Source organism: Lepidochelys kempii, chromosome 8, assembly GCF_965140285.1.
Source record: "Lepidochelys kempii isolate rLepKem1 chromosome 8, rLepKem1.hap1, whole genome shotgun sequence".
Classification (NCBI taxonomy): Eukaryota; Metazoa; Chordata; order Testudines; family Cheloniidae; genus Lepidochelys; species Lepidochelys kempii.
In genome coordinates this window covers 100,448,611-100,519,438 of record NC_136387.1, presented here as the reverse complement: position 1 = coordinate 100,519,438, position 70,828 = coordinate 100,448,611, and the positions used below count along the sequence as shown (strand labels likewise).

The 70,828-nt window shown below is 41.3% G+C and overlaps 1 protein-coding gene across 5 annotated transcripts; it reads right to left on the bottom strand.

Moving 5' to 3' along the window:
* Positions 1-12,407: 12,407 nt before the first annotated feature.
* On the bottom strand, positions 12,408-70,341 carry SPATA6 (spermatogenesis associated 6). Of its 5 annotated transcripts, XM_073357774.2 has the most exons (14): positions 70,163-70,247; positions 68,824-69,020; positions 65,301-65,438; positions 63,475-63,523; positions 61,948-61,989; positions 60,549-60,673; positions 56,120-56,200; positions 50,764-51,042; positions 45,665-45,752; positions 42,718-42,758; positions 39,766-39,947; positions 24,494-24,593; positions 17,258-17,346; positions 12,408-13,254 (listed from the first exon to the last, which is right to left on the bottom strand). In XM_073357774.2, exons 2-14 carry the CDS (start codon positions 68,824-68,826, stop codon positions 12,975-12,977), a joined length of 1,497 nt encoding a protein of 498 aa, XP_073213875.1. In that variant the 5' UTR covers positions 68,827-69,020; positions 70,163-70,247; the 3' UTR covers positions 12,408-12,974. The 5 variants fall into 5 exon arrangements, with proteins under 5 accessions (XP_073213875.1, XP_073213872.1, XP_073213874.1 ...); XM_073357771.2 differs by lacking the exon at positions 68,824-69,020 and having other exon boundaries at positions 70,163-70,341; XM_073357773.2 differs by lacking the exons at positions 68,824-69,020; positions 70,163-70,247 and adding an exon at positions 68,644-68,810.
* Positions 70,342-70,828: the final 487 nt, after the last annotated feature.

The following is a 70,828-nucleotide window of genomic DNA, read 5'->3' as shown; positions in this document are numbered from 1 at the left end:
ACAACTTTTTAAAAAGCTTATTCTTCAGGAAAGACTATGGCAAGAGATTCTTGTGGCACTTGTGCAAGCTCTACACAGGTGTAATGCCATGGGCTTCAATGGAATTAGTCCTGACTTGTACCAATGTGAACAAGATCAGAATCAGCGTGGGCTTCCACTGCCGCCCCCCTTTAAACCATCTGAACAGAGGGGAAGCACTTTTTCAAAGCTAATGCTGCTGCTTTGTAACATCACTGCATCTTGGGAGTTGGGGCTTGATATTTGGCTCCTCTTATCTGATAAGAGGAGCCAAATATGAGAAGCTAATTCAGAAGCTAAAATGTCACCAGAGAAGTCCTGGCAAACAAATGCTTGGGTCAATTTCTAAAGGCCAGAATTAAATGGAATAGAGCGAGAGAGCTCATCAGTGGATGTAATTTATGGATTCATAACCTGTAAGAGTGGTAAGCCAAGGTTGTATGGTGGGAATGGATTGCTTATAAAGTGGAAGATGAAGGTTTTCTTATAGGACGAGACAATCGAGCCCATGGGGATGAAGGACCGCTCTCCAGTTGCGGACATTTAAACGGGGGAATGTAGCTTTCATGAAGACAGAAGACACCAAAGCAAAACCTCATACCTTTACCCATGTGCTGCAGAACTCAGCTTTTGTATTTTTACATCGTGATTCAATGACAAGTGTCATTTTGTGGGTACGAGTAAGTATCTTCATCTCCAGCATTTCATTTCTGCTGCAACACTGGGCTGCACGGGAACATTTGTACATTTTATATACTCTGCACAAGCAACAATTAAATGAAATCCTCATACCAAAAAATCTTATCTTGATTGGCCAGGTTACCATAAATTATTTATAATGCAAGTTACTAGAGTATAATTCAGTGTTTTCTTTCCCCGGCTATTTTATCTCCTGACAAGTTTTACAAAAGAGAAGAATGGAATATAGCTTAGTTGCACTACATCCAAGATGCTGCCTACACAAATGCCAGAGAGAGATGCTAAATGAACCCCAGAACATATGGCGCTCTGCTGACAGAGCTCAGAAACTGGTTCTGCATGAGCAACACGGAACATCTTGAAACGTACGAGACATATGTGTTTTAGGAAGAAGATTGAAGTGTTTCATAATAAAACAGGACAAAGTGAAATACAAGCGCTGTATAAAATTTTAATTAAAAACTGGTTTTACCCTTCAACATGTATATACAATATGCTTCACAGATGGATTTCATATTTAAGTATTATCCAAACCAAAAATGTAAATGAGACAAATAAAGCCTTCAAAAATGGCACAGAGGCTAAAATGTATGTAAACACTCCATGATTGTGGTGAAAATAAGGCAGGCAGGGAAAGCAACCTTCTGTCAAGTGTTTATTACTGGAGTGCTGCATGAACCAGTTCACAGAGCTGTCGCCTTTGAAAGAACACATTCAGCTCAAAGTCCAAAAATTCCAGTTGGTTTAATGATATAAACATAAGCGTCCAATCTACAGATGTTCGGGGAAGTGGATATTGCCTGTGTTACTTTCAAACGATTTATTTAAATGGCTATTTTATAAACCCTTCATCCGTGGCATCTGGGTGCGTTGATGCATATGGAAAGCAACACATTAAACTGCCCCCAACAGACTGAACAAAGATCTCCTTCTTTTGTGTCACCCCAACCCATCCTAAGAGAAACCTCCCAAGCAATTCCAAAGAATTAAGTAAAAGCCTGACCAAAGAACAGGACCGCACGCTATGCCCTGAAAGATGGTAAACTCTGAGGAACAAAGAGAGAAAGTTCTACAATCAAAGACTCTCCACCAAAACATGTCGGCCTCTAGGCCTAAAAGCTTTCAAAGCCAGGGACCATCAACAAGAGTAGCTCAGCTGATAGCAGCCGTCATAATGGAGCATCATGGGGAAAGTGGTCTCAGATGGCTAGGTCCCACAGCTCTGTTAGATCAAAACCAACCACCCTGACTGGATGGGAATCCACAGCAGAAAGCTTGCATGACCTCTGAAGGGGATATGCCAAAGGTAAAGTTTAAAATTTCCTACAGGTTTTCATCCAGAAAATTATCCTGGATTTCAGAATAGTTTTTCCTCACAAAGCAAGCACATGAAACTACAAGGGTGATAGGTGATGGGGCGCGGCGAAAGGAAAGGGGAGAGAACAAGGGTTTCCTTGTCTCTTTTTTCAATCAGTGGTGACATGAGTCAACACTTTCATAGCCACAATCTGCCCCCTCTTCTTTTTTAAAAGATTGGGATCAAGATATTTAAATACCACTGGATGTTCTAGTGGTGACCACTGATGATGGTCTATGTGTTTGACCCCACTATATGACAGAAATAGAAATTATTGGAAGACAGTGATCTTTTCCTAGAATACCAATTCGTTTGTTATGGGACACAGGACTTGATCTAAAAAGACTTCCCTCTTTACTGCATCATCTCCATCAATGAGGTAGTTAATTCAAGTCATCCCCAAAGGCTGGCTTCTAATGGTTTTGTTGCTGTAGACTAGCTTGGTTACTGACTTCTAAAGTTTAAGGTTTCTCCTCAAACCTTTTAGAGGAAAAAAAAGCTCCAAAGTCCTTGTCACACTCCACAGCTAATTCCAACTTCTAAAACTTCTCAATAATAATCTCTGATAAATTTTATCGTTCTCTTAACTGGGCAAATAAACTCACACTGTCATAATTAAGACAGTTGTTAGACTTCTCATGATCCAAAAGACTCTCCATTAAATGACCGTATTTATATACTGAGAGGCCACTGGCAAAATTTTGCTTTGCACAGTTCAAAAATGTTGCTAAAATAACATCAAGTTTAGGATTTAGGAGGACGGAGATTATACAGTGATAGAATGACTCACCACCTTCCACTCTAAGTGCAAGGCACGTTTTGACCTTGACTCTGCTAAGATAAATGAACAGCACAGCATATGTATGCATATATATATATACACACACAGAAGATGTATAAGAACTGGTATAGAGTAGAATAGACTCCAGTAGGAACAATGCAGGATTAGACATGCAGGATGAAGACCTAAACCAATGAGGTTGGCTAGGATTTTTATTATAATGATTAGACTCTGAGCCACAAGCTGTCAGAGTTGTATATTCTCTTTCTCAATGGACTCTGTCAGTTTTAACATCAGACTCCCATCTCAACAATAGTGCTTGTTTAATTTAGACCGTTACATGATTAAAAAAAGTAAGAAATTGGGAAATCTACAGTAAAGCCCTTTTGATTGAATAGGAAATGGGACTTGGTGAAGTTATTTATTTTGTAATAAATCGCTTCTGTAACAAATTCTGTCTCAGGATCTCAAAGCACTTTTCCCTGTGTTAGAGAGCTATAGTCTCCCTATTTTATAGATAGGATAACAAAGGCACAAAGAGGCACAGTGATTCACCACAGACTTCCCAAGTCTTCTTGCTCCTAGTTCTGTAACCTAACCACAAGGAGAAGTTACTCACCTTGTACAGCATCTGGAGTTCTTTGAGATGCGTCCCTGAGGTGCTCCATTTCAGGTCCGCATGCACCCTATGCCTTTATCGGAGAAGTGCCCATTCATCCTATGCATGCGTCCTGTGACCGAGGCTATATAGGGCTAAGTGGGAAAACCGCCCTCAGTTCCTTCTGAACTACAAAGTCCCACAAAGGAAACTCTGAAGCAGGAGGGCGGTTAGTGGTGCTCCCACAGGGACACACATCTCAAAGAACTCTAGTTACTGCACATGGTGAGTAACTTCTCCTCCTTCATCGAGTAGTGTCTTACGGGTGCTCCACTTCAGGTGACTTCCAAGCCATAACCTCTTAAGGAAGCAGAAGGTTAGTAAGAGAGTCCAGCACTGAAGAAAGGGCTGTGTTGTCCACTGTAGCGTCTGATCTTGCAGCATGAGCCAAAGCATAATGGTTGGGAAAAGCAAGTACTGAGGTCCACACTGCAGCGCTGCAGATTTCCACAACTAGAATGTCCTCAAGTAGGGCTACAGTTATAGACTGTGATTGAGTAGAATGTGCAGTCACTTTTAGGGGAGACTGAAAATCAGCCAAACTGTAACAGGTAATAATACATCCAGAGAGTCGCTGCATGGAGATGGTGGATCCACCAGCCCTGTCTGCAATAGTAGCAAAAGTCTATGGGACTTCCTGAATGGTTCCTGGTTCAGTTTTGTCCATGTAAAAGGTCAATGCCCTTTTAACATCTGGTGTATGGAAGGTGGTTTTGGGTATTGTCTTATGAAGCTTAGGAAAGAAAACTGGAAGGTGAATAGTCTGGTTAATGTGAAACTCAGAAGAAACCTTAGGTAAAAGTTTTGGATGGGGTTGTAATGATACCTTCTCCTTGGAGAACACAGTAAATGGAGGGCCTGCCATTAGAGCCCCAATCTCCCCAACCCTTTGAGCAAAAGTGATGGCCACCAAAAAGGCCATCTTCATTGGCAAATGTAACAGAGAACATGTAGTTAGTGGCTCAAATGGCTGTTTCATGAGACAGTTAAGGACAAGACTGATCCCAAAGCAGAACAGATCTCTAATTTACAGAAAAAGTTTCATAAGAGCTTTCAGGAACCTCCTTATGGTTAGGAGTGTGAAAATTGAGGAACCTTCTACTGGTGAGTGGAAAGTTATTAATTCTAAGTGAACCTTGATGGAACTCTCAGATAGATCGGATATCTTCAGTTCCAACAGGTAAATACAAGACTGTGGAAAGAGACGACTGGATAGGTGAGTGATGACAGTGGTTACATCAAAGATGATCTCTTCTCCATTTTTGGAAGTAAGTATCTTGTAGATTTTTTCCTGCTATTTAACAGTACAGGTTGTACTCCTGATGAACAGGATACCTCTAGTCCCAAGAATCATTGAGGAACTGTGCCTGGCGTTGCAGTACATTCAGATTGGAGTGAAGTGTTTGACCTGCATTCTGAGACAATAGCTGAGAATTGAGGGCAAGAGGTGAGTTCGATGAGGTTAGGAAGCCAAACCTGCCTTGGCCAAGTTGGTGCAACCAAAATGACCCTGGCTTGGTCCTGCTTGATCTTGTTGAAAGCCTTTAAAAGCCGTGGAATCAGCGGATAAGCATAAATAAGACCCTTTGTTCATGTAATGAGAAAGGTGGCTGCTAGAGATAAAGGCTTGAGTCCTCTGCTGGAGCAGACTTTTTTGCACTCCGTGTTGGCTGCAGTGGTGCAAAAGTCAATCTCTGGAAACCCCCAAGTTACGAATATTTTATAGAGACTCACAAGTCCAACTCCCACTCACAATTTAGGATAAAATGTCTGCTGAAGTCGTTTGCCATGGTGTTTTATATACCTGGGAAGTAAGAAGCTGAGAAGGTCCTTGAAGGGAGAAGGAAAAGGGGGGTGGAAGGGCAGGATGGAGTTAAATTGGATCATATAACCAGAAGTAACAGTCACTGATACCCATTTGTCTGATGCATGGGAGACAGAAACCTGATGGTATAGCGAGAGACGGTGTCCAAATTAAGGGAAAGGGGTGGAATAGTGTAGCCGCGAAACCCTATCAGGTGGTTCAAACTCCCGACCAAACCCTCAAAAATGATGTTTGGGAAATGTAAATCGGCTGGGATGAAGTATTCAAGTTAGTCACTGGCTCCATTTTAGAAAATCTTGACCTCTTAGCCGGCAATTCAGATGGTCTACGGAGGGTGGAAAATTAAGCAGAATGGGATCTTTGCACTAATTGAGACCTGCTGAATTTCTTTTTATTTCCAGGCATGTATATCTCCAGGAACCTAAGTGTAGACCTAGTCATTTAGGGAATGAATTGAGGTGCCTGTGGAGTCCGCACATCACTACTGCAGTGGAAACAGACCTGGCTGCTGTGCAGCCCACATCAAGAAAGATATCCTTGCAGGCTTTACTTGATCTATACGGATCTCAGTAAATGGTCAATGAATGCATTAAACATCTCTTAATTCAGGTAGTTACATTTCAACATCAGTGCTTGGTAAGTCACAATCTCAAACTGTAATGTTGCCAAAGAGTAGCTTTTATGACCAAAAAGCTCCAGCCACTTCTGGTCCTTGTTATACGGGGTAGCTTTAGAAATGACACCCCCTTGCGTTCACTGTGTCCACGACTAGAGAATTGGGTGCTGGATGTGAAAACAAAAACTCAAAATCCCTGGCTGGGGACATAGTATTTTTTATTGGCACACTTGCATGTAGGGGGTGCCACTGCGGGAGTTTTCCAGACGGTCTGGGCTGGCTCAAGGAGAGCTTCATTAACTGGCCATGCCACCTTTGCTGAAGTAGAAGTCTGCAATATGGCCAGGAGCTTGTGAAGGGAAGGTGGGTGAGAAAGAACTGCAGGTGCTGCACCCACACAACTCTATGTAGCCTCAAATGGGGCATGCAGATGTGTAGGGTGCATGCTACGTCTGAATGGGCACGGCTACCAAAAATCTCCAATCAGAGCCACAGGATGCATGTGCACCCACAGGGACACAACTCAAAGAAGACCAGCTTCTTGCTTCTTCTAAGAGATTTCTTAGTTTTCTGGTGACTCACTGAAAACTGCAGGTGAAGAAATCTTGGAGAGCTAGTGTATAAAAACCCAAAACACACACAGTACATAGAACCTGGAGCACTTTCCTCATCAAATGAGTTTAAAGCAGTTCAAAATTTGAGCCTAAAAATTCTCAGTGTCTTCATTACCCAAGGGATTCCACATCATCCGCTCCATCTGACATTCTCAAGGGACCAAGCTGAGGCTTCTATCCTGCTACCTGGGAAGCTAGATAATGCTGATCCTTAAAGAGCTTGACACTTCCACCCCTTAATCACTGCAGGGCAATGCTGAGGGATTTTTAAAGTGACTGCTATTTAGCAAAGAGCCTGACTTACGATTGAGCCCCACTGTTTGTACAGTTTGTGTTTGCACAAACTAAATTTCTGCCCCAGTGGGAGCTGAGACAAAAGTAGCCTCAGTTTGACTCCCAAAAAAGTGATTAAAATATTAAGCTGATTACATTTTGTGTCACATACAATACCAAAAAGGCAAATAATGTCTGGTTAGACTACTCATGAGCTATGACAGCCCAGGGGAGGAAAAAAAGAAATAAAAAGACTGATGCAATAAACGCTAATTCTCTCTTAATCTATCCCATTATTTCTCGATTTGAGTAGGCAGTTTTCCTTTAGGAGGTAAAATGGTGGTGGTGGAATTATGCCATCCTGCTGTCACTAACACACCACTTTGTGGATGGCAAAAGATAAGGACTGAGCAAGAAAATGCTATTTAAAGCTCAGCTCAGGAACCTAGAAATTTGCCTTTGATAGAAGGGATTTAAATTGTATTAGAAGGCAAGGTGCACTAAACAATCACAGTTTATTACTCTGTTGGTTCACTGCCTGAGTCTATACTTATCGCACACGGCAGTAGCGGAGGAGAATCAGTCTTCTCTGCACTTGAGCTAGAGGTGTATTAATAGAAGGTTAGCCAAGCACACAAGCAGGAGAGGGGGGCCTCTTTAACTTGTGTTAAAAGCGGCTTGCAGATTTCAAATGGATAGAGCTGTGTACCTTGACTCTTAAGTCCCATTTCATATACAAGTTTCCCCCAACAACAGAAATGGATTCCAAGACAGGGTTTGGAAAAAAACCCTTAGCTATACCCTGGTGTACATAATACAAGCACAATCCTGCCATCACAGAGGTGGTTAGCTGATACTGATGATACTAGCTGATTCTAAGAGGCAAAACATCTACACACATGATAGGAGTAGGACCAAAGGGTAGCCATTCAATTTATTGCACAAGTGATGTTATATAGCAAAACTTCAAAGGGAGAATATTCCTATCCAGCAAAATTCAGATATGAACGCTTCTTTTCCTCTCCAATTCTTCCTAAAGGAAGCCCAGACTAAGCCTGTAGGTTCCCCCAAAATTTAAAGAACCAGGATTGCCACCTTTCAATTAGGCTAAAATGGAACTTAAATTACAGCCTCATCTTTCCCACCAAACTCCTGCCCCTTTAGCCCACCCTTTCTTTCCATCCTCCAACTCATGGTGGATCTCTCTCCCCTGTCTTCCCCATCCCTCGATTTTCTGGCTGCGCATGTGGGGCTGGGGTCTCCAGTCTCACATGCAAGGAGATGGCACCTCTGTATGTTCAACACCTCCCACGCATTGAACTAATGGGGCTGAAATTAGTAACTAATTGGCTGAACCATCAGAGATGGGTGGCAGCGAGTAGCACTCCTATACCACGGAGAAAGAATGGGCCAAAGTGCAAAACAAAGAACAGTAGGTGATATCCAAAATATTCTTAGTCCATACACCACAATTACACCTGTCCTGCTGAGACTATGAAGGATGCTTGCGGCTGCTAAAACTTTTTAGACAACCGGAAGCAGTCAAGGTGAGGCACACAGAGTGTGTGCATACACAGTACACACTTCATATCCTGCAGGTCTAGCATGCCTAGGGTATACACCAGCGTTGCTCTGGTTACATGAACAATAGTAATGTACATGCATGCTTACAGTTTGCACTCAGCTATGACATCGGGGGTCAGGCCAGGAGGGAGTCCTGAACAAAGAGGGGTTGACTGCATGGGCAGGAAGACAGGACTCATGGCTGAGTGCTCATTCACACTCAGGAAATCATTTCAACCTGCACTTGCAATGTAGATGTCGGTTGGGTAACTCTAGGTCACGTGCTGGCAGAGAACCAATCAAATCCTGCCTTAGCTTTTCGTGATGCATAAGTGGTCTTCATAGTTTCTTCCTGCCATCTTTTCATTGGCCAATTTTATCGATTAAGAAACTACTGTAGTACAGACCAATAAGGACTGGAGCCAAAGAAAAGCAGCCCAGTTTAATGGATCCAGAAACTTGCACATTCTAAACCCTGCTGTGCCGGTGAGCCCCTGACTTTGGATAAGTCTGTGCTGTACATTTCCATCTCTAAAAAGAGACTTAATAATGCTTCTCTACATTATAGGAGGCTGTGAGAATTAAATAACTGGTTAATCTTTGTTTTGCAGTTTGAAAAGCTAAAGCACTGCAAGGGCCAAGTATGATCAAGGCCAGGAACGTGGAGCTGTTAATCCAGTGACTGGCTTAGCTGTTACCGGGAGCAGAAATGTCTGTATTCAGTACACTTCCTCCAAAAGCCCCCTTTCCTAAAGCTGCAATGCACAGCCTTTCAATGTGCTCTCCACCTGACTTACTCGTTCACCGGCTGCTTCCTTAAATCAATTAGGTTATCTTAGTAAGAAAGCCCAGATAGGAGTAGGCCAACATTTACTCTATCCCTGTATGTTGGCAGGTTATAGTCCTAGATTTCTGCCATCTGTACAGCTAGTTTTATCCTTTGTCCAAAAGCAAGATATAAAAGATGGCACTAGTGTAACTGAATCTGTCCCAGCTACCTGCTTCTGTAGCGAATGCACCAGGATACATATTTCCTTTTGAAATGGGAGAAAAGAGCAGGAGATGGACATGCCTGCCCTTTTAAATCACTCAGATGGGCAGCTTGCCCTGGTCTGTTAATGTGAGAGCTGTTCAATGTGAGGCTGAAAAGGTTCCCTCTCCTGGGAAAGCATCTAACTACTGCCGAACATTTGGTGGCCTTTAATGAAAAGATGCAATTTCTGCCAATACATCCCCAGCAGGATAGTAAGGACAGGCTCCAAATTTGGTGGGATTGTGATGCAGGGACTTCATAATGCATGCATGGAGCATCTGGCTCTCGCCGACGAGCTCTGAAAGTGATCCTGGAAACTTTTAGACATTGTTACATTGGGATGCATGAAGAAGAGATGTTTTCTTACAATATAGAGATAGGTTTCAGAGTAACAGCCGTGTTAGTCTGTATTTGCAAAAAGAACAGGAGTACTTGTGGCACCTTAGAGACTAACCAATTTATTTGAGCATAAGCTTTCGTGAGCTACAGCTCACTTCATCGGATGCATACTGTGGAAACTGCAGAAGACATTATATACACAGAGACCATAAAACAATACCTCCTCCCACCCCACTCTCCTGCTGGTAATAGCTTATCTAAAGTGATCACTCTCCTTACAATGTCTATGATAATCAAGTTGGGCCATTTCCAGCACAAATCCAGGTTTTCTCACCCTCCACTCCCCCACACACAAACTCACTCTGCTGCTGGTAATAGCTCATCCAAACTGACCCCTCTCCTTACAATGTGTATGATAATCAAGGTGGGCCATTTCCAGCATAAATCCAAGTTTAACCAGAACGTCGGGGGGGGGGGGGGTAGGAAAAAACAAGGGGAAATAGGCTACCTTGCATAATGACTTAGCCACTCCCAGTCTCTATTTAAGCCTAAATTAATAGTATCCAATTTGCAAATGAATTCCAATTCAGCAGTTTCTCGCTGGAGTCTGGATTTGAAGTTTTTTTTATTGTAAGATAGCGACCTTCATGTCTGTGATTGCGTGACCAGAGAGATTGAAGTGTTCTCCGACTGGTTTATGAATGTTATAATTCTTGACATCTGATTTGTGTCCATTTATTCTTTTAGGTAGAGACTGTCCAGTTTGACCAATGTACATGGCAGAGGGGCATTGCTGGCACATGATGGCATATATCACATTGGTGGATGTGCAGGTGAACAAGCCTCTGATAGTGTGGCTGATGTTATTAGGCCCTATGATGGTGTCCCCTGTATAGATATGTGGGCACAGTTGGCAACGGGCTTTGTTGCAAGGATAGGTTCCTGGGTTAGTGGTTCTGTTGTGTGGTATGTGGTTGTTGGTGAGTATTTGCTTCAGGTTGGGGGGCTGTCTGTAGGCAAGGACTGGCCTGACTCCCAAGATTTGTGAGAGTGTTGGGTCATCCTTCAGGATAGGTTGTAGATCCTTAATAATGCGTTGGAGGGGTTTTAGTTGGGGGCTGAAGGTGACGGCTAGTGGCGTTCTGTTATTTTCTTTGTTAGGCCTGTCCTGCAGTAGGTGACTTCTGGGAACTCTTCTGGCTCTATCAATCTGTTTCTTCACTTCCGCAGGTGGGTACTGTAGTTGTAAGAATGCTTGATAGAGATCTTGTAGGTGTTTGTCTCTGTCTGAGGGGTTGGAGCAAATGCGGTTGTATCACAGAGCTTGGCTGTAGACGATGGATCGTGTGGTGTGGTCAGGGTGAAAGCTGGAGGCATGTAGGTAGGAATGGTGGTCAGTAGGTTTCCGGTATAGGGTGGTGTTTATGTGACCATTGTTTATGAGCACTGTAGTGTCCAGGAAGTGGATCTCTTGTGTGGACTGGACCAGGCTGAGGTTGATGGTGGGATGGAAATTGTTGAAATCGTGGTGGAATTCCTCAAGGGCTTCTTTTCCATGGGTCCAGATGATGAAGATGTCATCAATATAGTGCAAGTAGAGTAGGGGCGTTAGGGGATGAGAGCTGAGGAAGCGTTGTTCTAAATCAGCCATAAAAATGTTGGCATACTTTGGGGCCATGAGGGTACCCATAGCAGTGCCGCTGATCTGAAGGTATACATTGTCCCCAAATGTAAAATAGTTATGGGTAAGGACAAAGTCACGAAGTTCAGCCACCAGGTTAGCCGTGACATTATCAGGGATAGTGTTCTTGACGGCTTGTAGTCCATCTTTGTGTGGCATATTGGTGTAGAGGGCTTCTACATAGTGGCCAGGATGGTGTTATCAGGAAGATCACCAATTGATTGTAGTTTCCTCAGGAAGTCGGTGGTGTCTCGAAGGTAGCTGGGAGTGCTGGTAGCGTAGGGCCTGAGGAGGGAGTCTACATAGCCAGACAATCCTGCTGTCAGGGTGCCAATGCCTGAGATGATGGGGCGCCCAGGATTTCCAGGTTTATGGATCTTGGGTAGTAGATAGAATATCCCAGGTCAGGGTTCCAGGGGTGTGTCTGTGCGGATTTGATCTTGTGCTTTTTCAGGAAGTTTCTTGAGCAAATGCTGTAGTTTCTTTTGGTAACTCTCAGTGGGATCAGAGGGTAATGGCTTGTAGAAAGTGGTGGTAGCCTATTTCCCCTTGTTTTTTCCTACCCCCCCCCCCGACGTTCTGGTTAAACTTGGATTTATGCTGGAAATGGCCCACCTTGATTATCATACACATTGTAAGGAGAGGGGTCACTTTGGATGGGCTATTACCAGCAGGAGAGTGAGTTTGTGTGTGGGGGGGGGGGGGGGCGGAGGGTGAGAAAACCTGGATTTGTGCTGGAAATGGCCCAACTTGATCATCATACACATTTTAAGGAGAGTGATCACTTTAGATAAGCTATTACTAGCAGGAGAGTGGGGTGGGAGGAGGTATTGTTTCATGGTCTCTGTGTATATAATGTCTTCTGCAGTTTCCACGGTATGCATCCGATGAAGTAAGCTGTAGCTCACGAAAGCTTATGCTCAAATAAATTGGTTAGTCTCTAAGGTGCCACAAGTACTCCTTTTCTTTTTGCAATATAGAGATAGTTATTTTCAGAAGAGCTTGACATTAATAGAAAGTTCATGGCTGAAAGTGCTGGGAAATACTTTCAACACAGCTACAGGGTTATTCTCAGAATTTTTCCCTTCTCCATTTCCAGACCTGGAATGAGCAGACATTATCCTTCTAAAAAAATCCCTCTAAACAGATAGTATTGTACTATGATCATCTCACTAGCTCTTTAAACACCGGGGCAGGTGTCGCTTTCAACCACTTAAATTAAATTGCTAATAACTGAAATAGAGTTGGCTACAATCAAAGCCTGCACTGATGACTGATAGGAACATCCAGCTTACTCAGCACCTGCTTCAGAACTGAAACAGACGACGAGGGGGTGGGTGAAAGAGCACCATCCTAGCTTCTTAAGGGAACAATGCGCCTGCTTACCTTCAATTGTTTCGGATTTTCTTTTTATTTTAACATTTTGCTTTTGGGGTCCCAGCCTCAAAGCCCCACTAGCCCATAAGAGTTCGTCCCAGTGAAGAGTACATGTTAAAAAATAAGAGTACAAATATTTGTTACACAAAAATATTTCTCATTAAAAATAGTAACCTTGTGCACTGTACATTTCTGGTTGTATTGCTATCAGGAGTGTATTTTTCTTTTTGAAATGGTGCCAGAAGCTTTTTTGTACATGTTTCTGTATATTTTCTCCAGGCTGTCTTCAAAGATAGCTCTGTGGGGTTTTCCTTTATACGCAGCTGCACGGTTGGACCAATATTCACCATTATCCAAGTGAACGGTGGTGTTCTGCTGAACTGATGAACTGTTAACATAAGCAAAGCCAAAATGATCAATCTGAGGGGAAGAGGAAACATGAGTCTGTAAATGCAATGTGAACCCAGATACAGTGCTGAGCAACAGTGACATTTTACAAGTAGAAATATAATTATACCCCAATTATTCTAAGAAACAGAAGCCCATGTTACTGAAATACAGAAGTCTTCGTTCATGTAACCAAGTACCCTTTATAAATACCTCCGAAATAGAGGCAGAATTTGTTTTGGAACAGAATGTGGTTGCTTTACTGTATTTTGATTGGCAGTATGACTAGGCATTGAGCCTTGTATGCAGCAGCTACATAGGATTTGTGTCCTTTGAAGGTCAAAATGTAACCATGAGCAGCTATTTCAATATGAAGACAATCTACTCAAGGTAAATTAAATGACTGCAGTTGCAGCTATAATGTGTTCTGTCCTCACCATCTCAGGTTAAAAATATATTTTACCAAATACATTATGATATAATGGCAATGGAATGTTACTTGTTTCTTCCCATTATTGTCAGTGTTTTAATATTTGTAAGAAAAGATTTTCATATACCAGTAGCTTCCATAATTCATTTTCCTAGAACCATCGAGTAGAATTTATCCTCTGAAAGTTTTCATTACCAAGCACTGACAAATTTTAATGCATTCATATATCTAAGCTCCATGGATTGTTTGCTTTCTGTTAGAAGCTTTGAAATAAATGGTTGCATTATAATAAAACCAGCCAGTCAGATTTTATGTTATTATATTTGAAATTAGATCATCAAAAGTTAAAAAGGTAAAAATCATCAAAAATTAAAAAGGTAAAAATCAGTTCTGGGGTAAAGTTTCCAAACACACCTAAATGACTTGGTGTTTTTGAAATGTTTACCCCCTTCTCTAAAGGTTCAGATCACAACCCTACTGTCTACGTGAAGTTTACTGGTGTCCATTTTTGTCTAGAAAATAGAAGTAAGATTTGATTTTACAGGTAAATTTCAAAATTGTGTGGCTTATGAATATGTTGATCAAGTCAAGTCACACCACTCCAGCAGGGTGACAGAATTTCCAGGTCTTAATATTCTGTCTTGAAGTTAATATGTATTAAACAAGGGGATAAATGAGTTAACCAACATATGTGAAATTATTCATGAGTGTATTTTTAGCTAGCTACAGCATCTTGTAATGAGATTTCCACTGAAAGGTGCACTTAAAACAACGGGAATTGGGTGGGGAAGGATAGAGATTTAGGGCCAGATCTCTAAACCCTGGCCTCTCTTATAGCACATGATAAACAGAAGGTATAATCTTCCACTTACAATTACATGCTGGGGCACAAACAATGTAATTTGGAAGCCAGTCTACATGCTATATAAACAGGGAGTTGGGTAAAAATGGCATCACCTGTGCCCACAATTGTGGACACAAGGCTGAAAATGCATAAAGGCCATCTTGACATTTAACCCCCTCGCCAAAAACAGGCCCTGGCATTTTAAATCAATTGACTATTTGCAGTAAATTAAACATAGCTTTCCTTACCAGCCAGGTAGAACTGCACTTTACAACTTTGACACATAAGAAACCAACACACAGGGAATGTCAAATCAGCAAGAGATCCTCATAGTCCCACATTGAATTTGGGCAGTTCTGTAGAATTGGAGGCCTCCAGGAATTGGGGCTAGGTCAAGATACCAGATTAGTATTTTCTTTTGCACAGCCCATGCTACTACCTGTCCTCCAGAAGAGAAGCCACAGACCTCAGTCCAGCAAATAAATATCCTACTAGGACAATGCATCCTCCTTCATATATACAACTCAACGAACAGTTCTACTTTCTTATTTAGACAAAGTGCTTCCTAGAGTCTGTATTTTCACTTTCTTCTACTAAAACGTAATTTGGGCCAGAAAAACTAAAGTTCCTCATGTGCTTCCATTCAAAAACCATCACAGTGGCAAACATGGCTGACTCATCAAGAATGAGAGTAAAGTCAGCAAATTCCATATCAAGGTCATGACAAAGCCTTAAAGCTTAAGGGCTGTCTATTTTTGGTGTATTTCCATTAGTCACTGCTTGCTCATGAGATATGCAGCATTGGTATGGACAAAGACAGCCATGTTACAGAAAAGCCAGTCTCTTGTCTTAACTGGAAACCATCCTGACCATCTGAGCAAAGTGATCTGGGAATTACACACACAAATCATTAACAGCAGGATTTCTGCACACAACTGCCCACTCTGAAATACCTATCATGTGCTTTTATTCCCTCATACATCTCCTTTAGGAGTCCCAGAAGTTCTTTTCAGAGTGAGTCATACACTAAATATTTCACACAAGATGGACCTTTTCCATACTCCCAGTGGTTTTCAATCATCTACTTTACTGCAAACATTTGGTCGGCAGTACCATGTCCTCCTCTGAACTTTGTCTCTGTCCTTGTATCCTGTTGACAAAAACTGTGCAAACCCTGAGCTGTCAGATTATCCTTGAGTTCTTATGTCTCTTTGCCTTCTGTGGAGTGGAATTAGTGTTGCCAGTGTCTAACTCCAAGATGCAGTACTTTCCCAACTTGAGTGCCCCATTTCATATCCCGTCATTTCTTAATACTGTAGTACTGGGATTTGTTTTTTTTTTTTTCCCCCAAGGCTTGACGTTTCAACATCAAAGTCCCAAAGCTGTCTCAATATAGAGACGCGTGTACATAGACATACAGATACTTTGTTTGCTTCAACTGGCAGGGTAAGGGATCATAAGGGATACACTTATGATAAAGCGGTGGCAGTAAGTATAGAAGTGTTACCAACAACTTACCTAGTAATTGCTTTAAAACTTGATAAAGAGAAAAGTAAGTGCTCTTTGACAGAAGAGAGAATGATTGTTATCGTAACCCTTAGTTACACCCTAACTGCAGAAATTAAAATGTAGGGTTTTTTAAACGATGCTAATAGCAAACCACTAAAAGTTACACATTCACTACACTGCACAGTATGAATGTTCTTCCTGTCTGCATATACAATGATGACTTGGCAATCATTGTGAAAGTTTGCATCACATTTAAGTGTCAAAACATAGCTATTTTAGGTCAAATCCACCTAGATTTAGCACTGCAATTCTGGAGGGCTTTTTTAAAAACAAAAAGCAAAGGTACATAGACCTAATAATGTTTTAGATGTATATAGTGCCTTTCATCTTCAGAAATCCCGAAGTGTTTCACAAACTACCACCAACGGACCTTTTCTCAAGCCCTCCTCCCAGCCCCACCCCGAGTTTCAAGCATCTCTAGGGTACAGGATGGCACTGAACCAATGCACTATGATTAAGAACGCTGGAGCAAGTATCTCTTCAGATGAAGAGTGCCCGAAGATACTAGGCCTATATAAATCAGACAGGACTTCAGTGTTTGAAGTCTCATCTGAAATACATACACTAAACTGTCTAGTACTATGTTTAGTCCACCCTATCACAGATGAAGCATAGAGTACAACACTTGATCTTAAATTTAAAAATAAAAATCCTCTCTCAGTTACATGCCTGGGAAAAGCTGTCTAGCTACTAAGCATCAATTTTCACATTTTTGTAATTTAAAAGATAACGAAATACTTTTTAAAAATAGAAAATTTGCTCTCTGGCTGAGATGATAAAATCCAAATTCATCAGATGCATCCGATGAAGTGAGCTGTAGCTCACGAAAGCTTATGCTCAAATAAATTGGTTAGTCTCTAAGGTGCCACAAGTCCTCCTTTTCTTTTTGCGAATACAGACTAACACGGCTGCTACTCTGAATCCTGAAAATAGGGATTAATGAAGGTTACACTGACACAGTGTCAGTCAGAGCAGCATGGAAGACACAATGATAATTAAGTGTATTTTTGCTTTTAAGTAAAAAAAAATCTTAGTAAGCCTAACTCAGAGAACCATCTGGCCATTTTACAGCATAATTTAAAATAGAAAATGAATTCTTTAAGTATCCATTTTGCAGCTAGATGTTAGCCATGTGGTGTACATGTTGTTTCTATACCAATTACCAGATAGGACCACATAACCAAACTTCATACCTGCTCTGTAGTTCACTGCCACATAATGAGTCTTTACATGAAACTTCTCTGGTCTTACTTGAGTCTCCTTTTGATGAGTTACTCTCATCCTAAAAAACAGAAATCAAATTCTCATTAGCCCGGGTTCTGATTACAATAGTTTCATTTAAAAATAGTTTCCTTCCATTTAGTAAATGACTATTAAACTGCTTACATTTCTTGAGGGAGAGAAAGGAAAAGGTGTAATGAACCAAATCCTACTTATGATCAGTTTTAATTAAAATCACTGGAACTCAGCTAATAATTTTCAGGTAATAAAGTGGAAAGAATTTCTGGGATCTGTCCATCCAAGGGCCTGAGCAGACGATGGCAGTCACTCATGCCTACTATACACACACAGGGTTGAGTGCTAGGACGCATGCTGGTAGCAGCACTGCATTTGTATCTTGCATAAGGGGAAAATGGAATCATAAAGATTCATTAGCTCATTATAATAGGTCACTGTCAGACAGGTAATGCATTTTAAACAGTTAGTGGCATTCTAGAGGACAAAAAATGTTCATTCCAGGGAGAATCATAGAATATCAGGGTTGGAAAGGACTTCAGGAGGTCATCTAGTCCAACCCCCTGCTTAAAGCAGGACCTAATCCCCAACTAAATCAGGTATGTGGGGCTGAGAAGGGTATGTACTTAGTTTACCAGACTTTAAGGTAACTATGATATATTTACTGACTCTGCAGAGATAGTCTTAAAAACTACTTAGGATTCTTCATCGTCTGAGTGCTTAACAAACATTAAAGAATTGGTCCCCTGTGCGAAAGGTAAGTAGCATATTACCCACTGAAAGTCAGTAGAACAACCAAGACTAGAAGGTAGGAATCCCTTTGCGATGGGTTCCCCCCCGCCAGGGTGCCACTTGAAACTGGAGTACCACTGGCCCGTCTGACCCACCAGTCTGGGTTTCCTCTCCGCTGTATTGTTGTGCAGCCTGCCAAGCCCTTCCTCAGGCGTCAGACTCAACTTTACCAGCATACTTACAGGTAGGGACACACCCAGCTGCAGCTTCACATAGATGCTGAGATCAGCTCTGCATGGGAAAGCTCAGCGAAGGAATTGACCAGTACTCATGTGCACACCCCCCTCCAGCAGGTAAACCCAAAATTATACCGTCTTGCACTGCACAGAGATTTGTATAGCATAAGCTCACAAAATTCACCCCCTCCCTCAATGTGGAGAGGAATATACACAGCTTTCTGCCCCACAGTTATGTTTTCCACACACTGGTCTTAGACAAAACAAAACAAGTTTATTAACTACAAAAGATAGATTGTAAGTGATTATAAGGGAAAGCAAACGGATCAAAGCAGATTACCTAGTAAACAAAACAAACACACAATCTAAGTTTAATTTATTAAAGAAATTGGAGATGTGTAGCAAATTCTCACCCTAAATGTTGTTTTAGGCAAATTGCAGAGAATCTTGAAGGCAAGCTGCACTTGATTTGCAGCTTAAAATTCCAGCTATTCCTTTCTCAGGCTAGATAACCCTTTAGCCTGGGTTCAGCCCTTCTCCCCCAGCTCAGTCTTTTTGTTTCTTAGGTGTTCTTACAGCAGTCATCTTGGGCAGGGAGCCAGCGAAGAACCAACCACGATGATGTCACTCCCCTGCCTTAAATAGTTTTACATATGGTGGGAACCCTTTGTGTCCCAGTTTGATTCCCGTGCCCCGGTCAGCGGAAAAACACTAGTATTATCATGGAGTCCAATATCAGGTGACTGGGTCACATGTCCCTGTAGGGCCACCGCAGCCATGACTCAGAGGCTGTTTGCAGCATCCTCAGCAAGGCTCCCCTGGCGGGAGATTAGCATCTTCTAAAACCTATTGCTCCCCCTAATGGCCCTTCCCAACCAGACATCTAGACTGATTGCATTCTGCCTAATGGGCATTCTCCAGGTGTAAACACATTTGTAATAGATGCATAGACAATATTCCTAACTTCAGAAACAAAAATGTATACAGATAGGATAATCTTATTCAGTAAATCATAACCTTTTCAATGATACATCACATAATCTATCTTGTATAAAATACATCATTGTTATGCCATAATCATATCATAACAATATCTCTATGAAGAATATGGGGGTGTAGTGTCACACCCTTCCTTTACTTACCCACACTTACTGTGCAGATATAGAATAAAGGACTATACAGAGTTGAAGCTAAAGGATGTTTTCAGCAGAAGCCAACTGTTGCAAGGATTAGTGAACAAATTACTTTTCACATATGCCGTTAATATAATCAAACTGGTTGAGAACACAAAACTGGGAAACAGGACAGTGAATATAAGGAAAAAAAGAAATAAAATGGAGAGCAAACTGAATGGCCTAGGACAGTGGAAAGGCTAACGCTATTTATCATAGAGAAATAGAAGGTAATGAGGGTGCATGTGTAAACAGGAAATCTGACTCTGCCCTCAGCAGTCACACACTACAAAGCACCAAGCAGAAGGAATCAGCTGCAGTGATAAACCCGGAAATGTTTGCCAGAAGCAAATTAAATTTTGGAAGGCATAAGAAGATGCATCAAATGTAAACAGGAAGATGCTGTCCATAGAGCTGTCTGAATAACAGAGTTTTTGGTTTGCTAGCAGGTCCAAAAAACAAAAATAAATCAAATAAATATTCATAGGAGCAGGGACTGAAGTCCAGGTCAGCGCCATAACCACTAGGATTATAGTATAGAGTTGTTCTCACTTTCTCTGGCCCAGTGGATATACTATGTGGAACAGCTTCAACCGGAGATGATGGCGAGCGCCACCCAGAATACTTGATAGCCTGGTGATTAGGACTTTCACCTGGGAGGCGGGAGACCTGAGTCCTTGTTCCAGAGTGGGGGATTTGAACCAGAGTCTCCCTAGGTGGGTGCTCTAACCACTGAGCTACTCCGCATAAGTGGGGCACTGCCATCACCTTCGCTTCCATTTTGTGAATGATACCTACATCTCCTGGTGAAGCCAGCCCAAAAAAATCAAAATATTTCATTTAAATTAAGGCAAAATAGTTCATTTCAACATTTCCTGTTTTTTTCTTGTTCTGAACCTGAAACCATTTGCCAAAATCAACAAATCCACAAAACATTTTGGTCAACCCAAATCTGCATTTTTTGGTGAAAGAGTTTCAGATGAAATATTTTGCCCAGTTCTAGTTTTCCACACATTATAATTGGAGCAGTAGTGGCCCCCTTTGGAATAGTCTCCAGAGTTTTGGTCACAGTATTTTCAGAAGGCACTACAGATATAAAAACTAGCAAAACCCAGTTGGCTGATGTTGCACTTGATCTCAAGGTCTGTGGTTATTTGTAAAGGTTAGAGACATTAGGCCCATGCTCTCTGGAATAACAGGAATTAGAGACTCTTCCGTAAGTATAACAAATTTGGACAGGAGTGGAGACCTGAGCCAAGACCTCTGTTTCCTGTATGCTAATTTGTTTGCTGTATTATTACCTTGTCCTCCCCTCCTCATCTGCCTCACCTACCTGTTGCCTCCTATCACAACCTAGATTTTGAGCTCTCTAGGACAAGAAGTGTCTTTCTACCAGATGTTATACAGCACCCTGAATTATGGGACCCTGATCCTCGACTGGTGGTTCAGAGGATAGTGCAACACAAATTAATGATTATTAATTAATCATTATCCCATTATCCCAAGCCCCGCAGGCACAGGCCAGGTAGCAGTGGAGCATACCCAGAGAGGCTGCATGGAACTTGGAGTGTGAAGTGGGGGAGCATGAAAGGAGACATGAAATTTAAGAGTGGGCAAAAGAGACACGGGAGAGTTAAACAGGAAGTATGGCAGAACATAGTGAGGAGGCTGGGTTAGGGGTGTAGATGAGGGAAAGTATAAAAGCAGAGTGGAGCTATTGGAGAGCTCTGACAACATGTGGATCTTAGCAGATATATTTTGGATGCACTAAAATGGGAAGAAGAGAAGAGGAGAAGGCCAATGAGGAAGAGGTTACAGTAGCCTAGGAAGGAAATTACTAGAGCATGGATTATCACCTTGGCAGCGGGTGTGAAAAGAAGAGATTAATTTTGAAAGAGTTGTGAAAAAAGGAAATGACAAGTTTGGGCAATGGCTTGGACAGGACAGAAGAATCAAAGACTAATCAGAAATGACCCTAGGCATGAGAGCCTGTAATACAGGAAAAATGGTGATGGTATGAACCAATTCAGGAAAAAGCAGAGATAAATGGGGGTAGGGGAATAGCCAAGCCTGGGTTCACTATCGTGAATCTGAGGTAGCAGCAAGATGTAGAATTGGAAGTAACAACAAGAAGCAGAGAAGTAGATTTATGGGTAACTACTACTGTAAAGATAGTTATGGATGAGATGACCCAGAGAGAGTGGGAGGACAGAGTCAAGAATGGAGTCCCAGGAACTCTGACAGAGAGGGAGAGAAGGAGAAGATAAAAAAAAAGTACTATAGAGCTAGTTAAAAAGGAAGGAGAAAAACCAAGACACAGTACATTGAATTGGAAGACTGGGGACAAGGAGGCATTATCAGTCCTTTCAAATGTGAAGAGAGAGAGCTCAAGCCATTAGATCCTGCCAAGATATTGTCATATGGGTTTCTTTAGTAAGAGCAGTTTTGCCACTTGACTCTACAGAAAGCTAGTCTACAAGGTGTCAAAGAGAGAGTTGGTAGGAAGGAATTGTCCATATGATCAAGAGGGGAGGGAAAGTATGATACAGTAGCTGGGAATCAGTAAGATTTTCATGATGGGAGAAAAACGAGAATGTTTTAATATTAAGAGAATGTTGAGGATAAAGATGAGACCAAGCCTCCTTCCTTCCTTCATGTCCAGTGACAAAAAACGTGATAGCACCAACATCTCAAATCAACCTTTGACCAAAACGGACTTTCCATACTCCATTAATCTGTCGCAGTGAAACCTGAGTGCAGGCGTAATTGCTATTTGTGCCAGAGAGCTGAAGATGTAGGAGTTTGTATTCATGAAGTTCTCAATAAAGAATGGCTTAAGACACTCAGTGCTGCAGTAAGCTGTTATGGCATATAAAATGTTTTGCTCACCCTCAGCTATGTTGCACGCACAGGTGGAGTGACAAGAGAAGTCTGTGCTTTGGAGATAAGAGATCTTGCGAAGGGAAATTTCTCAACACTATTCACCCCAATACAATGGTAGAGCTTCAAGAGGGGAATTATCAGACTGTAGGCTTGGCTACACTTGCAAGTTAGAGTGCATTAAAGCAGCCCTGGGTGCCCTAACTCATGACCCATCCACACTGGCAAGGCACTTAAGAGTGCCTGGACTCTGCAGCTGGAGCGCTCCTGGTAATCCACCTCCCCGAGAAGCAGAATGCTCGCTGCGTCTTGGCTGAAACGCCCCAGCTTCAGTGTGAATGAGGTGTTGCGCTACTGCTCTGCGATTGGCCTCCAGAAACTTCCCATAATCCCTGGAAGTGGCCACTCTTGTCATTGTTTGGAATCAGCTGTAGGAATGCGGATATGCCCTTTCAAAGCTCCGTTTCTGACAGCCGGCTGCTTATCTGCTGCAGGACAAAGCAACCATTAGTGTGGAATGTTGCTTGAGAGGCAGGGGAAAAGGGGGTCTGCTGCTGTCTGAACTTACAAGACAGCATGCTGACATGCTATCAGCCCCCCCAAAAACCCACTCACTCTCCCCCAACATACAACATACTCCCTGTCACACTCCCCCCTCCCCCCAATTTGAAAAGCACATTGCAGCCACTTGCATGCTGGGATAGCTACCACAATGCACTACCCTCTGTGGCCATTGCACGAGCTGCTAATGTGGCCACACCAGTGCACTTGAATTGGACAGTGTGGACACACTGCAGCGCTTTCCCTACTGCGGTCCCCGAGGGCTGGTTTAACTCATAGAGTTCTACATCTGCAAGTGTAGCCATGCCCTAAATGGAACATCACAAAAGCATTTAACAGACTGTCATACTGTTTAGTATGTCAACAAAGCACAAAGGACAGATTAAGTTCAGCAACTTGAAACTTCAGGAAATAGGTTCAGACTAAAGAGATTTCTGGCTACATAGATTTGATTTTTTTAAGCGCAGTTGTACTCTGAAGAGTGTTATAAAAAAAAAAAGAGACGATCCCTTCTTGTCTTTGGATAGGGTAGCACTGCAAGTCAGGAGACCAGTTTCTATTCCCAGCTGTGCCACTGACCTATTGGGTGACCTTGGCAAGTCACTTCACTGTTCTGCACCTCAGGTTCCCCATCACTAACGCTAGCTCTCTTTTGTAAACCCTTTAAATTCCATGGATGAAAACTCTTAAGTATTATCACTACTGTGTAGATCTGCTCCAATTTGAATTTTACTAGTGTTTTTACTCTCATTACCTCTGACTCGCCGACACAGCTATAGGAGAGTGACTTGGATTCCAGCCTAGCTTACAGATCAGCAGCACTGTTAATTGCATTTCAACTACAGAATTATTGTTGGGGGAGCATGAGCCAGAATGAACACATAGACTTTCAGATTCCAGGTTGAGTTAGGCAGTTATAATAAAACCTTTTTACTTGTAAATTGATTTGACCTAGAGTCACCGAGACATAAAAACGGAATCTCATTATGCCAATTTTACAAAATCATTTTCCAGAGCAGAATGGCTTTTATGGATGGAGAAGCTTAACTTTTTAAAAAATCTTGGCCTGTATTTCTAGGACTCAGACACACTAGGATATGGGTTCACTTATCTGACTACAAATGCCCTTAAAGTTCTCACTGAGAGAAGAATGGAATACGCTGATCTAGGGCATAAACTCCTTACTTACGTACAGAACACGCTCTTCCTCCACCATTCATAGAAGGTCAGGTAATGAAGAAAAAATAACATGCCTCTGAGGATTAAAGATACCTGTACAAAACAGCTGAATACAGTATCCCTGACTGGGTGACATTCAGGTATTTGGGAATTAAGCTCTCTCAATCCACATAACACATTTCTATTAAGTTTATTTTAAATTGGAGCAGGAGAGAGAAATGTAAAGATGAACATAATGTCACTATCCCTTGACACTCTGTGAGGGAGTTACCCACAAGCCCTGTCCATAAAGGCTACATAGTGCCTGCCACACTGTCCATGACTTTCACAGAAAAGAAACCTTTTATTACACAAAATCTGTAGGAAGGACAATTTTTCCCCTTAAATATTTTGTGACAAATTAATGTGTTTAGCTTGAAAACATAAAACTTACAAATGTCAGCCTTTGCCTAGCACTGTGTGTCCTTAAAATATTTTTCACTCGTTTATGGATCTCTTCTCCATTTACTGGTGTAGACCAACCAGTGTTAAACCTATAAGAGAGGGGGGAAAATAGAAGAAATATTCTTAGTTTAAAGAAGGCCGACACTTTTTGCTGTGAAGCTTTTTAAATTAAGAAACACAAATTATTACTTTCTATTTGGAATGTATAGAAAGTTAAAGTTCAATCCTCTCTTTCTCCTCTGGGATAGAGCTAAAGCAGTGATCCTCGGACCTCAGTGGTGTTCACGAGCTAAATTAGCAACCGGCATTACCCAAAAGAGCCATAGTAGTGTGAATTCATTGTTTAATTTACTATATATTCATATTTAAGCAGTACAACAGGCAGGGCCATCTCGATCATTTTTGCCGCCCCAAACAGTGAAAAAAACTGTTGCCACCAAATTGCCGCCACAGACAGCAGAAGAGAGAAACTCTCGCCGAATTGCCGCCGTGGCCGGCAGAACAGAGAAGCTGCCACCCAATTGCCACTACCGCGGAAACATTGCCGCCCCAAGCACCTGCTTGGAACGCTGCTGCCGGCCCTGACAACAGCGGAAATACTTAGCTTACATACATACATATATATATAAAAATTATTTATATTATTATATTATATTATTTATATTATATATAAAAATTATCAACTACAATTAGTTAACATAGCAAAAGCATCCTGATGGGTTAATAATTAAATCACACAGTGTTTTCATTTCATGCGCTGCAAAGAGACATATTAAAGAGCCGCTTGCAGCTCCTGAGCCTCAGTCTGAGTATCACTGAGCTAAAAAAACCTTTCAAAGAGGTGCATTGGGAAAATATAGCCACAATTTCAATTATGTGCAAGCATTGTCCATATTTTATATGCATGGATTTGTAACTGTACAGTTTGTGTCATATCTGTACTACTGCTATGGTATAGAAAAGCTAAACAATTATTTCATCCCCAGCAATGAAGTCCCATTTTCTCTTCTTACAAGAAGAATTAGATTCATGAAATTCCCTCCACCAAAATGAAACAGGAGAACAAGCCCCAAACCACTAAAAAATTCCTGAAAGTCACAAAACAGTTTTATGAAACTGCAAGTTCAGTTTCCATCTTACAAGACATAGCAAAGTTCTAAGTCTTAAATTTTTTAAAAGACGCTCATATCAAACAAGAACCTCCATCTGTTCATGCAAAACAAACGGATGGATTTTACTCTTTCATGACATGCACCCTGTTTATTTCATTTTACTTGAAAAAGTCATTTTAAAAAGATTTCAGTTTTACCTTTCCCCATGCATTTAACTTTTCAGAATAGGAGTTAATCTAAAAGAGTTCATGGAGAAAAAAAAGATTTGGGGATCGCCTCTTTTTACATGTTCTTCATTGCTGACCTACACATTTGTGGTCTGTCTGTCTCTCTCTCCCCCTCCCCCCCAACTCTTTACTATGTTAGAATATTATTATTCAGGTTGCGAAGTCCAGCACTCCGAAGTTAGGAGATGCCAGAATTAAGGTTCCCTGTGCAAATTTAATTCAGCCCCCTTACGTCTATGCATTACGATGCAGTCTCATTACATGATCAAGTACTGTTTTTTCCCCACAAGACCTCTGCCTCAATCGGTGCAGTGGATTTCTTCTGAAGATAAAACAGGACTGTGTAGTAAAGGAGGCTGTTGTCTGTATGACCCCTGTCTCATTTGTTGCAGAATTTGGAAGGCATGTAGTGAATGAGGCTGAGGACTGCAGGAAGAGAAAGGATGGTCTTATGGTTAAGGCAGTTGAATGCTGCCTGGAGGATGGGTTTCTATTCCTCCTGCTGCCACAGTGTTCCTTTGTGATGCTGAGGAAGTCACTAACAGCATATGATCATGCAATTAAAGACTATGACGATGCATATGCACAAGGGAGATAAATTAAGGTTGCACAGGGAATTTTAATTCTGGCATTTCATAAATTTTGAGTGTTTGACTTTGCAACCTTAAAAATGTTTTTAACACAGTTTTTCTGTGTGTAATTCCCTCAATTTTTAAAATAGCCAACTGAAAAAATAGGATCTCTACCATGTTGCATCATATTAGCAAGGAAGGAACCTTTAGATCCACCACATAGTCCTCTGCTACTTAAGCTAACGGAGTAACTGATAGCAATAGCAGATTGTCAACCTCAGCGTGGACCAGCAGTAGAGTGGTATGGGACCTTTGCCAGTAGGTTTCACAGATCTCTTCCCACAAGCCCTGTCATGATGCCCAGCCAGTTCCACTTCCCCCTTTCCAGCTCCACATCTGATCTCTGTCTTTGCTCCCCCCACAGTAGCTCCCACTCTTTACTCTCAGGGTCCTCATCCCATCTGTCTCCCCCATACCTCTCCCCCTTTACTTTTCCCAGTATCCGCCCACTGGTTCCTAGCTCCAGTCTGTTTGTCCAGCAAGTCCCAGTTTAAGAAGTCTCTACTGAGCATGTGTGAACTGCAATTTTTCAGTGGTTTACAATTTGGCCAAATACGGGGCGATTTTCATGTGGACAACGCAGAGCCATCCCCCGACAAATTTCAAGTCCCTGCTCAAAAGCATGGAGATGCTAGAGCTGTTTAAAGAAAAGGGCACTCAAATTCTTAAACATGGACAAAATGTACCTTTCACTAGCCTCTTCCTCAGAGCTGAGGGAATCATTCTGGCTGAAATTTTCAAAACCAAGATCTGCCTGAGGCAGACACCCAGCATGGAAAATTTCAGCCCAAATAGTCTGGTAAAATTATAAGCTACTGAAAATAGGGTCTTATGGGAAATGTTGGGCAACCTTAATAATAGGCAGGGCTACGAGCCCCGTCTATAATAATTATTGATTGTTGGGCACAGTTGCTAGATAAAAGGGAAAAAAGGATGTTTTTTTGCTGACCAGGAGTTTGCGAAGAAGGAACGCTAAACTGATGATGATTAAAGAGGTTTATTAAAAAAAACCAAAGGTATTGTCAGGACAGATGGAGCTTGTCACCCTTGGTAGGCAGCTCACCTAGGAAAAGGGAAACTCCAATTTCAAACCAAAGGTCGCATGTTTGGATGGCTGACCTATAACGCTCATCCAGCAGACATGCTCATGTGAACTGACGTCTATGTCAAGTACCTCAGAGAGCTAAGATGTTCCCTGCAAGCAAGGTACAGCAGCCTTGTTTGACTACTGTAACTGGGAAAAGTCCGCTAAAGTTAAAGAAGCAAGTGAGTAAGCGGACATATGGAAGTTGCAATGTAGAACATTCACTGGAGGAAGTCTGGAACTATGCGAGGTCTTAAAATGAGGCGAAGAGTAAATATGGCACTTATACAAGAGATCATAGGGAAAGTTGCAGAGCCAACTGGTGGAGGATTACAAAATCTATTACTCAGGGAGTTCAACTGCCTGAAATAATGTTGGAAGCTATTCCAAATGAAACTATGCACAGGCATATGAGAGAGATTACCAGAAGGTTGGACCGACTAATGGATGTTAAATTGTGTTGGCAAGATTTCACTATCCATATAATAAGTTGATGTGCACCACAGTTAGGAGAGGATCAAAAGAGAAGTTTTTCAATGAGTTGCTGTGCCTTACGAGAAACATACCATCCAATGAGAAGACATTTATCGGAACAGATCTAAAATGTACGCAGTGGAACTGATAAGGCTGGATATGAAGCAGGTCATAAGGCACTGGAACCAGAAAATTTTGAGGGGGAAGATGGTTCTACAGACTTGTCTGGCATTGGGATTGGTGACTGCACTTGCAGAAGAAGGGAAGCCACCTCATAACTTGTGCCAGTGGAGGACAAGTCCCAAACGGATTTCTTAGACAGATCACAAATAATCAGTTGTAAGGGAATACCCAGAGAGCGCACTGTGGGACAGCACAGACTTCTCCTTATGAACTTCAGAATGCAGAGACCTCAGAAACATCTGAGCCCCTGGGCACCAGCGAGGCTTAAGTGATGGCAACTTAAAGATGGGAATGAGAAAACCTTCAAACAAAGAGTAATGTGTAGACTTCCTGACTACACACAGGGATGGGTGGAGGACAACTGATTCAAATTAAAGTAAACTGTTAGAAATGGCACATGAAGTCCTAGGAATGATTAAACCAACAACAAAAAGGATAAGAAGGGAGACTTGGGTGGTGGGCTCCTCAAGTTAAAGAATCTGTTGGGGGTGAAAAATGGTAACCTTCATAAAAAAAACAGCAGGTCAGTGGCTTGAGGAGAGATAAGATGGCATACATGGAGGCAAAAAAAGCAGCCAAAACAAGTGTTGTGAGGGCTAAAAGTGTGGCCTGTGATGTGCTATATAACTAACGAAGAGGACATGAGGGAGAGAAGACCATCAAAAGACTTGCCAGGGCAAGAGAGAACATGAACAAGTTTGCTTATGCTATAAATGAATATGGAATATTGCAAATAAATGGAGAATTAATCAACAAAGTTTGGAGTGATAACTTTGAAAGAGTGATGAATGAGGAGAACCCAAAGGAGGAATTAAGAACATGTAAGCTGAACTGGGGCCTGATAGATTGCATACAGAAGGAAGAGGCTGCAGAGGCACTTAAGAAAATTAAAAAGGGGAAAGTACTTGGGCCAGATGAAGTACTAGTGGGTGAAATTAAATCACTGGGAATGGAAAGCTTTAAGTATCTTATAAGTTTGTTTAATTATATTCTTAAGAAAGGGAAAATGTTGGATAAATGGCGTGAAAGCTTTGTGGTGCCTATTTTTAAACAAGAAAGAGATATTATAATGTGTGCTAATTATCAACCAATTAAGCTGATATCACCTGCTGTGAAAGTATGGAAGAAGATTATTGAAAAGTGTCCGTGTGGAATGGTTGAAATTTGGAAGGATCAGGCTGGATTCATGCCAAGGAGCACAATTGATGCCATACGTGCACTATGAATCCCCATGGAAAAGTTCAGAGAAAAAAGATGGCAATTGAGTATGGTCTTGGCGTACAATTGTGTACCGTAAGAAATAGTTTGGTATAGTGTTCAGAGTAACAGCCGTGTTAGTCTGTCTTTGCAAAAAGAAAAGGAGTACTTGTGGCACCTTCGAGACTAACCAATTTATTTGAGCATGAGCTTTCGTGAGCTACAGCTCACTTCATCAGATGCATACCGTGGAAACTGCAGAAGACATTATATACATACAGAGACCATGAAACATGGTATAGTGTGTAACAGAAGGGTGTTCCAGAAGGATACCCCGTCTTCTCCAGGATTATAGAATCATAGAATATCAGGGTTGGAAGGGACCTCAGGAGGTCATTGAGTCCAACCCCCTGCTCAAATCAGGACCAATCCCCAACTAAATCATCCCAGCCAGGGCTTTGTCAAGCCTGACCTTAAAAACTTCTAAGGAAGGAGATTCCACCAGCTCCCTAGAATACGCATTCCAGTGTTTAACCACCCTCCTAGTGAAAAAGTGTTTCCTAAAGTGTTCCCAACCTAAACCTCCCCCACTGCAACTTGAGACCATTACTCCTCGTTCTGTCATCTGCTACCACTGAGAACAGTCTAGATGCATCCTTTTTGGAACCCCCTTTCAGGTAGTTGAAAGCAGCTATCAAATCCCCCCTCTTCCCCCTATCAAATCTTCCGCAAACTAAACAATCCCAGTTCCCACAGCCTCTCCTCATAACTCATGTGTTCCAGTCCCCTAATAATTTTTGTTGCCCTCCGCTGGACACTTTCCAATTTTTCCACATCCTTCTTGTAGTGTGGGGCCCAAAACTGGACACAGTACTCCAGATGAGGCCTCACCAATGTCAAACAGAGGGGAACGATCACGTCCCTCGATCTGCTGGCAATGCCCCTACTTATACATCCCAAAATGCCATTGGCCTTCTTGGCAACAACGGCACACTGTTGATTCATATCCAGCTTCTCGTTCACTGTAACCCCTAGGTCCTTTTCTGCAGAACTGCTGCCTAGCCATTTGGTCCCTAGTCTGTAGCGGTGCACTGGATTCTTCTGTCCTAAGTGCAGGGCTCTGCACTTGTCCTTGTTGAACCTCATCAGATTTCTTTTGGTCCAATCCTCTAATTTGTCGAGGGCCCTCTGTATCCTATGGATATCCTAGGATATGTATGATAGAGTGATTATCATAGTCAAACTTAACGGGGCCATAGTAGAGATTTTCCAGTAAATGTTGGCCTGTGTCACAGGTCAGTTTTGAGGCCCTTTATGTTTGTGGTTGTCAAGGTTGTGCTAAGTGAGAATATACGAAGGGAGGTGCCTTGGAACCTGCTGTTTGCTGATGACGTAGTGATATATGTGAAAGATTGAGAGACTTTGCAACCCGACTTTGAACTCTGGCAACATAGTTTTGAGACGTGCACTTCAAGTGAATGTTGGTAAGATCAAGGCTAGGATACCTGAGGGAAGAGGACTCACCAGAAAGGATATCATACGCAGAGAGCTTAGAAGAGTGAAAGTGATTAAATATTTAGTATCAATGGTTCATGATAACACAAAAACCAGGGGTCACCCCATGAAATTAATAGGCAGCAGGTTTAAAACCAACTAAAGGAAGTAATTCTTCACACAACGCAGACTCAAGCTGTGGCGCTCGTTGCCCGGGGTTGTTGTGAAGGCTAAAACTATAACAGGGTTCAAAAAATAATTAGATAAGTTCCTGGAGGATAAGTCCATCAATGGCTATTTGCCAAGATGGTCAGGGAGGCAACCCCATGCTCTGGGTGTCCCTAGCCTCTGACTCCCAGATGCTGGGAGTGGAAAACGGGATGGAACACTCAATGATTGAGAGCTCTGCTCATTCCCTCTGAAGCACCTGGCATTGGCCACTGATGGAAGACAGGACAGTGGGCTAGATGGACCATTGGTCTGACCCAGTATGGTCATTCTTAGGATGATTCGCCCCGAGTGATGCCTGGCATTACTCTAAAGCTTTGTGGTGCAGATGGTAGGAGCTGACCTTAATAATGTTAAAAGGCAGAGTATTTAAAACTGTAATTCTATCTATCTATCTTAACATATGGAACAGAGACTTGGCCAGCCACCAGAAAGGAAATCAGTATGCTCTCCATCGCAGAAACTAAGACGCTGAGATGGTCAAATGGTTGGACATTCTATGATAGGAAACAAAATGAGGTTGTAAGGGGCTTTATGTGGGTTTCTCCAAGTGAAGACAAGTTGAGGGAGGCTAATCTACATTGGTATGGGCATATCAAGCGGAGATCAGACAGCTATATCAGTAGGATGGCTTTTCCATGATTGTGGACAGAAGATGACCTAGGGGAAGACCAAAGACACGGCACATTGACCAGATATCAATAGACCTCAGAAAGGCCAATCTGCGCAACAGCCTCGTGTATGATCATGAGTTTTGGAAGAAGACTATAGAAGTCATCGACCCCCAAAAGGGAAGTCGCAAGAAAGATGACAATGATAACCCAAAGGTTTCAATGTGATCTAAATTCTCATGCTTCAGAGAGTAACCAACTTCTAACTGAGCAACTCCAAATATGGGCAGGTTATTCCGTAAGTGTTCTACTTCGAGATTCCTGTTCTTTCCTCCATTTTTCTGTATCCATTTTACCTGTTCTAAATTATTCATTATTTAGTATGCCTCCTTGTCTTCCCTGTAAACAGTCCCAATCTTTTCAACCTATCCTCCTACAGAATATTTCCATGCATCTAATCATTTGTCATCCGTTTTTGAACCCCTCCTGTTTCTACTATCTCCCTTTGGAGAGAGGATGCGTAGAACTGACAGTCATCCAGGTGAGGGTTAACACTGATTTATATATCGGCATATTTTCAGATTCCTTATATAGTTTAAGATTTTGTTTGCTCTTTGACCATCACTGTGCAGATTTTTTCATTGAGTCAGACAATGTTTTTTTTCTGGAATGGTTACAGTTAATTTAGAACCTAGCAGTGTATATGAGCAGTTCAAATTATTCTTTTCTTCTCGAGGTAGAACCTAAAAAAACAAAACAAAACAAAATCTTGTCAGAGTAACAGATTTTAAGAAATCTTAGAAAAAGGCAGAGTGATTTGCTGACTTTTCTTAATTGATCTGATATAAAAGAAATTATGAGTTAGAAGGCTGGATTCTGCATTTTCATCATATAACTGAACTAAGGCTGAACATTACAAGGAATACATTATATTCTTATCCAATAAATTGCTAGAAACCTGCAGCTCTGCTGAAATGCTCAGACACAGAATGAAATAGAGCAGGTAAGAGAGAAATAACCTCCCCCCCCCAAAAAAAAAAGAAAAGAAAAAAAGGAAGAGCAGGGTTAGTAATGTGATCTTCCAACTTCCTGTCACTAGTTCCAAACCCTAGCACTAGAGAAATTGCTGCTGAACTTGTGCATGTAAAACAGTATATTTGCAAAAAGAACAGGAGGACTTGTGGCACCTTAGAGACTAACCAATTTATTTGAGCATGAGCTTTCGTGAGCACACGGTATGCATCCGATGAAGTGAGCTGTAGCTCACGAAAGCTCATGCTCAAATAAATTGGTTAGTCTCTAAGGTGCCACAAGTCCTCCTTTTCTTTTTGCGAATACAGACTAACACGGCTGCTACTCTGAAACCAGTATATTTGTAAGCAATTCAAGTATGCCAGTTCCTATTTCCACAAATGAAACTTAGTCCATGAGAGTGGGGCACTTTGTCTCATGTATACAGCAATTTCAATTTGTCAGATTTGCTTGTGTTGTTTAATACTGGAAAGAGAGGTCAGACAGGTGGCTGTAGTTTACAGTATTTGCTTTTTTGAAACAGGAAATAAAGCGGCTACGGTTTGTTCGGAGGATTTCAAAGCACGGTTACCGATCTCATGTTTATAAATATCCATTAGGAGTCAAGTGAGCTGTAGCTCACGAAAGCTTATGCTCAGATAAATTGGTTAGTCTCTAAGGTGCCACAAGTCCTCCTTTTCTTTTTGCGGATACAGACTAACACGGCTGCTACTCTGAAACCTGTCATTAGGAGTCAGATGCTCTATCTTGAAAAAATATAAAAACCATAGTTGCTATTTTATTCACTCATATGAGATGTATCCATGTACCACAGCAGAAAATTAAGTATTTAATGCAAAAGCTATATGCATTTCTTCAGTAGCATTACTGAACAATCCACTAGTGTGCACTGTGGTATAAGAAATGTTTGTTGATCACATAGGCCCTGAACTTAAATTACAAAAATCAAAACCTTAAGTATGATTAAAAACAGTATCAGCTCCTTTTTAATTAGTTTTGCCAGTATCTTAACTGTCTAATTTTCGTAATAACTATAAAGCCTAATCCACATTTTAAGTCAGTGTTAATATTTACACCAAATCAAAACTCATCCGAAAATAAAATGATGCTAGAAAATGTAACACCCATAATCTAAATTGAAACCATCTAATGATGTGATAACTCCTATTGGAGATATTTTATAAATGGCTTTCAGAGCACAGCTTCTTAAATTATAAATAAAGGAATTTCAGTTGCCCAAAACCACTAATTATGCATTTTAAAAACCACTAGCTACTTATTTATGTGATTAAGATGTCAGTATTCTATTGCAATGTTGGAGGAAAAAAGTCATTTCATTTCAATGGCCGTTTGCCCTGATAAACTTCTATAGCTGTATTTTGTCATACTTCCAATTTTTCTTGGGACTTGCAAACATTCTGCAGTTACATCAGTTTAAATTGTTTATTGATTCCAATAGATTGTATAAACACTTTGGAAGTATAGTTCAGTGACCTAGAAAAAGCCAGATCAGAGAAGTTATCATTCATTTCAAAGACGTTATGTCAAGTACGATCTAAGGTACAAAACTATTTTCCCTTGGAATGTAACTAAAGACATTTATTTTCTTTTATGAGATGAGGATTTTTTTTGAAGTCATGTAAACAGACAACATTTACCTTAGTGCAAAAAAAGAATCAAGTCTGGATGTTATAATACAGATTAATATAATTCTCAGACATCCACTAGGATGGAACAGACTATCAAAAATTCAAATAGATGTGTGTATACTATTTAAATACCAGCTTACAACTCTCAACTTTATAATAAATAGGTATTTTCAAAGTCAGACAGTCCAATCATTCATTTGAACATAGCAAGAAATGCTAATATCACCTATCAGTAAGAAATCCTACACCGTCTTGGATAGCAGAGTTAATGCAAAAGCTTACTGCAAAACGTTTGCATCAGGTATAACCCCTTCCCCATCAGCAAACCTTCCAACAGTGTGTGTAAATGTGTGTATGTGGCCTCCATGAAGAATTTATCAACTTCAAAGCAGACACTTCATGCTGAGAAGAAACTACATACAAGGACAAACTATCACAGGACAGAAATCAATAAAGAACTGTAGTAGCAGGTTCACAATTGGAGAGCTCTATTGCAAGACAGAAAAAGAAAAGAAAAAAGAAATAACTACTTAGATAAATATAACCAGACAAACAGCTAAAAGAATCTTTCAGAAACTACCCATGTAACATGAGAGATCATCCAGAAAAGCCAAATACAGGAACACTTAATTCCAAAATGGATAGAACTTGGATACTTTGTATCTCTGCAGTACTCATGGTAACCAGAAGAAGTAACTTTATTTCCAGTTAAAGGCTAGGAAGTGGCTATTTACAAAAAACAACTTGTTCTCCGCATATATTGCCAACACAGAGAGATGCTGTAAGAGTTGGTTTTACTGGCATAATTATGTCAGTAAGAGGTGTGATTTTTTTTTGCCGACATGATGAGGACAGTAAAAGCCCTCCTGTAGATATAGCTATACGGTTTATAGTTTATAGCTTATTTCAGTTTCCAAATCACAAGAAGCTATACTGGTATAAGCACCTTTATACTGATATAACTGCTCCCATCCCGTGGGATTTTGCTGCTTTAACTGTGAAGGAATAGCTACAACCACCACTTTGTTTTTTAAGCGTAGACAAGAGTCATACTATGGCAGTAAATAGTTGTTTTGAGCAGTAGCTGGTGGGTGCACTCAGTTCCTCTGAGTGCTAAATTCTGTAGATAGGAAACGCATCATCCCTTCTAATGGTCACTCAGTTCCTTTTCACCCCCCCGAAGCCCTGTATAGAGCTGGGCTCTGAAGCAGAAAAGAGGTAGCTCTATGGAGGCACACAGAGAACAAGTGCTTGCTGATAAGTAAACTCATTTAATTTAAAGCATGAAGGCTAGCCAATCACCTTCTAAGGAGGTTGGTCTTAAACAATGTCCTTTAATACCACCATTTGCTCTGGATGTAGTGTCGAGAAAATAGTGATTCGTAGGTGTGAACTCACCTCTAGGTAGCAGCCCTACAAATTTCACATAAGGGTACATTGCATGTAGATACCATCAATTTTGCAATGCCCTTGTTGATCAAACCCTTAAGAATTCAGGCACACCTGGTATATATCATAACTGGATGCATTTTCTTATCCATTTTGACAGTCTTTGAGCTCAAGTGGTTGACACTCAAATTCCTCTCCAGAGGCCATAAATTGTCTAACTTCTGAAATGGCTTAGTCCTGTTTAAGTAGAAGCCAGTGCTCTTGACATCCAGGGTGTTCAACTTCACCTCCTCAGCATAATTATGGGGCGTTGTGAAAGAGACGGGCAGAGATATCAGTAATTGAGATGAAAAGTCAGATATAAATTGGTCTAGATTGGGGTGAAGTAGCCACTGATCTTTGTGGAATACAGTATAAGGTGACAGATCATCAAGGCCTGCCACTCAAACCCTCCTGGCCAAGTTAACGGTGACAAAATATGATAATCTTCACTGAGAAGCAATGCAGAGAGCAGGACCCTAAAAGCTCAAACACCCTCCCATGAGTTTATTTAATACCAAGTTCAAGTCCCAAAGTTGAATAGGTTCCTGAACAGGCATGTATAAGTTTGTATGACTTTTACAGAATTGTTTCACTGGGGAACAGACAAAGCCAGAGCACCTTTTCACAGGGCCAGGTTCAGGGTCAGCATAAGCAGTAATAGCAGATGGAAACTGCAGGTGCTTACCTAAGAACAGCTTTGATAACAGAGACAGAAGAAAGTCTAAACCAATTGGAACTGGACAGAAACTGGGTCACAGCCTTTACAGTGATCAAACTTTTAAAAACAGTTCTATTTACCAGCATTCTGTTTTCTAGTGGATGGTTTTCTGGACTCCATTTTAAGACATCTTGCCCTAGAAAGCCAATCTCTATAACATGAGACAAAGAACCTTGAAGTCTGGATGCATTACTCTGCTGGGACAGGAGATCTTGACTCAGGGAGAGAATGAACAAACAACCTTGGGACAAAACTAGAAGTCAAGAACCTGGGATGAAATCATGACTCCACTGAAGTCAAAGGCAAAACTTCCATAGACTTCAGTAGAGCCAGGACACACATGGTCAACTGGACTCATGTTGGATTAACTAAGATCACCCAACACTATGCTGCCAAAACTTTCCCAGTACTCTGGGAATGAGAGAAAACAGAAGAAAGGAGTAAAAGGAGACTCTCTTGCCAATGCAAAGAAAGGAGTCCTAAACGTGGATCCCTGACTGTTCTCAAGCAAACCTGATTGTGGTTTGTTGTTCTGACTTTTAGCGGATAAATCCGTGTTCCAACGATCCCATCTGGCAGAAATCACACAAGCACCTGAGGGCAGGAGTGACCACTCATGATGTTCCACACCTTTCAGACTGAAATCAGCAGCTAGGGAGTTTTTACACCTGCCAGGTGCAGAATGGAAAGGATTACTTCAAACTGGATGCATGATTCTCAAAGCCCGATTTGCCTCTCAGCACACCAGAAATGACCAAGTATCATGACTGTGCATTCTCTTTTCAGAGCCAACCAAAGAATTTCAATCTTTTTAGCTGGTGGAACCCATTTCAATGCTTGTAAAGGAATCTCAAACAAGAGGATGATTTCAGCTTGAGATTTTGCATCAGGCGTTGTCATCTAGCAAGATTTAGCTGCCAAATTACTTGTGCTTGGGGGGTACTTTCGTAGCAGAAAATCACCAGGACTTGCATGCTACTGGAGCCTCTTCCAAAAGCAAGTTCTGGACCAAAGTCTTACAACGCTTTTGGGCCCTTTTTGAGAGTCAATAGGCAGACCACGGGCCAAATCCGGACTGCCAGGTACTTCTGAATGGACCCCAAAAATCTATTTGTTTACTTATTTTTATTTTTTTATTATTTGCTCTGGAGTCTGGACCTTCACTGTACCTTGACCAAAAAATTTGGACCTTGACAAAAAATAATGGTCAATCCCTGCTTAGCGGAATGCACTTCCCCAAGGTATAAAGGGCACGTTACACATCTATATAAAGCAGGTATGGGGAAAGACCACCTCTTAAACCCATTGTCTTAGACTGGTCTCTAAGACAATGACACAAAGTGACGTAGAATTTGAGGAAATTAAAACAGACAAAAATTTAAAACAACAAAGCAAACTTTTCAGCCTTAGCCTAACAATCTAACTATTTACTATTTGATTTATTTATCAAACACTAAAGAAAAAGGGAGAAGTTTTACAACCACTGGCTAGCAGGCAGGCAGGCGCCGAGGGACTATTAGAAAGGGCACAATATTTATACCCTTGGGCTATGTGATGCAGGATTCATGGGAATTATGCAAACCTTCTCCCCCCCTTCCATACATTGCTCAAAAAGGTTCTGGGAGTGCATAGTTATGCAAGTAACACCACCAGTGGGGCTCTGAGGAAATAATGTCATGGACACTCACTTCACACCTATTTAGCAAAGAGGTCAAGTTTTCTTGTTGCTGTGTGCTGACTAGCATTATGTAGCCTAGAAGCTCAGTGCTCTCTGTACGCTAGGTTCAAAATAGATTGGAGGCAGTATTTATCAAATCACCACAAGATTGGGCTCTTATACTCATCTAGATATACATGTATTTTGTTATGCTTTCAGCAATACTGATATTCTGCACAGTTAGGTGATTTGAACAAAAATATTTTAATACATTTCCAAAAGCTGACCCTGGCTACATGTTTGCCAGCTTCAAATGTAACTTTCGGCATATATTCGGTTAAAACCTTAGTAAGCTGAGCAGTACTAATATTAAGGTCAGATTCAGACTACGTTTTCATTGCTCCTGCCTCTTTGCTTTCTTATTTTATGATTTTGCTTCTGCCAAAAGATTTCTTTTAAACATTTACATTCTTTTTAAAAAGTCTTGGACCTCAAGTAAGGAAACTGTGGGTATTTATTAACAACATTGGTGTCCCCCTACTGATAGGAAGGGAACATGACGTCATTGGACAAAATTCTGAATCTGCTGGGGAGAGACCTGTGACGTGAAACAGCAAGAATGTTGACCTGATTTTGAGCTGGACAGGCAAAGATGAGTACCATGCAAAAAAGAGTTAAAAGGTTGTTTTCAAAGTGTTGTTCTCTCCTGTCTACTGCCTGTGAAAGATCCACACAAAAGAAAAGGGGGTAAATCTATTCGGGTAGCATAGTGACCTTAACTACACACACACAGTTATCAAATACACAAACAAGGAGAAAAAAAGAGAAACATCAATACACAATACACATGAAACTCTCAGTTATAGTCGTCAGAATGCTGGAATAGTGTCAGGCAGAGGGCGATGGTAAGGGGACACCACCTTAAACTCTCACTAGGATTTAAAAGCCAGCCCACATATGCCCCACTAAAACTATATTTCTACATATTTTTAAAGAAAACCCTAAAGTAAAGTTTCTATTTATGAAAAGAACCTTTAATTGGATTAGATATAAATTAACAAATACTGGGGTTGAAAAACAATCAGAAGTTCAAAACACCTTCAGAATATTTTACTAATGTAATCACCACATTTAAGTTCCTGACATTGAAATCAGTGTTTGGAATATTAGCATTTTCCAAGATACTGACCAATTGTTGCTTGAGATATATAATAGACATTCAGAGCCAAAACCCGGACTAAGTTGTACCAAATATTCAAAACATGCAATTGGAGAAGAGAATTTTATTGCCATGATTTTGGGACCCATGTCAGTTGGGCTGTACAAATGCAGTTGAGAGAAGATGGACACCCTAACTTTTATACATGTGGTCCTTTGATGACAGTTCAAATGACTACATAAAGTAACAGGAAATCCACAGTCATTTTAGCCTGTGTTACCCTTACAACCTACAGTTATGCAAACATTACTGTGATTCACAATTGCCAATTATCCCAAAGTTTCACAGACAACAAATGAAAACAAGCCTTTACCTTTCTCTAAGCGAAGAACGGTTTAGTACAGGACTTGAGGAATGTTTCTGCAATGAGGAGGGTGCTGAACGTATTAATGAACTAGTAGAATGAAAATGCCTACTAACAGTACCCGAGATCGGGTGCTCATCGCAGCTGTCGGAAGAGCCATCTAAGTCTTTCCCATAATGAGACTTGATCATCTGTCAGAGAGAAAACAGCAGGAAAACTTCAAACAATATGTAAAATGTGCCCTGGCTATGCCTGTGCACCAGCTAACGGAGCAGAGATGTACACTTTCCACCTGCTCTGTGTGTCAAACAAAGTTAAAAATTCAACTTGTCTGCATTAAGTGATACACATAACGTGATGATTTACAGAGGTTTGCATATAACATTGGAGTGGGAGCAGCAGCACCCCCCATAATTAAGATTGCATTCCAGGTTAACCCCTGTTTTCAGTCACTGATATCTTTTTGAAGATTTCACCTTTCCGGATGAAAATTTTCTAGGATTGGTTTCTGAACAGGGACTTTTTAGTCTCAGCAAAAGCTCTTCAGCCATATTGGATTATCAAACAAGATAGTGGGGATAATGGGGAGGGGGAGGGAGACAACATTTTTCCCAATTATAAAGAAATTTTTGCAATTTTTTTGGAGCCGCTACAGAGCTGAAAAAAGTTAGAGGTAAAAATCTGAAACAGCCCTCACTGAAGAAAGTGCCTTGCAGGTTTCTAGTGAAAAGAGACCTTGAAGATTTCCACTGAAAGTGTTCTCTATTTGCCCAAGTTATGACCCTTTAAAAACTGAATACTACACCCGTACAGTTCATTTTGCATGGGTTTTCTCTGTAAGCTTGTAAAGTGCTAAGGAAAGCTACACCTTGCACGCTTGAGTGATGGAGTTTGCTGCTAATGAAAAATGTGCAAGCAGTGCAAAGGGCTTAGAAGGGTTGCTATATTCCTTAAATTTCACAGAAAGGTGTCCCACTGTGATGAACCTTTAGTATTCCACCATCTTGATCCAGCATCTCACTTCCTGCTGGCCCCATCAGCTAGGGCCAAATTCTTGATCTCTAGATACTGCTGCAGCCACATAAGGGAGATCCTTGGACACTGTAGAGCTGCCAGAACAGCTCCATGACAAAGATGTGGGGTGGGATAAGGATACATGTTTTCCAGCTTAGCTTGTAAGCTTAGGGGACCAGGCCATGTCTCATCTGGTTTGCCATGCCCACTTATGTAGAAATAGCATTTTTAGATCAAGATTCGATCTGTTCCCATATATTCCTACAAAGAGATTCATCAGAGCGTTATTCAAACGTAACCTTGACAAAAGCTTTACCCCATTGGCCCTTTAAAGATTCTTGTGCCCTGTGGGAGAAAGGAATTTGTTTTGTTATTTTACACCACACACATAGAGGAACTCAATAATATTCCATGGAATTCTCCTTGCTAGCCAGGAAACCCTCTGAAAGGCAGGACTGTATCTGTCCCCATCGCACAATACACTATTTTTAGGTGAACTTTAACCAAAGTTGAATACCCTAGTCATGCCACACAAAAGACCTAAATTAACAAATAAAAGCCAGGAAAGTCCAAACATTTTGGCCCCATGAGCTAATTCACCTAACAATTTTAAAAGATGTAGTTGATGTTGGCTATAGAATTAGAATCCCATTCAAATGTAATCTTCAGATTAAACACACAGACAAACAGCATGCCCAAATATAATCTGCTTTATTAAATTTAACATTGATTTCCCCTTAACAGCCACTTTACACCAATAGTAATTCTCAGGCCCTCTCACTCTACACAATATTAACAACATCTAGTTCAGAGCTATACTATTATTTTTGGCAACAGAAAAGGTATATTCCTTTTTGCCTTTATTTTTTTGTTGAAACCAGGAATGCTTAAGGGCATCAGGAGAGTGATGAATTTAATCTGTATCTTTGTTATCTATGTGCTCCAAACAATGACTGCCGCTAATATCTTCTTCCCCATTTGAGAAAAATGGATTTGAATTAAAACATCCATCATAAAAGCATATTTAGAAGTTCTCAGTACAGTTTATCACTTATCACTATGGAGCAATCCAGAGGCAGCACAATATATTAGACTTACATGCCACATAAAACTGCAATCCTACACAGTGAAAGTTAAGAAGCTGACAAGAATGTTTGGCCTGAACCAAAGGTTTATCCTTTTAATTCACTTTCCTTGTCCCTCCTTGCATCATCTCTCTTGCCAGCCGTTAGGAAATCTAATAGGGCACACACACAATAAATAACGGTCTACAGTCTGCTAGTAAAATTTCCAGTGTATTTCAGGAAAGACAAAAATTAGGAAAAAAAGGATAAACAAAGAAGTGACATCTCATTTCACACGTCTATCAGGTTGGTGAGATAAACAAGGCTCTCCATCCCAACCAAGAACATATGAAAAGCAGCTAGCTGAGGAAGGAAAGACAAAACTTGAGAATAATCACAAGAGCCAAACATTTGAAGTAATGAGCAGCAATTTAAAAAAACAAAACAAAAATAAAACACTGTGGATCCAGCTGTCATTTACACCAATGCTCTGGTGATACAAGAGATCCTCTTGAAGTGGCTGTAAATGTAATTTCACACCCACTTTAAGGTGCCTTTACTCACCCTGGCATCATAAAGTGAAAGTTACTTTACTGTAAATAAAAATTAGGTTCTGTAACTGCAGAATAGGATTATTCACTATGAGTTTATGTCCATAGTGTTAACAGTTTGTGTCCGCAGAATGTTTTGAGAACGCTTTATAGTACAATAAAACAATATCTATATTCAGGTAACAGTGCATATACAGCATCAAACAACAAGATGAAGAAGTTGTATACTTGATTTCACTCAGGCACCTTCAACAAAAATCCCACATGCTTTTCTATTCCACATACTCCAAAACATAGGAAAATTTACATGCAATTTTATTTGCATTACTTACTTTAGTATGCTTGGGTCTATAGCTGCCAAGAAGAGAAGGATCTGGAAAAAAATGTACCCCAACAGAATTTTTAAACAAGTTTTGAGACTATAAGTCTAGAATCCACATGCAGTTTAGGGCATTTTAAAAAAAAGTCTTTCCCAAAAATCACTTACAACTCACCTTTCAAAACAGCAGCCAAAGCAATTTACTGTTATACATTTACATTCTTCAGATGCAATTTACATTCATCTGAAGAAGTGGGTTTTTTACCCACGAAAGCTTATGCCCAAATAGATCTGTTAGTCTTTAAGGTGCCAGCGGACTCCTCATTGTTTTTGTGGATACAGACTAACACGACTACGCCTCTGACACATGATACATTGTGTAATTCACAATAACGTCATGGCCATTAGTGCGTTAGGGTTTCAGTTTCTTCATCTGACAACAATAACTTTAGTTTGGCTGCAGCACTAAGGTTATGTCTACACTAGAGACCTTACAGTGGCACAGCTGTACAGATGCAGCTGCACTGCTGTAAAATTTCTCACGTAGCTGCTCTCTGCCAACGGGAGAGAGCTCTCCTGTAGACATAACTAAACCACCTGCAGTGGTAGCTACGGTAGAGAGTGGTGGTAGCTATGCCAGCGGGAGAAGCTCTCCCGCTGACATAGTGCTGTGCACACTACCATTTATGCCGGAGAAATTTATGTCGCTCAAAGGGGTGGTTTTTCACCCCCCCCCCCCGAGTGACATAAGTTTTGCCAACATAAATGGTAGGGTAGACATGGTCTAAGTGAACGGGAACTCATCACAGAGGATGAGTACAATTTTGTGAGTGGACCGAAGTGACTTATATGGTTATTCATTGCTTAAACCAATGTAAAGTAAAACTATACCAGAATATGGACCATATTATCTACTACACTATAGTAAGCCACTTTGTAAAGGAAGTCAAATTTCCATCCTAAAAGAGAAGCCCACTGTATATCCACAGGACTGGAAATGTCTCAACTATTCTCACTCTATGCTGCTATGCCTCAAATCAGTTTGGTGGATAGTATCTTCAAGGTGAGAGTGAGCTCACCTAATAGTATCTAATGCTTAGTTCTTCTGTGCAACTGTAGATATCCAGAGTGCATGGCAACCAGACAGGGGCTACAATTCTATCTACAGATACATGTACAGAAATCCCACCAATATCAATGCCTCCCAAGTTTCGATAAAATGTGCTTATATCTAAGAGGGGCCATATATTTGGAACTATCAGGATGAAAGCTTCCCTCTAAAGCACTGGGGCAAACCCTTCTTTAATGAAAAGCACCATAGTATCTGTAGAGTCAAATTTTCAATAACTGCCTCTGATTTTACAGGCACAAAATGATGAAATTTAGTATCTAATTTGGGGGTGCAACCAAGTAACCAAATTTGTAAATCCTCTCCACAGAAAGCAGACAGGACCTCCATATTTTTAGTCTCATCCAAAAGATCAATATATACATGCAGTAAACTGCATGGACTCAGTAAGCTACCTCCAGAAGGATGAAAGAGTACTGAGCTGTCATTTCTAGGATTAGAACACCTGTATTTTTCAGAAGTCTGATCCTTATAACCATTACACCCCAGAACATAGGCAGGGGGGTGGCTCTCTACCAATGAATCTTGTGACTGTTAGAAGTGACAACTCTTTTCTGAGGTAGATTTCAGACCCCTAGTGACTGGCCCAAGACCTCTAACTCATTTCATATACGTGCTTAATGCCTATCAGGTGGTAATGTGGCTCTGATATTACCAAACTGCAAAAGATTCAAGTTTATGACCCTGAGGTGAAAGGCTTTGCATCCCAATGTCTACATCTGGAGCCTCCAGTCCTTCCACTATGGGCAAACTGCAAAGTACCTTTAATTCATGGTGAATTGCAGCGAAGGTATTACTAGTGAGGAGTCACAATAAAATGTGAATAGAAGTACACATAAATACTGACAAAGTTCACTAGACTTCATACTATCATACATGAGGAATACTGAAGAAAAACCATGTTTTAAAGTACCGCCTTCCCTAATTTTACCTGAGACAGACAGGGAATCTCCAAGTCTGTGGAAATATACTATATGGAGAAGGATTGTTTTCAATTTAGCTCTCCACTAAAGGATTCTAACTTTAATCCATGGATTACTGGAAGTAACAAAGCAAATAATCCATGTCGTGCATATGGGAAATAAGAGATCAGAAGCTAAATAAAATGGCAAAGCATAACCACTGTAGGAAGACCTGTATTTTTCAGTTCATATAAAGATACGTAATTATTGTCCCAACTCAGTACACGAACCCTGTAGGCTAACAGTAGCATGCCAAGTGTACTGAAATTCAGAGGCAAGCATTTTAGGGGCTTCAGAAGCTAGGCCTTGTAGGGGCTAGCCCTGGTGGGCCCCAATAACCAATCAGACACATGGGTAAGTGAAAGGGTATTTTACTTTGGCTGGCAGGAAAGAGAAAGGTTGCAGATATCTTAGGTACAGAGTCTTAAAATAGTTATATTTCAAAGTGAATAATAGGGTTTTTTGTTTGGGTTGTCAGGGATCCTCAGGCTTAGTGCTTGGAGTGCCCTCTCCAGTGTCATCTTTGTTCGTCCAAATAGGCCACGGTTAGTCAGTCTCTCTCACCAGGTGTCTCTGCACTGGCTCCTTGCCAGCACAGGCTGACTTTACCAGTGCACCAACCTGTGTTTGGAGACACTCTGTTTTCAGATGACACAGAACTAAGGACCCAATCATTGGACTAATTAAATATCCTAAGCAACATTTTTTGTCTGTTTGTTTTTTTTTTTAAAACAGTAGGTTCATTCATCCCAGCATCCTGCCTAAATCCTCGGAAGAAAGGACAGTCTTTCTACACGAAGGGGTTAAAAAGCCTAACCAGTTGTATGGAACGGGAGTATCTAAAACGAGATACACAAGTCAATACGTACCATAAGATACCCTGGACCAAGCTTCTCGTCCACTGTCTCTGGTGGGACGCCAAGTATGAACATCAACAGTGGGGCTCGGATGTTCAACCTGGAGCCAAAACATTGTTAAAACATTTAGTGTGTGGAGATAAACTTTTTATATGACCACAAACACACAAATAAATTAAATTACCTTTCCTTCTCCTGTAAGTCCACCTCTGCTTCTTTCTGGTTCAATTTATAAATCTAAGATTTTTGATGATAATGTTAAGGAAGCTATTCTCAGTATTTTGTCTGTGTAAATATAGTATTATTACGTATACACAGACGATAATGTAAGAACAGTTACAAAAACCCTTAGATTAGAAATTATAAATCAAACCAGAAAGGAGGCGAGAGGGTGACAAGCAGCAGAACAAGATGTAACTTATTGTCTTATATATTAATGCAGATCCACTAGAACCTTCTTACAGCCAGGGCTTTGGAGTGGAGCCCGGAGCTGGAGTGCGGAGCAGTGGAGCTGCAGGTTTTTGCCTGGAGCTAGAGCAGAGCCGGAGCCCAGCTCCAAAGCCCTGCTTACAGCTTTGTTATACATAGTCTACTACGGCACCAGTTACATAACAGGAAAAAAGGAAAAGCTACGGAATAGTTATCTAATATTTACCAGAAATAGTTCAGATCTCACCAAGATATTTAAAGCACTGCTCTTCTTCCTAATTAAAGGATAATGTTTTAGCAAGTTCAAATTTTGATCTTAATGTAACACATAGTACTCCCAGTCCAAGAAGACCTCAGCGTTAAAGACACCCTGAAGATCAGAAAGGCAATGAAAGACTGGATATGGTACATTAAAAGAATACAGCAGATACACATTTTCTTCTTGTAGAAGAGGCACAAAAGTAGTCAAAGTAATCAGTCAGCAATTGTCATGTAAAGGTGCTGTAATTACACTGTGAACATCACCTATAGATCAGAAACAGAAGAATTGACTAATCTGAGTTAAAAGAAAAAATAATATCCATGGGAGTACGATAAGCAGTAGGATGAAGATTAATGGTTGCTTAAGGCTCATCTGAATTTCTAAAGGGTATCTAGGAGTAAAAGAAAACTTGTTAGTGAATTCCAGAGTTTAATAACATATGCTAATGAATTAATTAGTAATCAGCTAAAAAAAGGAATAATCAGAGAAGTAACTAAGATAATCAGGTAACGTGGCAGATAAGATCGCTGAAATTGCACGCAGGGCCTGATATCATAGCACAGAAACAAAAGAGCCCCATTTCTCCTTCTCTCTGCAATCTTTCAAGGTTGGATTCTGAAGGTAGATGTTTATAGTGATCATGGGAAATATTAAGAAAAAAGAAAACTAACATTAAAGTACATATTGAACAATCTTTGACCATGGGATGGTGTTCCATGAAGGAGGAGTGCTGGGTAGAGACGGGCTCCATCTTACGAAGAGAGGGAAGAGCATCTTTGCCAGCAGGCTGGCTAACCTAGTGAGGAGGGCTTTAAACTAGGTTCACCGGGGGAAGGAGACCAAAGCCCTGAGGTAAGTGGGAAAGCGGGATACCAGGAGGAAGCACAGGCAGGAATGTCTGTGAGGGGAGGGCTCCTGCCTCATAATGGCAATGAGGGGCGATCAACAGGTTATCTCAAGTGCTTATATACAAATGCACAAAGCCTTGGAAACAAGCAGGGAGAACTGGAGGTCCTGGTGATGTCAAGGAACTATGACGTGATCGGAATAACAGAGACTTGGTGGGATAACTCATATGACTGGAGTACTGTCATGGATGGTTATAAACTGTTCAGGAAGGACAGGCAGGGCAGAAAAGGTGGGGGAGTAGCACTGTATGTAAGGGAGCAGTATGACTGCTCAGAGCTCCGGTACGAAACTGCAGAAAAACCTGAGTGTCTCTGGATTAAGTTTAGAAGTGTGTGCAACAAGAGTGATGTAGTGGTGGGAGTCTGCTATAGACCACCGGACCAGGGGGATGAGGTGGATGAGGCTTTCTTCCGGCAGCTCACGGAAGCTACTAGATCGCATGCCCTGATTCTCATGGGTGACTTTAATTTTCCTGATATCTGCTGGGAGAGCAATACAGCGGTGCATAGACAATCCAGGAAGTTTTTGGAAAGCGTAGGGGACAATTTCCTGGCGCAAGTGCTAGAGGAGCCAACTAGGGGGGGTGCTTTTCTTGACCTGCTGCTCACAAACCGGGTAGAATTAGTGGGGGAAGCAAAAGTGGATGGGAATCTGGGAGGCAGTGACCATGAGTTGGTTGAGTTCAGGATCCTGACGCAGGGAACAAAGGTAAGCAGCAGGATACGGACCCTGGACTTCAGGAAAGCAGACTTCGACTCCCTCAGGGAACGGATGGCCAGGATCCCCTGGGGGACTAACTTGAAGGGGAAAGGAGTCCAGGAGAGCTGGCTGTATTTCAAGGAATCCCTGTTGAGGTTACAGGGACAAACCATCCCGATGAGTCGAAAGAATAGTAAATATGGCAGGCGACCAACTTGGCTTAATGGTGAAATCCTAGCGGATCTTAAACATAAAAAAGAAGCTTACAAGAAGTGGAAGGTTGGACATATGACCAGGGAAGAGTATAAAAATATTGCTCGGGCATGTAGGAATGTTATCAGGAGGGCCAAATCGCACCTGGAGCTGCAGCTAGCCAGAGATGTCAAGAGTAACAAGAAGGGTTTCTTCAGGTATGTTGGCAACAAGAAGAAAGCCAAGGAATGTGTGGGCCCCTTACTGAATGAGGGAGGCAACCTAGTGACAGAGGATGTGGAAAAAGCTAATGTACTCAATGCTTTTTTTGCCTCTGTTTTCACTAACAAGGTCAGCTCCCAGACTGCTGCGCTGGGCATCACAAAATGCGGAAGAGATGGCCAGCCCTCTGTGGAGATAGAGGCGGTTAGGGACTATTTAGAAAAGCTGGACGTGCACAAGTCCATGGGGCCGGACGAGTTGCATCCGAGAGTGCTGAAGGAATTGGCGGCTGTGATTGCAGAGCCACTGGCCATTATCTTTGAAAACTCGTGGCGAACCGGGGAAGTCCCGGATGACTGGAAAAAGGCTAATGTAGTGCCAATCTTTAAAAAAGGGAAGAAGGAAGATCCTGGGAACTACAGGCCAGTCAGCCTCACCTCAGTCCCTGGAAAAATCATGGAGCAGGTCCTCAAAGAATCAATCCTGAAGCACTTGCATGAGAGGAAAGTGATCAGGAACAGCCAGCATGGATTCACCAAGGGAAGGTCATGCCTGACTAATCTAATCGCCTTTTATGATGAGATTACTGGTTCTGTGGATGAAGGGAAAGCAGTGGATGTATTGTTTCTTGACTTTAGCAAAGCTTTTGACACGGTCTCCCATAGTATTCTTGTCAGCAAGTTAAGGAAGTATGGGCTGGATGAATGCACCATAAGGTGGGTAGAAAGCTGGCTAAATTGTCGGGCTCAACGGGTAGTGATCAATGGCTCCATGTCTAGTTGGCAGCCAGTATCAAGTGGAGTGCCCCAGGGGTCGGTCCTGGGGCCGGTTTTATTCAATATCTTCATAAATGATCTGGAGGATGGTGTGGATTGCACTCTCAGCAAATTTGCGGATGATACTAAACTGGGAGGAGTGGTAGATACGCTGGAGGGGAGGGATAGGATACAGAAGGACCTAGACCAATTGGAAGATTGGGCCAAAAGGAATCTGATGAGGTTCAATAAGGATAAGTGCAGGGTCCTGCACTTAGGACGGAAGAACCCAATGCACAGCTACAGACTAGGGACCGAATGGCTAGGCAGCAGTTCTGCAGAAAAGGACCTAGGGGTGACAGTGGACGAGAAGCTGGATATGAGTCAGCAGTGTGCCCTTGTTGCCAAGAAGGCCAATGGCATTTTGGGATGTATAAGTAGGGGCATAGCGAGCAGATCGAGGGACGTGATCGTTCCCCTCTATTCGACATTGGTGAGGCCTCATCTGGAGTACTGTGTCCAGTTTTGGGCCCCACACTACAAGAAGGATGTGGATAAATTGGAGAGAGTCCAGCGAAGGGCAACAAAAATGATTAGGGGACTGGAACACATGAGTTATGAGGAGAGGCTGAGGGAGCTGGGATTGTTTAGCCTGCAGAAGAGAAGAATGAGGGGGGATTTGATAGCTGCTTTCAACTACCTGAAAGGGGGTTCCAAAGAGGATGGCTCTAGACTGTTCTCAATGGTAGCAGATGACAGAACGAGGAGTAATGGTCTCAAGTTGCAGTGGGGGAGGTTTAGATTGGATATTAGGAAAAACTTTTTCACTAAGAGGGTGGTGAAACACTGGAATGCGTTACCTAGGGAGGTGGTAGAATCTCCTTCCTTAGAGGTTTTTAAGGTCAGGCTTGACAAAGCCCTGGCTGGGATGATTTAACTGGGAATTGGTCCTGCTTTGAGCAGGGGGTTGGACTAGATGACCTTCTGGGGTCCCTTCCAACCCTGATATTCTATGATTCTATGATTCAATATGATCCTCCAAGATGCAAAGCACTCTGGCCCCAATCCAGCAAAGTACTTAAGAACATGCTTAGCTTTAAGCAAGAGTAGTCCTGTTGACTTCAGCAGGATGACTCACATACTTAAAGTTAAGCATGTGCATAAGTGCTTTGCTAGGTTGGGGTCAGAATGCTCAGGAACTTGAAGGATTAAGTTTATATTTTAGAAAAGGGACAATTTCAAAGACAAGGTGATAATGTAAAGAAAGGTACAAAGGAGGAATTCTGACTCTTCATAAAGTCACTGCACTCTTTTCAAATCCTATTCAGCCACTTTTAATACTGATACCAATTACTTCCAACTTGAATTATGCACCTGTTATGCTGTCCAGTGTGCTAGAAGAAAAAGAATGGACACTCAGAATTTAAATATGGTATTCATGAAAGAGTTTGAGCCTTGTCAGTTACCAGTGCTGACAAAAGGACTTTTATTCTTGTTAATTTTACATTTAAATCACTATGTAGCAGGCTGTTCAGGAGAAAAAAAGGTTTTTCATTTAAACTAGGATTTGGGGAGTAATATTTAGCAAAAGAATAATGTTTGAGCTGAGCTTAAATTGGAAACACTTTGCAGAGAATACATACACGTCTAATTACAAATGGAGGTTTATCAGTTTCTCTTCTGAATTCAAAAGGCCCCAGGTTTAAATGGGCCAGCCGTTGTCTGGCTTCTTCTGATAGCTCACACATTCGTCTTTTTGTGTATGGAGATGGAGATCGTGATTTAGAAGCTATTGTGGGCTGCTCATAGTTCTTTGTTGCTAAACAGTGCCTGTTTTTCTCAGGTGAAGGGGTGTTTTTCTTTGGTGACCTTGTTTGTAATCTTCCATTTGCTGTTGAATGATGCACCCAATCCAAATTATCCTAAAGCGAAAAGAGAAATTATCTGGTTTGACAGCATGCCGAGCAAAGATTGCTAGTGATGATAAAAAAAAAAAAAATCATCTGCAAAAGGGGAACCAATACCTCCTACAGAAATAGACGTACGTCAGTGCAAGTTACCCTAAGAAAACTATAATCACGCAGCAATTTAGAAAAAAATAATGCGTTTAAAACCAGGAGGAGAATAAAATGCACATTGTTAAATGTCAGACTTTAAGGTTAAGTGCCTGATACTTATCCAATTAGCTTGCTCACACAGTTGGTGCTAAAGACACTATATAAAATTAAGTTGAATTATGTCACTTTAGTTCATTTAATGACAACTCTGCCTAGCATATATGATTAAAAGTTTACAGATTTGAAAATATTTGCTCAACTGGCTAACATCTTTTTTTGTAAAATCTTTTAAAGTGTTTACTGTTCCGAGTGTAAGGTTAAATTATTTTAAAGAGTGGATGGCAACAGACTGAACTCTTGTTTATGGTTAAATTATGTGCATTTTAGAAGCTGACCAAATTTACTGGGGTATTTTTTTTAAAGACAAGGTTATTACCAAAAAGCTATAATAATATAACCTTAAGGACCCACTTTCCAATGTTCCTCTTAAGTTATGCCAATAATATAATGCAAATACAAAACCTAAACATTTGCCTGTAAAAATGGCATTTTTTGCATCCACAAATACAGGGTTTGGAGGCAAAGTTTGGAGACCATTTAAAATGCCAGCATAGGGGTCTAGCTCAGAGTTGACACAAGCTTTAAAAATACCACATTGTGCACACGCATGGTATATTAACAAACCACAATTCTTTTGTAACCAGCAACACCAAACTAACAGTTATTAAGAAAAGTGCCAGCCCTAACTATTAACTTCTTCACTGACTAGTTTAAAAATCAACTGTCAAGAGTAATACTTTCAGTACTGAAGTTTAATTTGAAATACATTATCACTCTTCTGTAATTTCAGCACAAAATCATCTTTCAGCTGCCTCTACAAGCTTTATAGTTGGTGACACGCTAGAAAAAAGGCTATGCTTTGAACGCTTTCTCAGTTGAACATTTTGGCTTTGATGTCACAGTATAATGAACTGGAATTTCAGGTAAAGTTTGGTTCCAAATTCCCATTTTATTAAACCTAATTTTTATTGGTATTTAATTTTGTATATTTTTTATGACTTTCGTTTGGGAATTACTTTTCCTTTTAAAATAAAAAGAGATGACAGACATCATTCTGGTGCATATACAATGCAACCGCACTACATCAGTGCATGAGAACTGAAACAGAAATGGACTACAGACTAACTGAGCGGTATTCACTGTTTATTGCTTGCCTTTCCATCTGCACACACGGTGAGTTACATGTTTAAGACTGGTTTCAGAGTGGTATGTTAAGAATCTCAGGTACCTTTTAAAAAAAAGAAAAGGAGGACTTGTGGCACCTTAGAGACTAACCAATTTATTAGAGCATAAGCTTTCGTGAGCTACAGCTCACTTCCTCAGATGCATATCGTGGAAACTGCAGCAGGCTTTATATATACACAGAGAATATGAAACAATACCTATTCCCACCCCACTGTCCTGCTGGTAATAGCTTATCTAAAGTGATTTCCAGCACAAATCCAAGTTTTCTCACCCTCCACCCCCCCACACAAATTCACTCTCCTGCTGGTGATAGCCCATCCAAAGTGACAACTCTTTACACAATGTGCATGACAATCAAGCTGGGCTATTTCCTGCATAAATCCAGGTTCTTACACCCCCCCCACCCCCATACACACACAAACTCACTCTCCTGCTGGTAATAGCTCATCCAAACTGACCACTCTTCAAGTTAAAATCCAAGTTAAACCAGAACATCTGGGGGGGGGGGGGTAGGAAAAAACAAGAGGAAACAGGCTACCTTGCATAATGACTTAGCCACTCCAAGTCTCTATTTAAGCCTAAATTAATAGTATCCAATTTGCAAATGAATTCCAATTCAGCAGTTTCTCGCTGGAGTCTGGATTTGAAGTTTTTTTGTTTTAAGATAGCGACCTTCATGTCTGTGATCGCGTGACCAGAGAGATTGAAGTGTTCTCCGACTGGTTTATGAATGTTATAATTCTTGACATCTGATTTGTGTCCATTTATTCTTTTACGTAGAGACTGTCCAGTTTGACCAATGTACATGGCAGAGGGGCATTGCTGGCACATGATGGCATATATCACATTGGTGGATGTGCAGGTGAACGAGCCTCTGATAGTGTGGCTGATGTTATTAGGCCCTGTGATGGTGTCCCCTGAATAGATATGTGGGCACAGTTGGCAACGGGCTTTGTTGCAAGGATAAGTTCCTGGGTTAGTGGTTCTGTTGTGTGGTATGTGGTTGTTGGTGAGTATTTGCTTCAGGTTGCGGGGCTGTCTGTAGGCAAGGACTGGCCTGTCTCCCAAGATTTGTGAGAGTGTTGGGTCATCCTTTAGGATAGGTTGTAGATCCTTAATAATGCGTTGGAGGGGTTTTAGTTGGGGGCTGAAGGTGACGGCTAGTGGCGTTCTGTTATTTTCTTTGTTAGGCCTGTCCTGTAGTAGGTAACTTCTGGGAACTCTTCTGGCTCTATCAATCTGTTTCTTTACTTCTGCAGGTGGGTATTGTAGTTGTAAGAAAGCTTGACAGAGATCTTGTAGGTGTTTGTCTCTGTCTGAGGGGTTGGAGCAAATGCGGTTGTATCGCATATTGATCCATCGTCTACAGCCAAGCTCTGCGATACAACCGCATTTGCTCCAACCCCTCAGACAGAGACAAACACCTACAAGATCTCTGTCAAGCTTTCTTACAACTACAATACCCACCTGCAGAAGTAAAGAAACAGATTGATAGAGCCAGAAGAGTTCCCAGAAGTTACCTACTACAGGACAGGCCTAACAAAGAAAATAACAGAACGCCACTAGCCGTCACCTTCAGCCCCCAACTAAAACCCCTCCAACGCATTATTAAGGATCTACAACCTATCCTAAAGGATGACCCAACACTCTCACAAATCTTGGGAGACAGGCCAGTCCTTGCCTACAGACAGCCCCGCAACCTGAAGCAAATACTCACCAACAACCACATACCACACAACAGAACCACTAACCCAGGAACTTATCCTTGCAACAAAGCCCGTTGCCAACTGTGCCCACATATCTATTCAGGGGACACCATCACAGGGCCTAATAACATCAGCCACACTATCAGAGGCTCGTTCACCTGCACATCCACCAATGTGATATATGCCATCATGTGCCAGCAATGCCCCTCTGCCATGTACATTGGTCAAACTGGACAGTCTCTACGTAAAAGAATAAATGGACACAAATCAGATGTCAAGAATTATAACATTCATAAACCAGTCGGAGAACACTTCAATCTCTCTGGTCACGCGATCACAGACATGAAGGTCGCTATCTTAAAACAAAAAAACTTCAAATCCAGACTCCAGCGAGAAACTGCTGAATTGGAATTCATTTGCAAATTGGATACTATTAATTTAGGCTTAAATAGAGACTTGGAGTGGCTAAGTCATTATGCAAGGTAGCCTGTTTCCTCTTGTTTTTTCCTACCCCCCCCCAGATGTTCTGGTTTAACTTGGATTTTAACTTGAAGAGTGGTCAGTTTGGATGAGCTATTACCAGCAGGAGAGTGAGTTTGTGTGTGTATGGGGGTGGGGGGGATGTAAGAACCTGGATTTATGCAGGAAATAGCCCAGCTTGATTGTCATGCACATTGTGTAAAGAGTTGTCACTTTGGATGGGCTATCACCAGCAGGAGAGTGAATTTGTGTGGGGGGGTGGAGGGTGAGAAAACTTGGATTTGTGCTGGAAATCACTTTAGATAAGCTATTACCAGCAGGACAGTGGGGTGGGAATAGGTATTGTTTCATATTCTCTGTGTATATATAAAGCCTGCTGCAGTTTCCACGATATGCATCTGAGGAAGTGAGCTGTAGCTCACGAAAGCTTATGCTCTAATAAATTGGTTAGTCTCTAAGGTGCCACAAGTCCTCCTTTTCTTTTTGCGAATACAGACTAACACGGCTGTTACTCAGGTACCTTTTAGTACATTAAAAATCTCAAGTACATGCTATGTACACTTTAGAAAAACACCAATATGATTGCATCTCTTTAAAGTGACAATGTCAACTTTTTTTTTTTTAATGTTTATCAGTTTAGAAACATTCAGTTTTCCAATAGAATGTGCCTTTTTACAAAAAAATCCTCCTTTAAAAATGTTGATAAGGCTTTTTTTATTTGCTCCCCTGCTTAAGGATAGACCCAACATCACCACCACCCCCCAAACATTCACAGGCTACCCAGTCTCTGTCTGTGCACATTCCTGCCTGCCGCCTGTTCCTTTTCAGTTCTGCTGTTGCTATTACTAATAAACACCATTTTGAACAATATGGAAAAGTGATGTCATCATATAAGTGTATAGGACAGGAAGCCCAACAGAGGCTCAAAACGGTAAAACTGACTATACACAAAATGCTGTCAAACACAAAGTAAACAAATGGCAGAAAAAGAGTTTCCTTCAGTTAGTTCATCTAAAGTGTTACTAATCATTGTTTCATAATTTCCAGGTGGATATTTGATTGACAAGTTGATGGTTGCCTTTTAAAATGAAGTCTTCATATCCATTACAAAAATAATTTCTCAAGATAATTACAGTTATACTTTATGTATTGGTTTGGTTTTAATAATTTGTCATCTCCAGGTTCACCCAGCTACTGTTAGATAATGATGAGAAGGCATCTTCCCAACTCCACACACACCAGGGACACGCACCTCTGCTGATCACAGGATATGGCAGTTGTTAATTGTTTTGTATTCGAGGAACTCTCAGCACCTACTGTCAAGCACCTAGCCTTCTCTTTACTCCTGCTTGATTAAAAATTTAATCAAGTTGTCAAGCACCTCTGACAACTGCTTTACCCAAACAAAAGGAAGAAAAAAGTTTGTAGGGAGTAGCACATGCAAACATTTGACAGCACAGCTGTCAGTTTAAATCTAGAAATTAAATCACAAACAGTTAAATTATGCTAACCTGTACATGAATCCTTCCTGAACTTAACAGGCTTTCTGTAATAAGGGAGCTGGTAGAAAATCTCAATTTTGGTGCAATTCCCTAGAAGAGAGACAATAATTGAACATCAAGCTCCAACTAAAGATAAAGGGTATCAAAGAAATAAATGTCACCTAACGTAACAAACCATTCCTAATTTTAAACCATTTCCTTTGTTAATTTCAGCCTTTAATAAAGATAATTAGAAAAGACAGAACAGCAATGGTAAATGTCAAGAAGATAACATTTGCATTTCTGACAATTCAATTACAGATGATTACATTGCTTTTGTACAACAATTAAGGTCTGACTTTTATTTCAATACATTTCTTTGTCAAAAGCAGTTTTAAAGATTTTTCAAGTCATGTTACAGCATCAATAAAAATTCAAGTAAAGCTTTGCAAGTTTCATTCCTACTGACTTTGCAAACTTGTTTATAAACACTTTATTGCTTGTGGTTTCTGTAGCTTATGCTAAACTAATGCTTTTCTATTTACTTATATGTAAACTTTTGGTATTCACTGATTGTGTAGAATGTTAGGAAAAAAGTATACAGCATTAAGGGCCTACCATGTTCTGCAGATCAAGGAACAGAGGGACCCATCTACACATGCATCTTTCTCAGATGTGCAGAAGAGAGATAGGGGTCGGCTATCCCTAGGGAACCTCATCCCCCACCCCCTCCAAGCACCACACATCTATCCATGTGCAGATCCCTAGACCCACAGAGGACACTAGGGTCTAGGGATCTGAACATGGAAAAGGGGATAGGGGTAGACAGGAGGGGTGAGGGCTGGGACATTCTGCAGGACAGTTGATACAGCCTGGGGGTCCTGGGCACTGTCACAAGTGGTAGAGAAGACAGAGGGGCTTTGGATTCAGTGTGGAGGCAAAGGACCTCCGCACTAGTGGCTCTCATGTCTCCAGTAGATCTCCAAGATCAGAGATTTCAGGGTAGCCTTCTTCCATTGTGAACCCTGCTTCCGTCACCTGGGGGGAACTCCATGAGGGAGACCCTTCTCTGCCCCTCCTTTCCCCACGCCTACACCATTGATTTCCCCACGCCCCATGAGGTGGCATGATCTGGCCCCATGCTAGAATACTAAAATCAGAAGTGTAAGAGACAAAAATGCCAACCATGATTTTCGTTACCTTTAGCCTTGACAATCATCAGGGCCCCGGATGGTGACAAATTCAATCTAGTGGTTAATTTTTTGTAAAAAAGTCAAACCACAGGGTATAAACACATCTTAAAGCTGACCTTCTTTAATCAGCACTCATTTTTATTATCTACATGAATTATCAACTGTCTAAAAAGGAGAAAATTAGAATTAATACATCTGCTATGAAAAGCCTCAGTAGAGTGCCTACTGTTCTTAAAGAGACCAGGAATTATTACAGAAACTTTAGAAGTTTGTTCAACAGAGAAACAGTTTCTTGAGAAGAAAAGGAGTACTTGTGGCACCTTAGAGACTAACCAATTTCAAAATTGGTTAGTCTCTAAGGTGCCACAAGTACTCCTTTTCTTTTTGCGAATACAGACTAACACGGCTGTTACTCTGAAACCAGTTTCTTGAGAGTCTGTGTTTTAAAAAAAAAAAAAAAAACGAACAGCTCCCTAATTGGGACTCTAATGAAAGATACTGGAGGGGAAAAAAGGTCTGTTTAAGTGATGCTGCAAATATTGCACAGAGAGAGAAGACTGTACATTATATAAGCTGTCACAATCAGAGCAGGTTAATCATGTTCTTAGAGGTGAGATCTGCACAGAAATGTTGAAGAGTCAGCAAAAGCATCAGTAGGACAACACCAGAGCAGGAAAAAAGAAATAAAATTGTTCTGAGAGAACTCCAGGATGCCTTATATTCTTATTGTGTGTTGTGAGCCTTGTAAGACATTTAGCCAGAGACATTATCAGCCAAGTGCCAGCTTTCTGGAGGAGTTCTGATATTCTAATCTTGGAATTCTTTCCAACTGGCAGATTAGCAGTGCTAATCAGACACTGCTTGTCACTGCCTAGCTGAAGTCCAGAACAGTAACCTTGCTTTTGCTACCTTTAGTTTTAACACAAGAAAAAGTTACTGGGCATCAAAGCACTACTGTAGCACAGCTGTCAGTCAAATATACTTATTATGGCAGCTTGTTATAACTTTTCTTGTGGGAAGAACTCAACTGACCAGTGCTGAAATAAGATGAGTGGTTTTGGTTCTCAAGATCATGATTAACATTTTACCATTTGCAATAAAATGTACATGGCTCGCGGACCGGCACAGATCCACGGACCACCGTGGAGTACCACTGATCTAGAGAAAGGAGTTGCAAATCCTCCATTCCACATCCCTCTCTCCCCCACAAATTGTCTATATTATTCTGGGGCTACTGTCATTACCCACTACCCCTTCTAAGCCATTCCATGTTTCTGGGAGGGAGGGAGGAGACACACATGCTTCTGCAGGAACAGATTTCACCATCTAAACTGCTCCACATACTTTCCTGGGGATGAGAGAGACTGGAGTACCTTTTTCCATTCCATCATTCCAGTCATTTTAGGGCTGCTACAGCTTCATTATGCACTTGCCGATGCCCCAGCTGGCTCTGCTCAACACCTCAACAAGAATGAAAGGCCCTAAAGCACCGCTGAACTACCATGGTTTACTACAGTGATTATTGCAAAAAGCCAACTATCTGGACACTTGTATCTCAAAGAGGTAGACAGCCTTTCAGAATGAATTCAAATGCAAATGTATTTGATTTACCATAAAGAACTTTGGGAGACATGAACTAGTTTTTCAACAGATTTAAAGAATTCTAAATTTAATTTAAAAAAATTATAATAAGCTTCATATTTAATACTCCTCAACTGTCAAATATATACCTTAAGTCCCAAACTGTAATGTGTAATAGGACTACATTTTCATTTGGGGAAAAACCTTCCTACTAATATTAGAAGTTAACCTAATACAATATAAAAATAAATCATACTGTATCTATCATCAGGCTAAATATATTTGATAACATGCAGATAGGATGCTAAAAAAATGGTTTGTATAAAGCAGTTATTGTGGAATCTTCCAAAAGAAGGTGCACCTGTGTATTGAATTTTGACATAAAAACACTCCTGGTCCAGATCTGGATTGGTTATAAGCAGGCTTCCAATTGCATCACATGATGTTACAATTTTGTGGTACAGGAGAAATCACTTAAACACAACGTATTTGGATTCCAACTCACTCAAAGCTTTCATTTAAACAAAGTTCATTCAAATAAAACATATCATCATAAGCCCATCTCTGCTACTCAGGTCATTCAAATGAAGTATGCTACCTCTAACCATCAAATTAGCACCTCTGCTTGTAACTGACAGGGTGATTTTTCAGGTTGCCCTTCTGAGGCACAGTGTACCAGCTGCAAGCCATTTTTGACCTTTAATCATCAATTTAAGGAATCTAGTAGTAATTGAGTCCCAAATCATCCCAATCTCAGTGTACTGTCACTTTAATGATACAATTATATCAAATTAAGGAAATACCTTTGGGAACTGTGTTTTTTTCTTTAAAGTTGCTTTCAGGACTATCCCGTTCCCATCTGAGAATTGTCAGCTTTAAACACCTACGAAGGTGCAGGCTGAGATCAAACTTATTTTCATTTAGTGTACATTTGAGCCTGCAGCTACAAAAGACCAATGCTAATTCATTCTATTCATTTTTCCAATCACTCCTCAGCAATTATGGCTTTTTTGAAAGCCTAAATGTGGCTAGTTTCTAAAATGGCTTGGCCAGTCAGTATGAACAGAGGCTAACGAGAGTTTGACAAACAAGTTCTAGAAGGGAAAATCAAAGCTATCGGTGTCTGAATCAAGTTTAAATACAGATGATGATGATTATTCATTCTTATTATGTGAGATTCCCTCAAGCTCCAGTGAGTGCTGGAGAAGCACTGCACACAGTGTGGTACAAACAGATGGATCAACAGACCTTGACCCAGAGGGTTTCCGATGTAACTGGAGACAAAATGCAACCAAAAGAGTAAGTGTGGGAGAGTGTTACAAAAATAAGATTGTCCTGTTACATAGTTCAACTGCTGTACAATTTGATGGTTCCTGTTGGCAGTAAATCTAGCTTCACACCCAGTGGATGGGTGAAAAGAAGATATAAAGGCCATGGTACTATATATCAAATCAATCTAGATACTAACTTGTTCACATTATACAAGTACAGTTCGCACATCAAGTTAAAATAACATTTCCAGCAGACATATTCTATCTTCACAAAGTTCAGCCTTGGATTAGTACTTGCCATTTCAGGTATTGAATTATCTGTCAAAAGTAATCACTTTTGGCTTGAGATAGTTCACGAAGCTGTTCCTGTGAAACATACTGTATCATAAGTACAATACACAGATATGCACTTACTGTAAAACTAGAAGACCTCTTCATTAAAACTTCGCGATCTGAACCATGGTGTCCACGAGTAAGCTTAGGGTCAGGGAACAGGAAATCTCTTGTATTTTCTTCATAAGTGGCTAGAATTTCTCCCACTAAAAAGGAAATATGTACTAATGTATTGGGAAACAGTTGTACAGTGTAGACACACATGCACGAGACTATGCCGAAATGAGTACAATGTTTTACCTTTAAAAATTAAGAGTAAACTCTTACTACACTAGACCATAAGACGACTGACTAAAGTGGGACTATGCCCGATAGTAAGAATGCACAGGATTGGGCCCTTAAGCACCTTTTATTGAAAACTATCAAATTTATGTAAAGCAGACTGCCTTTGTTGCACTAAGAGACATGTAAAAGGTTTTCCTACGACATTTCTTCCCTTCTTCCTCTCCTATGTACAGCCAATGGTTTTCTAACAGTAGCAAAGTTCACATCTGTTATTCTGTATTACAGAACAATTATGGTTGTTAATCAGAGATTTAGTCAGCTGTCAGAAAGGAATTTAGGTACAATCAAAAAGAGTATTTCAAGATCCTCAAATCTTGTTTTATTTTCTTTAAGGAAAAAAACCAAGATCGATTATATAAAACTTTCAAGTTGTTCTACCACAGTCACTTTGCCAAGCGTCCACTATAAGCTCTCTCTCCTTCTAAAATCTCCTACACTCCCACAACAACAAAATCCACACTCAGTTTCTTTCTTTGTGTAAATATCCCAGGAAGCCACTGAGAGAAACAGGTATTTTCTTGCTTGCTGTGGTGTTATTAAGGACCTGTAACTATGGATGCTTTTAATTCCACAGTTCTCAATCAAGTCCTCCTTCAAACTCTATTTTATTTCCAATAAAATGCAGATTTATATTATCCATGGGAATATTTGAATTTCATTAAGATAGATTTTTTTATAATCACACAAACCTATAACAGAAATATGACAAATCGTTATTTATTATCTTCACCTCTCCCCAGAGACCAGAAATATTTATAGCGTGGATAAGGGTTTTCCCCAGCGGTCACCATTAAAAGAAAAGTGTCATTTTGAGAACAAGATTATACACTTTGAAACCTCACAGGCAGACCACAAGTGAATTTTGAGGCCTTTAATAAGTATGCATTGTGTGAGTTCAGTTTATTTTCAATTTTTAAAGTATTATCACTTTCGTAAGCCTGAGAATAGAACATTTCAATATTAGCTTTATTCTCTTTCAAAAATGAGATCCTCTTGATCTATTAACATTTTATATTCAGGGGACTATTTGTTGAAGAGCTTTCTACATGGTTTGTATGTTGAGAAAAATGATTGTGTGTCCTCATGGAAATTCACCGATTAAACTGCCTGATTTATGAAGAGATTGATACAATACCTGGAGGAACAAGCTGTATTAGTTCAAGCACTGCTGTGTCAACTAGAAAGGAAAAAAAGTTTTCAAAAGTCAAAAAATAAACTATGATCAGAAGTAATTTTAATATGCAAAGTAAAAGAGCACCCCTTCCCTGATTTAACCCTCTCAACAATGTATGCGCTAATGTAATAAGTTCAATTATGATGTACCAATAATAAAAGCAGATTATGAACACTTTATATGAATACTACAAATCTAGGCTAACACAATGGCGTCCTCAGGCACTACCATAATACAAATAATAAATTATTGGCTCAAGCTTGTAACGGACACTGTCAAGTTCGGCAGCAGATGGAGTCAATCCTTTGAAGAGACTACAGAGAAGCCATGAAGTTTGGATCCTGTTTTGGACTGTAATTCTCACAATGTTTGAGGGGACCTAAATTTGGAGTTTTAGTTCAGGCACAATACTATTTTAATAGGATTCGTCATGCTCAATGTATGGCAGCATTGTTCATTGTGGAGTCACTCTGTTTAAAAAAAAATCACAGTCATTTGACAAAGTAAAACCCTCACTGAAGTTCAAAGTATTTGAAAATAGCTTGCTATATGTGGTCAGTTTGTTGAGTTCATTAAGTCTTTGTATATGAACAAGGTATGTTTTTAACTGTTTTAAATTTCACTCTATTGAATACACTAGAAGAAATGTATAATTTAGAGATTTCTGGAAGTGCCTATTTATCTGTATTCCTGGTAAGTTATTACTATCAAAAGAAGCCATCACATCCTCTAAAACATTCCTAGGCTCACATTTGAAGGATCGCTCTTTGAGCAATGACTATTTCATTTAATGGTCACACATATTTCTAGCAGATGGAATACTGATCATTCTTCAGGCACGAATGTTTCAAAGAGATAGTAAGAATGTTTTCCTGTTCCCAATCTAACCCCTCAACTCTCAAAAATATCTTTAGATTCCATATTATTAATATGATATTAGCCACCAAGGGCTAAATCCACAAAGGGATTCAGGTGCTAAACGCCACTTTAGGCACTTAGGTTTCAAACTTTAGTGCCTCTAAACCCCTGCTCAGTGGCCACATAATCCTATAGGAACCTAAATTACCCAGACCCCTACGTTTTCACTGGTAAAGAAAAGCATCTAAATTCGTGACTGTGGGCATAAGCAAAACTGTTTAAGTCGCTGAGCAGCTCGGAACCCAGCTCACGCAGGAATTAAACTCTTCTGTTAAAGCTGTTTTACTTTGTATGAAATACTTAAATATTCCTTGAAGCAGGTACTGGACCAGAGTCTCCCAGGAAAGAGCACTAACCACTAGGAGACAGAGTCTCTCTCTTTTTCTTTTGCCCCATGACTATTTTGAAGGGATTTAACTCCCCACTGCATTGTATACAGAGTCTAAGCGCCAAATTCATGGGCAGCAGAATGCCTACATATTAGGCACTACAAAGCTGAGCCTATGCTCTCTTTCTGAGGATCTAGACCTAGGTGCATACAATATAATGTATATAAAAAGCAAAACCTACATTCAAGTAGCTCAACAAGTTCTCCAGGATCAACTACATCAGTAAATACCTAAAACAAAAGATTTAAAAAAATGTAATGGACACATTTGATCAGAAATACAGATGTGCTTAAAGAAAACTAAAGTTTCCCTTTGATTCCGATTATTGCAAACAGTACTATTCCTCAAGGAGGGAGTGAGGGGGGAACAACAGAAAACTGAAATTATAACCTGGCACCGAGACAGAATATATTTCTTAGAAAGACAGCACTTTTGGTCATCTGATTTCTAACCATTTCAAGATTCTTCCTCTCTATCTAAATTATGTGAGCTACCATAGATAAAGAGCCAATCACATGAACATGCAAATTTCAGCAATATAAAAGACAAATAGCTGATCTTGTTAGAAAAATTCATCTTTCATCTGTAACTGAAAAAGATTAAAGGGACAATGTCGGCACCTTTTTTAATTATTGGGTTTTCTACACTGAGCGATCCCACAATCTTTTTAGATATTTGAAAATAGAATTATTCTCCCTTTTGTTTTTTCTTATTTCCATTTGTATAATGTTGATAATTCTTCTGGCACTTGTGACTGACCTGAAAATAACATGGCACATTTCCATTATGTTCTTGTTTGTGCATAACTATTACTGATCATGTCAGCACCTGGGAATACCGTTCATTCACTAATGACTGCTGTAAAGCCAGAAAGGGCAGCTCTCTACAACATTTTTGCAAGTCCTGAAGAAATACTGACTAGTTTGTTGTTATAATTTCTAGGGGACAGTGGTGTAGTAATCTTCTCTCTGATTCAATACTGAGCCACTGCCTCAGCATGATGTTGCGAGGCATCCTGTTGCTGGAGGTACCAAACTTTTGAGGATGTAAAAGTAGAGAGCCTGAACACCACAAGCTATTAAATGACACTTTGTAAGAGCATGGATGTTCTTCCCAGTGCTCTGACTAAATTCCGACTTAAGAAATTGCACTCTATAAATGCACCTAGATTTCTCCCTCAGTTTCAGTTGAATACAGTAATCAGCACTTCCGGTCCTAAGTTGCTTTGTAGTCTGGTTGTGCCCTGTTAAATAGCTGCTATGTTCCATTTCCACCCTGCCTTTCAGTGGTGGGTGAAATTATCCCTCTTCATGTCTTACCTATCTCACAAAGGTGTTGTTGAGGCTTAATTAGTCAGTCTTTGAAAGTGCTTTGGGATACTTGGATGAAAAGCATTAGAGACGTGCAAAGTATTGTTATTCATGAGTAGTCAAAAAACAGAATCATGTTTGTAAGGTACAGAATTTCATTATTCCTATGGCACTCACAATGAAACTAGTAGGGACACGGAAGAGGTGATAGGCAACGGTAAAATACAAGGCTATAGTGCCATCAAGGGGGCTCTTGCGACATCAAACCAGGAAAGAGCAGAGAGCTGTCACCAGAAAGCCCAAGCTCATATTCCACCTTTTTGCTACAGACTGTTTTTATAATCTTACTTTGTGATTTTTCATTTTCATTCTTCTCCCTATTCCCTACTTGTATTTTCCATTTTGACCTATATTTAAGGAGCATAACACTTGGCAGGAACTAAGAGGAGCTACTGGGAAAAAAGGTCATTTCATAAAAGAAGAAAGAACAAAAACCTAAAAATCCTCATGATATACTTTGGTCATATGCTCACAAATTTATTTTTGAATTACTATATAATGAAAAAACAAATGTCTTTTGTGTTGAAGAGCTGCAGAAATTAGTAGTAAAACAATACCATTTTCGGTGTGATCATTTGTGTTTGGGGATTCTGGTTCTTTGTTTTTTACATGTTCATGTCCGATGTTATGATCGTACCTTTTCAAATACTAGTTTCTCTTCTAAGAAGAGTGGAAATGCTGCAGGGACACATTGAGTCCTTTTGTACTGTCCAAATACACAGGCGCTGAGATAGAGCTCACTTTTGTCTTTCAGCAACACTCCAGGGCAAGTTATCTGGAAGAACAACATATTTATTATACAAACTGAGCTTCAGCATTAGAATTATTGGTTATATTTGGGAGAAAAAACAGAATTAACTAAGATGAAAATAGTTGTTTGCTGGGGACCCATATGGTAACATAGCTCAGTGGCAAACCCTCCTTTTCTAAAGTAATTCTAGCTATACTTACTTACAGTAAGGCAAATACTTATAGTTTTAAAATATTTAGGACTAAGTTCTCCCCTAGTGTAAGCAGTCACAGCTCCATTAACTTCAGCCAGACTCCCCAGTCTTAAGGTCACACTTTATAATAGCTGCTGGTGTTCACGATCCACATCATTTAATCACTAAGGGTTATACAGAGCAAACAATGACTCATGAGATATCCAAAACATGCCCCAAGAGCCAAAAGCTGTCCACGTCCTGAAACGTAGCCTCCCGGCAATGAGGATTCAGCTGATGCACTGGTAGGTTTTATTGCTTGTGAACAAATTCAATCTGCCTAAGAAAGGTAGATTTGTTTTAGGGTTGGATTTTTTTTTTAAAGTTTATGTAAATGTATGTGGGAATCAGGTGTAGCTCTTGGGTTCCCAGAAAGTTGCCAATGCAATTCCTGATGTTGCAAAGTTTGGGTACTGCAGAGGAGTACCAAAGGGAGACTGGACTTTTTTTTACTACAGTGATACTCTGGACACTGCTGGTGGGTGGCCACTGCATTGTCTTTCACATCTATTTCTAACTCATAGGTTTAGTCCTCTGGCTAGTGAGCATCTCATACATTTTTTCAAGCTGTGATGTACATCACACAATTCTCAGCTATTCTCTCACATTAAGAACACACACAAATCTCTTCCCCACAACTACATGTTATTTTCTCCCATTCTGATGGTTCTGCTGTGTGATCCAGCTAGAGAATTCCCAGTCACCTTTCACTTCAGTTTATGCTGCTCTCATATTATCACAGTATTATAAATGTGAGGTTGCCTCTTGCAACACAAGGTTGCAGGAGAAGCAGTGCTCAGATTTTCAATTGCCAGCTAGAGGAGAAAGGGAGCAGAGTGACAGGAATTAAGTGAGGTACGTTTGCTACAGTTCTTCTCTCAGATGAACATGAGGAATACCTGCTGGACCTAAAGATTCTTCATATATCACAGAAAAATAATCCTTGAATGAAAGAAGTTATGGAGCCTAAATCCGATGGATTTGCGCAGTGCTCAATTTGTAATGAAAAAGGTGCCGGGGCTCAAGCAAAAAAAAAAAGAAAATTTTACATTCATAACTGATGCAGCAAGCTCAGATGTGCTGGGGCTATGAAGGGCCAACCCTAAAGGTGCCAGGACTCAGCCCTGGCACAAATTAAGCACTGGATTTGTGGAATTTAATGGGGACCTGTGGTCTAAACAAGAAAGTCTGTTAAAACATATATTAACTAAGCAAAAGGTTTCCCCCTCCAAGAGCTATTATCTCTGATGAAAGGCACCAGGTTAACAGTCCTAAAGATTGAAGCACACCTGCCAAGTATTACACTTTGCATGAAACTCATGCATACATAAGTATGAATGCGAGAGAGACTTCCCCATGCAGCACCTTGTCACCTAGGGGAAGATTCTTTGAGCTACAAACTGAGACAATGTGTTTGTCTCAGCTCTTCAACTGAATGCTGTTAATATTTCTGTGCACTTCACAGCCCTTAATAACCAAGGCCTCATATCTTTACCTTAGAGGATGCAGCTAGCATTCCCCCATTTTACAGATAAGAAAAATGAAAGCTTGAAGGAGGTCACTGAAGGCAAGTCTCCAATCCGACAGACCCAAGTTTCATCCAGTTTCCCATTTTGCCTTGCCAGAAAAATGAACTTCTTCCCAGATCAGGGTTCAGGTATGCTGGAAGTTTGCACTTCTGCTGCCCTGTAGACAAACTGAGGGCTTCATTTAGCAGAGCTGCAAAAGCATAAATCTACAATTTTTAAAGCCAATTTATGGGTATATACCAGTGAATTACAAATATACAATTTTAACTCACTAAATAATTTCCATAAATGTCACATGGAGCTGCACAGACTTTGGCAACTAAGCTGAAGCCCCTATTTGATAAGTACAATGGACAGTTTTGCTCTATGCTTTGTTACGTGCTATGTAAAAATATGTTAATATTATCCCTAAGACAAGTACAGTTAGGGGAGCGACAGTGGTATCCCCAAACTGATCTCAGAACAGACCTGAAGGGACTTACAGTAAAGATACAGTAACAAACTGGATCAGCATCCATACTCATTCAATTTGTGTCTTCTGATCCAAGCTTCCCAAAAATGTGTGGTCATCGTGGTCTTGTGATGTAATAAGTATCCAATAAGGAATGAGACCCACCAAACTCATTTCACATAAGGGGACAGCATATTATAATGAACCATGATCTCCTTTCAAGGGGAGTCCCACGGTCTGATTTTACATGCAGTTTTAGGCCTGTGATGCGTGTGTATTTAACTAACTCCAGACACGGAGCTTCAAAAATCCACTTGCCTACTCTCTGCTAACAAATAAGACACTCTCAGTATCAAGGACAAACAATGCCCATTAACTCCTACAGAGTTTTCACTTACAATAAGGCGTTAGCCAATATGGTTGCAAAGGTAACCTTCAAATGTAAATGGAATGTAAACAGGTGCAACACTAACTTCCTTAGCCTGCAGACACACAGTTTTAGTCATTCAGCATGTTGCTGCAGGTAAGAAGTCTCTAGCTGGCAGTGAAATGAAGAAGCAGGTGAGAGGTACAGGCAGCATCAAAGACAAGCACTTGAGCTATTCTCTAGGAAGGCGCATTCAGAACGGACGCTGGTGGACATAACTGAAAAGCCTCCTTTGATTGCAACCTGGAATCTTGAGGGTGGGAAGGGTAGCAAATATCCCTAATTGCAGCGCCAGAGGCAAGGGAGTAGGGGCTACCTGTCCCCACACCCCATTCAGCACCCAAAACCTGGGGTGCAAGGGGGAACCAAGAGAAAATACTAGTTCTTCTTTCCAGCAGCCAAAAAGGGCTTTTTGGGGAGAAGAGGGGAAGAAGGTCATATTTCATCAGACAGCCATAGATAGAGGCTAATATGGAAACCTACCAAGCTGCCATCCCTGAACAACTGTAGGAAAGCTGGTACCCTCCATATCTTTCATCTCATAACAAATACATGGTCATGTGGCTGTTTTAGAGCAAACGTGCAATTACCAGCAGTAGGAACAAATCAGAAACCAAAAACACCAGCTCCATTTCCATCATAGCCTCTCGCTGGCAATGTGAGGACAATGCATTTTCATATTTTAGATGGCATCCAGGATTTTTCTTTGTGCAAAGTGCATTCAGGAACCAGTGGGCCAATATAACCAATAGATCAAAGCGAGCACTGACCATGCAAAGTCAACCATAATCCCAACCTCATTTTGCCAGCTGGCATGCAAGGTGTCTCCGAAGGTCTAAAAATTATGGTGGGGGATCGTGGGAAGAGACCGTTATGTTGAATAAATCAGAATATAGGTATGCTACTTTGAGCGGTCACAGGTGAGGTCACGTGACTCTTCCATGACATTTCAATTCACAGTAGTCACCTGGAAAAATAGATGGGTTTCAATTCCAATCGTATTCAGCCCTTGCATGTCCTGCACTGCACACAATTGAATCAGATGACACTATTTGCAGCTGATGAAAGTGAAAACATCACCATTTACACTGCTACCGACATTTGTCTCCAGGCAAGTCTAGGGTAAAATATAGCAGTCTCCACTCCTCCTCTTTTACCTAAAACATTTTAGTCCCAAGGAGAAACTGCAGGGTAGGAACTTCTGCCAGGAAGAACTGATCGCTTCTCTTGCATGATTGCCATGAGGAAGGCACTACCAAACTCACGGTCATAGGATTTTTAAAAAAATCATAAATGTCACGACCTCAGCTATTTAAATCTGAACTGTCATGGTGTTGAAACTGTAGGGGTCCTGACCCAAAAAGGAGTTGGGGGAAGGGTGTGTTTGTAGGGGGGCGGTTGTGGTATTGCTCCCCTCACTTCCCCGCTGCTGCTGGCAGGGCGCTGCCTTCAGAGGCCGACCTCCAGCCACCCAGCTTTGAAGTCAGCGCAGAAGGAGGGGTGGCAATCCCATGAGCCCCTAAAATAACCTTGTGATCCCCCCCCCCCCCCGCAATGCCCTTTTGGGCCAGGACCTGCAATTTGAGAAACGCTGGTCTCCCCCGTGCCATCTGTAGCCACGAGAACTACCAGCAGACTAAATTAATTAACCCCCCCCCGTGCCCAGCTCTCCAGCCGCCCCCCTGTCCGCGCGGGTTTCACCCCCTAGGAAGGCTCTGACCCCGGGGCCCTGCGCTCAGCCCGCAGGGGCCGGGCAAGGCGAGCGCGGCCAGCGGAGGAGGCCGAGAGTAACGGCCCCGCAGCCCCTGGCCGCGGGGCAGAAGAGGAACCCGAGGCCTTTTAACCCGGCGGCCCAGGGGCTGCCCGCAGGGCGGGGGGGGGGGGGCGGGCAGAGCGCTGCGGGCGCCGGACTCCATCTCCCGGCGGGTGCGGCCGCGGCCTTCCCGTGCCTCAGTTTCCCCGCCGGGCAGCGATCTCCTCCCCGAGCGCTGGCGGGAGCGGGACAGAGAAGCCAGGAGCCCGCCACGCCCTGTCACAGCCCGGGGGGAGGCGGCGGCGGCGGCAGCGCGGGGTCCCGCTGGGGGCGCCCGGCCCGGCCCGGCCACTCACCGAGCGGAGCTCCAGCTCCAGGGCGCAGACCAGCGCCTTCCGCGGCATCGGGGGGGCCGGGCCGGGCCGGGCGGGGGGCTGCCCGGGGCCCTGGCCGGAGGGGGAAGGGCAGCTCCGGGCCCGCACAGGATGCGGCGCTCGCTCGGCCCCGCCCGCAGGGAACAACGCCGTCGTCGTGGCAACCGGAACGTTTCCGGACGCTACCATGTGGGCGGGGCTAATGGAATGACGTTAGCGCCATGAGCCGGGTTAGCCCGAGCGACGCCCTCGGCTGCTGTGCGCATGCGCGGAAGGCTGAGTCCGGCTGCGCTCACTGGAGGGGCAAAGAGAACAGAGCAGGAGGGGGCGGAGCTCTGTGGAGCGGGGGCGGGGCCACGCTGCGCTCCCTGCATCCCCCCGGCACCAGCCACCCAGCCCTGGCTGCAGGTGCCGCTGGCGGGATAAGAACATAAGAGTGGCCACAGTGGGTCAGAGCAAAGGTCCTGCCAGCCCAGTATCCTGGCCGCGGACAGTGGCCCGTGCCAGGTGCCCCGGAGGGAGTGAACGTAACAGGTGGTGATCAGTGGTGGCTCGCCTGCCATTCATCTCCACCCTCTGCCAAACAGAGGCGAGGGCCACCGTTCCTGACCCATCCTGGCTAATAGCCATTATTGGACTTAACCTTCA

Bases quoted from the DNA above. Each gene is read 5' to 3' on its own strand.
- SPATA6 (XM_073357773.2), bottom strand. From the start codon at position 68,694: ATGATGGAAATGGAGCTGGTGTTTTTGGTTTCTGATTTGTTCCTACTG. The intron at 60,674-61,947 runs GTATTGTATCAA...TTTCCTTTTTAG, and splicing joins AATACAGCTTGTTCCTCCAG to TGGGAGAAATTCTAGCCACT. The intron at 39,948-42,717 runs GTAAGTAATGCA...TCTCTCTGACAG, and splicing joins ATAGACCCAAGCATACTAAA to ATGATCAAGTCTCATTATGG.